Raw genomic sequence first — 68,382 nt, forward strand, 5'->3', positions numbered from 1 at the left:
TTTTCTTTTTTTTTTTTAATTTGGCCTGCTAGGTATTTGATCTTTCAAAATTATTGCTCATAGAATCATTGCCTGCCAAATTGATAATAATTAGTAATTTTATCTTTCAAGGATCTTACCCTTCATCAGAATGAGAATGGTCAATTGATCTTCTTTAAGATTTTAAGTAAGATTTGTTTTTCATTAGATCAGCTTGTAATTGGAAAATTAACAGATTAGATCTTCAAGTCATAATATACAAAATTCAGAGCATGCAAATGATAGAAGGATTGGAATTCCATTGTCAATTATCATATTGGGAAATTCATATCTGCAAGTTTAAGAAAAGGAAGAAACCTTGCTTTTCAACAACACATCCTTAATAATTGCTCTTTTATTTAAGGAAAAAAAAAAGTGTAGATAGAGTTGATTCAATTAGATCAATGTTATTACTATTTGGACTCCTAGAAATCCTATTTTTATGCAATGCATTTGATGACAACTGAACCAATTTAGTTGAACGGTTTAGATGGGATTAGAAGGAAGTTCTGCTTACGTGTATGAGTACAGTTTGGTGGTAAAATTAGACTATCAAAAATCTCATCTGACCAATTAATTGCATTTTGTGTCATCATTGAAGGGAGGCACACAATATGAAAAAACCAATTGAATGAAGATTTTGATTCCTCTACTTTTACAAATAAAATGTATTTTATGACCCTTTTTTTTTTAGCAAAGTATTTTATGACCCTTTTATTTATTTAATTTTTGCCTTCATAACAGGAAATCTACAGAACAAGCAGTGAAACTTGTTGGCACGTGGTGACCGCAAGGAATGAAGGAAAATTGATCGTCCTCCTGACTCAGTATAATTCTTGTTGCCAATTAATAGCTGATAATTACAATTCTTGAGTTCTATCTAAACTCCTTACCCCAAAAAGGCAATCAATCTGAAATTATCAAAAATTAGACTCACTCTCATGATTCAGAAATTATGTGCGCATGACTTTATTTTTAAAAAACAAAAGCTGAATTTATTAAGAAAATTAGCTCAATGGCCTCAAAAATATAACTTTCATAAATTATGGATGAGATTTTTAAATATTTTAAAATATAGCCCATTCATAAAATTAATAGATTTATTTTTTCTTTTCTTATCTTTAGAATAAATTTATTATTAAAATAGAATATATCTGATTTAACTAATCTTTAATTGACTAAATCTTTTATTTTTATCATCAAAAATAGTATTGTGTGTGCTCCCTCTTTGATTTATCATTTTTGAATATTTTTTTCATCACATTTTTTGATCTGATTTTCCTAAATCACATATTCATCTTTTGTACAATGATTTTTTTTCATTAAATTTTTTTATCTAATTTTCCTAAATCATCATCTTCATCACAAAGCTTTTCCTCTCTCCCCTCTCTGTTTTTTCCCAGATATTATGAAGAAGACATTAGACATTGAAAAAGAAACTCTATTATTGATTTGCAACACTAAATCATTGATATACAGCTGTATATCAATGATAAATAAATTGATAAGTAAGTTTTCTCTGATATAGTTTATATATCAATAATATACAATAGTATATCACTGATATACTATCATAGATCAACATAATTAGACAATCAGATATAAATTATTTATAATTGATATACAGTCGTATATCAATGATGTAGTATCGCAGATTAGTAATAAAAAATATATAATCATTTGCCCAAAATGGATCAAATATAATTCATATAAAATTTTGAACTTTTAGCTTATCATAGAGAATCAAATACTAAAATTAATAAAATAAAAAAATTATGAATTTGAAGCTTTGTTTTGCTACAAGCGTGCTCCGTTCCGTCGAGTACCGTTGATGTATCTCACCTCACGTTTGTCTCTCACCGTCGTAACTGTGGCTTACTCATACTGCTCTATGTAACATCCCAATTTAAATTTTAATAGTTAATTTGGGTTAATAGAAATTTAAAAAAATAATATTTAGAGGTAAGAAAATTAGTAAAAAATGATTATTAAATCTAATTTAGGATATAATTCTAAATAAAAAATTTAAAAAAAAATTTTATTAAAAAATTAATTAAAAAATAATAAAAATATTATTAAATTATTATTATAATAAAAAAGGGAAAAGGTATGCCAAAAAAAAAGAAAAGAAGAAGAACAAAATTGCTTTCGGCCGCCCACAACAATCATTGTATATAATAATAATATAAAAAGGGGGAAAGAGAAAAGAAGAAATAATAAAAAAAATATGTGGGACCCACTGAATTTTTATAAAAACTCACCTGTTCCTTCATTTCTTCATTCCTTCTTTCGTGCATGAGTTGAGGCAGAGAGAGCATCTGTGAGCCTAGTTCACCGGTGCTAGGTTTTAAGGTAAGAGTTTTTAATAGATATTTAGGGTGTGATTTTAAGCTTTTCAAGACTAAGTAAGTGTTCTAAAATTTTTTCTTAGTCATCCTTCTTCTTTGGTTTCTGAGTTTGTAGTGGTAGAAAATTTAAGATCTGGAAGAGGGATGAATTTATATTGAATAAATATGATTTTTGAGGTTGTCAGTAGTATAATAAATGTTCTAGAGTATAAATTTATTGATGATCTTTGAATTTGTGGCTTATAGATCAAATTCTAAACTAGATTGAAAATATATGTTAATTTATTGAGGTTTAGATGATTATTTGGGATGAAAAATGAATTATTATGGCTATAGGATTATGATTCTAAGCTAGAGACTCAATTTTTAATTTTTGGGTATTTTAGGTACGAATTTATGAAATAAAAAGAAATTTTGATAATAGAAATTAGTTTAGAAGTTGATTTTTAGATTATTAATGTTTATTGATAATTAAAAGAGGAGTTAAAAATTTTACTTAATAGTATTAACTATAGATTTGTATTAAGATTGAGATTAAAAATTATGTTATATTTTTAATTCTATTAGAATTATTTTATTAGTTTCAAAAATTGAAACTAATATTTATAAATAATATGTTATTTGTAGATTGTATTATTGGTGAAGATTGTGTTGAGAGAAAAATTTTAAGGAATAATTTATTGAAAAAGCCACAAGGTAACCATGCTTTTAATTTGTGATTAGTGTTACTTCATTCATGTTAATTGGGTGATTATTGAGAAAATTATGAATTTTGTAATATTGTATAATTGTGCAATATTATTATGAATTTGTTTAATTATTGTGGGAGGTGTTGGGAGACTTGCTATTATTGTTGTATTTATGTGCCACGTGGTACGCCCCTATTGGAGCTCAATAGGTGGCTTGTAAGGGCTCGGGCTAATCTACCTTTGGCCGGGTAATTTAGTACCGAGTGAGGGCTACGGCTCGAGGTTAATGGAGGGATATAAGGATGGTTGTTTGTGTATATTGTAATATTTCTTATATTTGTTGGAATTATATTATTTTTAATTCTTACTTAGTAAGCACAAACTTAACTGTTTGTATACACTATCATAAATTGGCTTTGGTTGCTGGGACTTTTGAGTCTCATTATGTGGTTAACAATTTTCAGGAGAAGAGCCACGAGTGACACGTGGAGGAGTCCCAGAGGCTTAGTGGTATAGATCCACTGTCTCTTTTGAGTATTTAATTTATGATTTATAATGTGTTATATTGCCAATATTATGACTTTTTGTTTATTGTCAATTATATGAATATATAAATGTAATCATGCCTTTCAAACTGTTTCTATTTTTGGTACAATTTGGATGACTGTAATTTTAATATTTGGTTTACTTTGAATTGGTTAAAATGGCATGATTATAAGGCCAAATAACTGGCTTGTGTTGAAAATTTAATAAATTGCTTATTTTACTTGTTGGAGTATAAGGATGGACAAATGTGATTTAGTTTACTTGTTGGGAGTATAAGAATGGACAAATGTGATTTAACCTAATGGCATGTGGGAGGTAAAAATTTATCTGAAATGTTATAGTGTGTGAGTTGAAACCAATTATAAAATATTTTATATTGAAATTATTGATATAAAAATGTGTTGGGTGGCTGTAACCCAACTATGGTTGAGTTAAATTATTTTAAAAAAAAAATTTTTGGTGTGTTACACTCTGCTATCTCGCATTCGTCTCTCTCGCGTCAAGTTCCATCTTCTCTCTTACATTTGTTTTTCTCGTTTCAGAGATTTCTTGCATTTTTGAATCTCCTAAATATTAAAAAGAGCAATTTTGTAAATTAATTATAATCTAAATATTAAAAAGGTTATTTTTAAATTTTAAGAAAAGATAGGCTATTTCTTTTACTTGGTCTTATAATATTGGTTATCTGTGCAAAAGCTCCTTTATTTTATATAACATCTAACAATATTGGAACTTTTATTGTATGTATTATTTGAAAACAATGCTATTAAATGTGCTCCACCTTACAAGACCGGCAATATAGATAAGTATATTATTTTATAGGGAGAATAGCAGTGAGAGTAAAAAATAACTGAAAATTAGGACTTATTTGGTCTCTGTTCTCATTTTTTGTTTTTAAAAAATGTTTTGTAATATAATTTTCAAAACTATTTTTAAAATAAAATGAAATGAAAGTTCAGTTAGTTATGTCAATTTAAAAACAATTTTAGGATTAAAAATGGATTGATAATGATGATTATAGCCAATTAATGGTAAGGATTAATAATAAAAATTGTTCAAGATAACTTTAATTTTTAATAATCAAATGTAGTGTATTTTAAAGTCAAAAAAAATAAAAATGAAAACAACTTAAATTTGTTTCCATTTTTTTATTTTTAAAAACAAAAAATGAAAACAGTTTTAAAAACAATTAAATGAAAACCACTTACCCAAATAAATTTTTAAATTTTTTGTTTTTAAAAATAGAAAACAAACAGGCCTTTAATCTTTACACAATTGCAGGTTTATCAATTCACTTGTGCAAAAATGAACGTTCATTTGTTTTGAACCCTCACTGTTATTTTTTCCTTCTCCGGACTCCCAGTAACATTCTCCTTATTTAATATGTGGGAAGATTCATTTAAAAAATGTTAGATTAAACCTAATAAGGTGATGGTCATCTGTACAAACTACAAAGTCAAAAAAAACAAGAAAAAGAAAAGAAGACACTTACAGAAAGTATTAAGGCAAGCCTTGTGAATTGATACTTCAAGTTAAAAAAAAAAAAAAAAGGTAGATGCAAATATCAAAACTCAAATAAATACATTCACATCTTGTGTGAATAAATCTAAATTTCATATTCAAATTCAAATTAAGAAAACTAAAGTGAATTAAAGTACATTTTTGCTTTGAGAGAATTTGACAAAATCTATACAATAGTACATAATCGTACAAAATCTATACATTATCAGCTTTTCGTAACCATCAACCTCTAATCAAACGTCAGGTTAAAAGAAATCTCTTTCCCGCATAAACAATTGACATAATGTTGGCTGTTTAAAAAGTGCACCAATTCATTATCTTCAAAAACCCAAAAAATTAAAAAAAAAAAAAAGAGCTATACTATTTTACAATATACAATTTCCTTTAACCTACCTATAGCTCATTCATGAATAATTCTGGAACCAAAATACACTTTTATCCCAATAACAATTTATACATGTACGATATTGTCTTTTAAATCAATGTGAAGTAAAGACAATTCAAACAAAAGATAAAAATGAACTTAAATCTGGATATCGAATATGTAAAATTAAAGGTAAATCGTATAATTTACAAATTATTAATATTACAACTTATTTTTCAAACTGTGCAAAACAAAAAATGTGATCAGTTGGTATAAAGAATTTCGTTTGTAAAGAAAAGTTGTCAAACTAAATGTGATTGGCATCGGCAAAAGCGACTTAATTCCTTCTGAACAAGGATGAAATTCAAATCTTGCAGATGAAATTAAACTGACAACGCTCTAATCGTAAAATTGAACATCAGATAGTTTTACACGGGCGCGGGGCACAAACAAGCTGTCGAATGTGTTTATAATTCCACCAACTTCTGCATATAATTCTAAGAGGCAATAGCCAATAAGTACTAGTTCCAGAGCTAAACTACCTGGCTGACAATACATAAAAGATTACATTAACACTTTGTACCATACAGTCAAATTTCACAAATGTGTCCTCATTTATGTACAATCAATCTCCAAAAAAGGAGTGATGTAGGAATATATACTTATATATATGAATAACAAACAAAAAGCTTGTCAGGGTAATCACTTTTTACAACTCTAATGAGATTTGTCCAAAAATTCTGCAGGCCCTTGCTAAATTCCTTCCAGGTCCTTTCTTTTAATCTTAACCTGATTCAGGCTAACCTAAAAGCCAACATGAAGTAGAATATTCACAGACTTTTGTTTTTTTTTTTTTTCCGAATATGCTGGAAAATAGCATCCATTCATTCTTAATTTCAGGATGTTCCTAGAAAAAATGCATGCAGCAGCGAAACTTTGAATCTACATTATCAAGAGCTAGGCACACCTAATAGTCTTAAAGTTCCTAAAGAAACCCATAAGAAAGCACATAAGGCAACAAGAACTGGAAAGAAAAGGAAGATAGCCCCTTTTTTGCCTCCTCCCTTCAGAGTTGCGGTGTCATTACCTGCAGCAACGTTTGTGTCCTTCACACCAATCTTCAACTTATTGAAGCTAGACAATCGCTCAAAGGCCCGATTCACCAAAGCATTTTCAGATGCTGATGCAGGAGAGGATGGTATTGACTCAACAAAGTTCCAGAGAGAAGAAGATAATTTACTTGCAGCAACGCCTCCCACAGTGCTTTCTTCAGTCCCATTGCTTTCAGTAAGAAATCTGGCAGACTCATATAGTACACCTAAACATGACCAGAAACTAGCGTATATTAGAGAAAGAAAACCTATGACATTTCTCTACAGAAGAGCCATTCGAAAACTGGCTCAGATCACATTTTCCCAGTGGAAACAGGGTCAGAAATCACAATGTTAGTATGAAAATGCTCGCACAAAGTTTATATACTCCAGCAAGGTTTTCCCGCCGTGCATCAGCAGGCAAGTCAACCAAAAGCAATAAACTGTGATGTCCTCGGACACAACAGAGATATGATGCTTGCATCTTCATCCAAATCAAAGACAGTAAAATCATTATTTGGCAGTACAGCTAGACCACCAACCCTGTATCTTGTACTGCTGAATATACCTGATGTTGGCAGATGTGTAGAAACATTGACGTGTTCTGCTGGATGCAGGATGTTTCTTTGAGCATGCATCATGAGTTCACCAGTTTGATTTGCATTTTCTTGATTTGACAGCAGCTCATAATTTTGATCTACAATAGCATTATCCAGAGTGTTCATATACGGATGTGAAATCGGCCCCATGTCATGAAGAAACATCTGCGCATCATGGTACAGATCAAGTTCACTTAATCCATCTTCAAACTGCAGGTTCTCCACAGGCTTATTGATGTTTAGCAATGCATGTTCAGGACCAATGAGATCATCCAATTCCAAGAAGTCATCCTCACACAAGCCAGTTTCTGCCCCTTTAGTGTTAAGGGTAGAAGTGAACTTAGGAGCTTCAGGCGTTTGCAGGTGAGAAATAGCTGACTGAGGGAAGTCAGAACTGGGATCCACGCCACATTGCTGAACACCACTTGAGTGAAACAGTCCCAATGGCTCAGGAAACATGACTTCCATATAGAATTGATCAACCACGCCATTCTGTGTTTCCTCAGCAACCCCCTACATAATTCAATGAAAAAACTATCAGTTTCTCAACAATCAAGTCCAGATTAGACAAGATGAGATAACAACATAATCATCAGCTTTATACAATTAGTAAGAAATGAGGGGGGAGGCGGGAGAAAGACCAGCAGTAAGTAACAAAGCTTTCTCATGTTGAGACTACGCTTGACTCCTAACAGGACATAGTATATAGAAGTAAAAATCACATAAAAAAAAAATTCATGAGAACATTAGGCTAAAGTGCTGACAATAGCATTTACAGTGCCCGAAGATATAACTCCACCCAACCACAAAAGGGAAGAAACAAAGCAGATAAAGTATTTTACAAACAATAAAAGTATGACAGAAGGCCTTATCACATTAAGGTATATGGACTGCATGACATCACAAGGCCTTATCAAGGATTCATTGTTCAGAATTACAGGTGATAAAAGTACTGGAATATAATTTTTGTGAAACATCACATACTGGAGGTAAGGCAGGACGACCATTCACATTCTGCTGTTCGTGGAGAGACTCATCATCCATAAGTTTCTTCATGATCTCCTCAATTTCATCATCAAGCAACGGCTGCAATGGACCATTAACATTGACAGTATCAACAGAAGTAACACCATCACGTTGCTGTGTTGGAACTTCAAAGTCAGCCCAGGTTATATTACAATCTCCAAAATCATCATCTGCCCACTCTTCTTCATTAAATGGTGCACCATACTGTTCACCGTTTTTAGGGCCAGGTCCACTTTTTTTGTAAATCTTGTAGAGTGCAAAATAGTCCTGTTCATGTACATAAAAAAGCCCATCATCAGCAATAAAATGTTGTTCTCGTGTTAAGGCTAATTTATTAATACAGATTTTTTTGATAAAAAATTACTAATGGAATAAACCAATACTAAAGGACCACTTAAAGTGATACCTTAATGCCTTGGCATCTTTGAAGCTCTTGTTCATCCAAGGTGTATTCATGCATAACCCAATCAGTCCGCTCACCATTAGGTGCTCTACCTTTATAAAAAACCAGTGTCTTTTTAACTCCAACAGTTCGGGAAGTGTATGTCACATTACGATCTTTTCCTGTAGCTTTCCAGTACCCATGTCTCGTTGCTCTACTTGACCTTGCAGCGTTAGGGTACTTCCTATCTCTAGGACTGAAAAAAAACCATTGCCTATCTCCAGTTTTTAGTCCAGATTGCGCTGCAAAATATTTTAAATTACAAGAAATTAAACAAGAGGAAGTTAAAAATAGAGAAAACAAGCAGATGCAAGTAATTTTAAAATAAAATGTTACAAGAGGAATCAGATACGAAAGATGAAACATAGTAGCATCGTAGCCTATCTAAATTTTCTAAGCATTCATTGAGCGACCGCAAACTTTAGCCAAAAAAAGATGCAAAAACCACAACTTCTGTGCTCAGGATCGATCCTAATTCCCTCAAAGCCGAGGATGTGATCCTTTTGGACAACTTAGATTTGTCTTTGCAAGGAAGCCTTTGTCCAGATGGCTAAATTCCTAAACGGAATAGTGAATACAAATCCTCACAACAAGGGACCAGGAATCGACCATGAAATTATTTAAACTCACGTGACACGTAAGAAGAACTAACAAAGGATAAGGATTTGTCAAGCAAATCCAGTGGGAATTAGGGAGAGGGGAAAGGGGGGGTTAACCAGGGCAGAAAGAAACGTGCCAACACCAAGTCAGCAAAACACATTCACAGTATAACCTAAATCGCTTCCTATTCTAGTTTCTAATCCATTCTGAGTGCAGGTATCTGACTCAACCCAGTTCACACAAGTATGAAGATCTAAAATTACACCTAATCTAAATTTTACACGATCAAACCAAACAGTGAATCAAAACACCGAATAAAACACAAGATTCATTTCAGGGAATCAAGTCAACGCTTGCACAATCGCTGGGGGGAAAAGAGGGTAACGGGGAAAAAAAGAATCCAGGAGAGCGAAGCAGATACCAGGCAATTCCTCTGGGTCCCACTTGTAGACGTCAGTCTCCCGGATCACGTCGAGCTTCAGTTTCCTCCCAGACATCTTCCTCTTCAGATAATACATGACCAGCTCCTCGTCCGTAGGGTGGAAGCGAAACCCCGGCATCGAAGCCATCATTTTGCTGAAACACTCGGAGTCTGACTCCAAACCCATCTTGAAAAATTCCCTAAGAAACCTAGGAAGCCCCCCCGGGAAAAAAAAATCCGACTTTTTGGCTAGGAAAAAAAGGGAAAAAAATCTCAAAACAAAACTCTAATCCTTCAATCGAAGAATCGAAAGATGAGTATGCAAAATCGGGGATTCCGAATGAAACCCCCTTGAGGGGAAGGGGAGGCGAAGTTTTCCAATTCTAGAGAGAGAGGAACTGAGCTTTGAATTTGGGCATAGTATTGTGGTCAGACGAGTAACAGTGCGAAGGCGGGTGGCTTATGCCAGTGAGAACGAGATTTCGTTGAAAAGCGAGCGAAGAGAGAGAGGGGGGATCATTCCGCGACAGTGAGATCAGCAGATACGTTTGCTTGGGCAATACGTTTTGATCAATAAGGTGATTCAACGGCAGGGTTTAAGGGTCGCACGAGGTTTAATGTAGTTACAGCTGCGTATGATCGCATTCGTCCGATATGGAAAGAGTGAATGAGGAAAAAATTGGAGATGTGACAATCAAGGACGCAGAAACACATCCAATTTCGTCTGTGGACCATGATTTTTAAAATTACAGTCAAATACCCCAAACGCACTATTTTTTTTTTTTTTTACTACAATAAGGGGCAAAAAAAGGTAGAAAAAAATGCAACGATGAGGTATCATAAAAACACCTCTCTATTGATAAACATTTTATAGGAACTATTGATGGGTAGTGGGTTCATTGGCAAAATCATATCTTATACTCTCTCAGTTTAGAAATATAAAATATTTTTAATCAAATCTCACTTTTTAATAAAATAATTATTTATTTTTAAATTAATTTTATTTTTTTATTCATCCCTATTAAACATCTTATAATAAATATAAAATCATTATTTATAAGGACACTTTTATAAAAAAATAATAATTATACTTTAAAAAATTTAAAATATCTAATATTTTTAAACATCTAACTTTTAAAAAAATACTTTATATTTTTTAATCAAAAGAGTAATAAATAAATATTTTGTAAGAGGTATTATAAAAACACTTGTCTATTGATAAGAGTAATGCGCATTACATAAAAGCAAATCAGTATTAAGGTCCGTTTAGATTTCAGTTGGACATAATAGATTATGAAAATAATTGATTAAGTGGTAGATTTTAATCATAATTGATTATGTTATAACGTAATGTGTTTGGATACTATTTTTCTAAAATTAATTTTAATATAATTGAATATGTTTGGATAATTTAATCAGAATTAATTTTTAACTATATAAATTACTATATAATTTAATGTTTAAATATCAGATATCAATTTTTTGAAGATACAAAGTTTAACTTTTATTAAGAAAAAAAAAAAAGAAGAGAGTTTGATTTTATTTTTATTAAATTATATATTTTTTTTTAATTTTTTCTTGGGCTTGTATTTGTAATTTTTTTCAACATTTTTGACAATCTTTTGGGAAAAAGCTGATGGAGGGAGCTTCTGGAAAAATAAGCGTTTTAATCCATAATCGATTTTTGATCATTTTCTACTATTTGGATAAATTGACAGAAAAAATTAATTTTAAATCCAAAACACGCGTTTTCTCTTTATCCAAACAGACATTTAGATTCCTTAAAAACTTGGTCATAGAGGACATACTAATCTCGCATAATCATCTCTTTTTTATCTTTTACAATTTCATAGACAAGATGTGATTTTTGATAAACTTTTTAAATATTGGCCACTGCTTCTATTAAATTCGAGAATAATTTAATTTTTCTAAACCAATTAATTTCAAGTATGCTCCATCTTTTCTCATAACTGCAAAATTCCTTCACGTTGCTTAATTCAATGATTAACTTGATTTCTCCATTAATTTACACGAAGATCTAGCATTCCTTTATTAACATCTAAGCTAAATGGAATTGGAAATTTTTCAAAACCCAGAGCAACGTACCCGGAGCCAATAGTATCAAACATTTGGAAATTCAATGACTTAAATATTACTAAATGAGCCTTACATTTAACTTTTAGCTGAGTAATTTTTAACAAATTTATTGAGTTAATTTTTTTTGATTAAAATTTATTAGTTAACTTTCATTTAACTTTTTTTCCTTGGTCTCAAGGCAGCTAGGTAGGCTGGACTTATATTTTAGATCAGACAAACTATTAGACTTGATCAGAAATAAGTCAAAAGTTGGATAATGAGTTAACTTTCATTTATTTTCTTCTTTGCTCCATATTTGAAAAGAACAAATACACAAACATACAAAACCAGCTGAATAATAACGTCTAACAAAGGCACTAAAAACCTAAGTAAGAACTAAAACCAATCCCACGATGAAAATTACACCATCAATTCTTGAACACAGAGACATAGTGGACCGTACCGGTCATCACATTGTGAACCAACCACACCACACTACACCACACAGACACAAACGACGCATATTCATACGGAGCAACGTACCCGGAGCCAATAGTATCAAACTTCTGACGATTCTTAACCAAACCCTGTATCCAAATAATCATCACCATTATCATCATTTGGTGTACAAGTTATCGTTAATCAGTGCTTCCTCACCGTAAACCCAAAAATAGTAACATTACACATCATTCACAATCTATAAATTATTAATTTACAATTAAAATCAAAATTATGCAATATTGCAGCAAGTTATCTTTGAAGAAAAACGGAAATTCTGGCAAAACAGGAGAAAAACAGAAACAATACTGTAAAAATGACTGGAGTCTGTTTGAAACTTTTTTTTATAATTTTTTTGAGAATTGAAATTTTTTAAAATATGTTGAGAGAACAAAACATGAGTTTTTTTGCATTCTTCTCGATTTTTCATAACAATAATCTTAAAATATTTAAAAGATATTTTTGTTTTTCTATTTTTTAAGAAAATATTTGGTTTTGTTTTTGTTCAAAACATTTTCTAAAAAATGTTATCATACAGATTTTTTTTTTTGTGTTTTGAAAAATAAAAAACTATTTCTAGAACAATTGTCAAAGAAGCCCTTAATCTTTCTTATATTTACCGTTTCAAAGAAACATATATGCCCATAAGATCCAAAGCATACCACTAAAAACAACGTGTGATAACACTTCCTTTGTATAAATCAATGATCATCATTCGATTTTCAAAGATTTAAGCACTATTACAATCAAATGCCAATAGAGTAGAGAGAGGGCTAATCGCTGACATGCACAATTGCACTACACTATGACTGTATGGTAAACAGTTAGTAAAAGTAAAACAATGACATACCAACCAAACCAAGTTTGGCAACCTTAACAAGTTTTTGGTAAGGGCACATCTTAAGTTAACATAAGATCATTTCCTCCCAGATGAGGGCGAAGGCAGACCCGAACTTCATGCTCTTCCGGTCCCACACGAAGTTTTGGCACCATGATCTCAAGAACTGATCCTGACCCATCGAAGTATGCTTCTATATTGGCATCTTCAGGAATTCGAGTCGAAAGAGGAATCTCTCGGACAAACTCACCAGGAGGGCAGTGTTCAGAGGATGGATCAGTAAGCTTGAATGTTCTATCATGTCTTTTGATAAATGGCTTCCCAGATATGCTCACACAAGAAACCTTGATGATACCATGGGTCAGAGTATTCCTCCATGAAACTTTCACACTCGGAAGATCCACAAAGGGAAGACTGATAACGATCAAGTATCCTTGTTCATCCTCGTAAATAGTTTTTGCAGCTGTCACAGGACCATAGACACTCTTCATTACCCCTGTAAAGTCAGAAAGCCAGTGTGGCTCACTTGTATGCATTTCTATATCTGAAATCTGATCGGGTGAGGGGTTAACAGCCAAATAACAATCATCCTCATTCCCATGAGGAAATAAGTCTTTCTTCCTCTTGCCATTGACCGGAGATAGGTCCATCGCATCACCATTACAGTGGTTGGAAGGATGAGTTGACAAATTCAGCCCGGATCCATTGAGTAGTTTCTTTGCAGGTGCATTCGAAGCACTCTTGATTGGGGGAGGTGGTCTCTCAAGCTCAAAGTCTGTGTTGGGGAGATTTCTCCATGAACTGAAATCACTTGCTTCAGGTGGGATCGTGAAATTGAGATCCCTGCCAGTGATTTCCACCCACCTTTTCTTCTCTTCCTCATCAAGGCCTGAAAGATTGGGTGAAGGAACAACCTCAATGCCATGCAAACATTGGGGGTTTGATAGGCCTCTGTAATGCTTTCGTTGCATCCTGTGAGATCGAACGAAGCCTCTGTCAACACTAAATGGAAACGGGCGCTCCCCTTGGCGAGAATGACCATTCATATAACTCCTCAGCTGCATCTTACCCAATGCATTTTCCGGCCTCTCCTGGAAAACCCACATGTACATATTTTCCATATCATGTTGAACCATGAAAACATCAAGCTTAAGATCAGATTTATCAAACCCAGAAACGCCATTGCTGTCCCTGATTATCTTAGCCTTGGATTTTTCATTCAATGCAGGCTTAAAATAGAAGCTGAAGAAAAACCATGCTCCCCATATACTATCAACTCGCTTCGTACACTTCTTTCCACCTTTGGGAAGGGGGGTGAGGAAACTCTCAGTCTCATATCCTTGAGTACCAAGACTAACATCTAACATATCACACGGGTCAGAATTCCATGACTGCGGAGGCGGGCTGCGTTCTGCAGACAGGGGCAAATTTATATCCGGTGGACGGGAAAGTATAATTTGACCATTCATCTCCAAATCCAGTTCCTCGTGGGAAGATGCACTTGAATCCATGGTTAAGAGCGTAGATGGGTGATGATTCTCCATTGACAATGATGAGCGGGGAGAATCTCCCAACTCAACTCATCTCGTTGATGAGAATTGTTGCTGATTGATTCAATGTTGGCAACGCAGAAACAATTCAAGAAAACACCTTCGCCATATTAATCCCCATTGGACATCTCCATCAAAACCCTAGAAGAAAATGGTCACAAGCTCATAAAACAGATCAGCAAGTCCAACAGAGACGAAAAAACCCGAAACTACAAGAGTCAAGACATGAACTCTGTTTCTACCTAAAAAGAAATTAAATTAAATACTGTCAAAAATTACACGGAAGGTGGAAGGACACAGTGAACAAAGATGAACAGACATACACAAGGCATAGAGCCTCTTTAATCCCTACCCACTGTGGGAGAGGAAGAGATCTCGGAATCACTAGAGGAAGACTATGCGCAGCCCAAACCCAAAGATCCCCATAAATCCTCCGAAATCAGGTGGGAAGCACTCAATCCATACCATGAAATCCACCAAAGCACGAAAATTCTATAACTTTCGGCAGAAGAAGTGATTCGAAAATTACAAGAAATTGATGGTTAAAGACAGAAAGACCCGATAAGCAAATCAAAAGGCATCTTCAATACCTTCGGGGAAAAGCAGCGGAGAATCGAGAAGAAGAAGCAGAATGGGAGGAAGAACCAGCACAGCCAACGATGACGTGCCTCTCCGTCAAAAAGCCGTCTGGTCATCATAATGACAGGTTTTGGATCAATGGCCGGCTTCACTGTACGCCACCGTTTGCTAACGTTGACGGTGCACTTCTCAGTCCTTTTACCAGTCGAATCATGAGAGGGACGTCAAAGGTTGTTTAATAATTTCAAGTGTCGGGGGTGGTCTTCTTTCCATTTGTGTCCAAATACAGATGATTCATCTTGAGTTGGAAGAGTGCAAGTTTTGTAAGAGTTAAAAACGCAATGAATGTGTGTGACAAAAGCTTTTTAGAGTTTGCAAATGAATTTCATTGGTGGGGATCGTGTTAACCGTTGCTTCACATGCACACACAGAGAGAGAGAGAGAGAGAGATTGCTTTGGTAGGGTTGGTTGCATATTCATATCAACTGATTTATGGAGTTCATGTCAACTAGAAAATTTGGATTTGTTACCATCAATATCAATATAGTTTATAAAATTGAAAAATTTTTTCGCCAACCCAACGGTATAAAATTAAATTATTTGTTATTCATTATTTATGAATTATTAAAGTGACATTAAATATAAAATTCCAAAATTATATTGTCTATTCTCTTATATGTAGCATATGTTGCAAAATTAATGAAATTTTAAAAGATACAATAAAAATAATACACACACACCATTAAGATGATATAGTGTATATTAACATATAATTTGGGGTAATGGACATTCAAAAATATAATATTTACACCAAATAAAAAATCATTAAATTCATAATCTTCTAAGAGTTATTTTTTTTTATTGTCAAGAGTTATAATTTGGAGTTCTATGCTCTACAACCTTCAAAACAAATAATTTATTAATTTTTTTTTGTAATTAATGCATGTAACTTCTTTTTTTTTGTGACGTTAAATTTTCAAATGTTGTATATTGTACAACAACAATGGCAACAATCGTCGTCGTCGTCATTTAAGCCATTGTAACTATTGCATTAGATTTTAAGGATTTAAGATTTATTAAAAAGCATGCATCAAATCAATAAGAAGAATTTTTCTCCATTTCTTCTTTCTAAACGTGTGTTTAGAGAGAGGAAAAAAAATAAGAGAATCAAATAAAATTTGCATAAATGATAAGAGTTCCATCATTTAGGCAAGTGATTGGGAATTTAAATTTCAATCCTTATATATCTAACTATCATGATCCTTATGCATTACACGGGTGTGAATGAAATAGTTGTATGACTCCAGATTGAATGAAAGAAATAATAAAAAGGAATGGAGAAATAATTAAATTATATGATGTCCCAATGTTTAACTACTTCACCAATCAAACCCAATGTTAACTCTCCTGTTTTGGTAAGATATGAAATAATGAAATGAATAGGAAATAAAAAATGAAGTCAACTAGAATGGAAACCCTGTACCTTTAGCTGGTAAAGATTTATTTTTTGCCTTCTATGTCTTTGAAAAAAATTTCTATTAACAAGAGAGTTTATCTCTTATATTATAAAAAAAATAAGAAAAAAATTAGAGGAGAAAACTTTTTTCCATCTGAACAAAGTACTTTTTTCATTTTAAATTATAAGATATTTATAAACAAAATTTCACATATTAATAAAGTTCATTAAATATACTTTACAATTTTATTTTTTCAAGATAAAAATGTAAACATTTAAAAATACTCTTCATTTAATACATCATTGATAAAAGAATATTAAAAAGAGAGAATATATAAAAAAATTATATTAAAAAAATATTATTAATAAAATTTTATTTTTATTAAAATATTTTATAATTTAAAATAGAAGGAGTGTAAAATGATCTCGCGATCTTGTCAACTTGCTTTTCTTAATTTCATAGTAAAATCAAAGTGTGTGCCCGACTTATGCTAGGGGGAAAAAATACATACACTTTCTTTGTTTTTGTTTTTTTTTTTTTTTTCAAACAGCCAAATATTTACGCAATAAGCAGTTCCGTTGGCTGCGGCCACCGAAAAGGCAAGCTGGGGGCGGAAAAAGTCATGGATGATTATAAGACAACGAGCAAATACATGCTCATATCATACCATTGCTGCCCCCTATCATTTTCTATTCTTCCAAACGCTTTTGGGTCTCTTCCTTTCGATTAAGCTGGCCGGACGGAGACATCAAACTTTTCAATACGACCAACGGAACAAACACCAAAGTCTGAAGATTTTGGAGTCTCGGAACAGACACTCGCTATTTCACTCTACAAGCAAGGCCTAGATCTGAATCCCAATGCGCTTTCTGGCCGCTACTCGTTATCCTGGTAAGTGGTAGCTATTATCCAGTCAATGGGGCCCGATGGAATTTGTATTGTCATACTTATTTTTATTCTCCCGAACATGTAGTTATTGGGGATGAGCATTTAATGTGTATTTATTTTACTGCAAACACAACAAAAACTTGCTAGGAGTCGCTTAAATCTTAAGATTTGAACTGTCTATTTCTAAAGTACGACCAACGAACAAACACTAAAGTTTGAAGATTTTGGAGTCTCGGAACAGACACTCGCTATTTCACTCTACAAGCAAGGCCTAGATCTGAATCCCAATGCGCTTTTCTGGCCGCAACTAGTTATCCTGGTAAGTAGTAGCTGTTATTCAGTCAATGGGGCCCGATGGAATTTGTATTGTCATACTTATTTTTTTCTCCCGAACATGTAGTTATTGGGGATCTGAGCATTTAATGTGTATTTATTTTACTGCAAACACAACAAAAACAAAGGAAACTTGCTAGGAGTCGCTTAAATCTTTAAGATTTGAACTGTCTATTTCTAAAGTACGACCAACGGAACAAACACTAAAGTTTGAAGATTTTGGAGTCTCGGAACAGACACTCGCTATTTCACTCTACAAGCAAGGCCTAGATCTGAATCCCAATGCGCTTTTCTGGCCGCAACTAGTTATCCTGGTAAGTAGTAGCTGTTATTCAGTCAATGGGGCCCGATGGAATTTTTATCGCGATACTTATTTTTAATTCTCCGGAACATGTAGTTATTGGGGATCTGAGCATTTAATGTGTATTTATTTTACTGCAAACACAACAAAAACAAAGCAAACTTGCTAGGATTCGCTTAAATCTTTAGGATTTGAACTGTCTATTTCTAAAATTTAAGAACAGCCGTGTACGTAGGAAGAAGAAGTATATTTTTTCCTTACTAATGTTATTTTTAATTAATCATTCAAACATTATGGCAGAAAACTTAGTTCTTTTTTAATTATTTTCTCGTTTTCTCACTGCAAGAAACATATTGTTACTCATCTAAAATGTCATTTTCTATTGCAGGTTGTGAGTGAAGTGAGCTCCTCTAGTTTTAGATCTTCAGCTGCAATGAAGCTTTGACTTTAGAACTTGTTTCTTGGCTGAGTCTTTCTACTTCAGATTAATTAGTTTCACTTGCAAGTTGGACTGATAATGGTTTTCTGGGAAGGATATGTGAGCGATGAAGTGATGGGCACCTTTGCACCTATTGTGCTTTATTGGATATATGGTGGATTTTATCAGTTGCTACCACCTCTTGACAAATATCGGTTGCATACTAGAAGAGAAGAGAAAGAGAAGAATTTGGTGCCACTCTCAGACGTGGTGAAGGGTGTTTTGCTTCAGCAGCTTGTCCAGGCGACGGTTGCACTTTTCTTGGTTAGTCATTCTACAAAGACTTGTTCAAATTTGTAGGTAATAGCATGTTTTATGAAAATTTAATTTAATTTCATTAAGAATTTTAGCTTGGCACTGGTTCTTGTTTAGACTCTTGTCTACATTAAGGCAATGTTTGGTATATGAAAAAATGTTTGCTAGAAAGGAAATGGGATATGTACCTACAAATAAAATGGAATAGTTACATTTCTCATTTGCTTTCTAGAAAGTATTTTTCTACCTATCAAACATTGCCCAAGTTTTTTATTTCTTTCCACATTTCTTATTCTCCCAGTAAAATGAATGACTTCAATAATGGAAAGCTAAAGTTATATATTAGATAAAACAAATGTACTGCTTAAAGTATTTTGAGCACTGTTGACAGAACTCATTGTCAAAATGCCTTGAATTCCTGATACAAGAAAATCAACAGAGAGCCTGTGGATTATAAAAAGACAAGAAGTTGAGCTTAAATGACTCATGTATACCTGGTTCAAACTGATTATAATTGGATATCAGGGTCTTCAGGCATACAACTTGCCATGGAAGAACTACTCAAAATGAAATATGTATATGGATTATAAATTAACTGAATTCAGTGGGAAAACTTTGCTGAAAATGATAATGTGGTAGAGACAAGCGTTATTCATGTCTACATATATAACATGCATGCATGCGTTAGAGAAAATGATGATTCATTAAGCATTAAGTATTCCTTTCCCCATTCTTTATGGATCCACATGCTGAAGTGGTTCTTGTTAACGGGTTTGAATCATTTTGTTTTCCCAGTTTTTTGGGGGGGGGGGGTGGAGGCATGTTGAGGTTTTTTCCTTCTTTTTGGGTTGGGGGGATAATAGATGAAAGTAGGGAGGAAAGAAAAGAAAGCCTCTCAAAGGCTTGAGCATGTTTCAAAATTTCCTACTTCTCCTTGAGGTGGTTTATTTTATAGTTATGCAGTTCTGTTGGTAGACTTGTTTGGCTCTACTCTGTCATTGATGCAAGTATTCTCTAAAGGTCCCATCAGATTCCAATTTTATCAAATAATCTACGGAATAAGTGAATAAAAACCTGAAAATACATATCTTATTTGTGAAATTGCATGGATAACAGATGAAATTAGGGAGAAAAGAAAAGAAAGCCTCTCAAAGGCTTGAGCATTTTTCAAAATTTCCTACTGTTCCTTGAGGTGGTTTATTTATGGTCATGTAGTTCTGTTGGTAGACTTGTTTGGCTCTATTCTGTCGTTGATATAAGTATTCTCTGAAGGTCCCATCACATTCCAATATTATCAAATAATCTACAGAATAAGTAAATAAAAACCTGAAAATACATGTCTTATTTGTGAAATTGCATGGAAACCAATATACAACTATGTTGAACTCTTCAATTTGTCCTGCTTCACATACATACAAACGTTTGCTAGTTCGCAAATAAAATTGCGTTTTTCTCAGCTTGTGTACTCAATTTTGTATCTCTGTCTTTCCTCCCTGTATGGCATACACGTAGGGATCCCTAATATTGTTGGGTGCCTAATCTGCAGCATGTGCCCCAATAATAATTTTCTTTCAAAGTTCATGATGCTAAGAACATTCTGTTCTCTGCTCTGGCTGTTGTTGGATGGCTAATATGCTTCCTAACATTCTGCAGTTGACCTCAAAGGCAAACGAATCTGGGGTTATAGTGCAGCCCTCCATTCCCTTTCAAGTTGCGCAGATCATTATAGCGATGTTTGTCATGGATACATGGCAGTACTTTGTGCACCGATACATGCATCAAAACAAATTTTTATACCGCCATGTTCACTCCCAACATCACAGACTGGTTGTCCCTTATGCAATAGGAGCCCTTTATAATCATCCTCTTGAGGGTCTTCTTCTTGACACTTTTGGCGGGGCAATCTCATATCTTGTCTCGGGGATGACTGCGAGAACAGCCGTTGCATTCTTCTGCTTCTCGGTCATCAAGACTGTTGACGATCACTGTGGACTCTGGTTGCCTGGCAATATCTTCCACTTGTTCTTTGAGAACAACACAGCTTATCACGACATACATCATCAACTACAAGGGTTGAAATATAATTATTCTCAACCATTTTTTCCCATATGGGATAAACTTCTTGGGACATTCATGCCATACAGCCTTGTAAAGCGGCCTGGAGGGGGGTTTGAGGCAAGGGCAGCAAAGGACTAGTTAGACTGTAAAAAAGTTAGTCTTGTGTGTAATCGCTCATACTCTCACTTCTGATGGGTTCTATTTTATCAGAGCCTGGTTCATTCATGAGTTACGTTTGTTGATCACAAACGCTAGGCCTCGCTGTGGAAATATAATCCCAAGTCGTTTGGTCGCTTCATCACTCTTGTTAAGTTCATTTGGTCATGTAAGCTTTGCAATTCCATTCTAATGCGGTAGCGTAAATGATATGGATAGAGCCTCTCATCATCAGGGTGGCTTTGGTGTATTTAATTTATGAACGTGAGAGTTGCTAACAGAGTATCAATTTGTCACCCTCTGTAATATCGCAAGGCTGAGTCTTGATGCGTTTTAAGTCTATTCATTTATACCGTGTTGTATCCGTTTTAAGTTATTCTGGAGCTGTACCACACTTTTGAGTCATCATTCTGGTATCAATAGCTAAGAAAAAACCTCAGTTCACATGTAAGGGTAGACAGCACTGCCTCTTGCAAACAATTTTAAAATTAAATTCTTAATTCGGAACTTAAAATTTAAATGGTTCACATCACATATCTCTCAATCGAAAAATTTACTAATGATCAAATTATTTTTTTTTAAAAAAAAGGGTGGGGGATGGTTTGACAACAGATTGTTCATCTGAGTTAAAGCAGTGAAATTCTTCGAGTGTTTGATATTCAGTTTTCAAATAAGAACAGCTGAATACAAATCTTTTGAACAAGCTTATGTTATTTTTGGCTTCAAATATTGATCTCCAATGTTGTCTCCAGAGAACCTAACATAGCAAACACTTAAAAATTGCACCCCAAAGGCACCTAAGATTATCCAGGTGATAAAGATCTGGGCTGTAATGAATAATAGTGAGAATTTAAACCCTCTTTTTTTCAGCAAAGAATTAAAACCCTCTTAATTAAAAAAAATTGCACCAACAACGCCTCACTACATTCAAAAGCAAAATCTAGAAAGTAAGAAATAAATGAACTTCTTTTCGTGCAATTCATGGAAAACAAGATATAGAAGGCCTCTTAAATTGAAATTATCATAGGTAGAATCTTCATGCTGAGCTGAATTTGGCGCGCCGCTCCTCATATGATGCTGAATCAGTGAAATCCAATTCAATCAGAGAAAGAGATCAGTCATTGAAATTATCATTGGTAGAATCTTCATGCTGAGCTGAATTTGGCGCGCCGCTCCTCATATGATGCTGAATCAGTGAATCCAATTCAATCACAGAAAGAAATCAGTCAAATTGAGATAACTCTGACAGTCATTTCGAGCAAAGCTTAAAAAGAATATTGACCTGTATCCCAACCAACCATTATCAGATCTCTATACAATATAAATGTATAATAAAATTATCAAAATGAGACTCAAACCTAGGTGTAAAGAACTTTGTTTTCAAATTATTATTGACAGGATGGGGTTGGCATGGAGTAATAAAATGCTAGCGAGTACAAAAATAAACCTGCAAGGTTATAGAGTATGCACGAGACAAATAAAAAAAAGAGGGGGGAGGGGCTAAGATGGTTTTGAAACAATTAGTCCTGTCTCGCTCTATAGTCATCTCTAAAATTGTGGGTGACAGAACTCACGCTCAGTTGGTCGTGACATAAGAGGGACATGGGAAGCTTTCTTCTTGGTTCCTTCATAACGCTGCAAGCTTTGATCTGGAAAAAGAACTGGCATCATCAATCATAATAAACAACTTTAACCAAAATAGGCATAAAATTGAAGTGGAATCCATAATCAAGATTTGCAGCAGTACCATTTGATGGAGGCATGAAATTAAGAATAGCTTCGTGGAAGATTGCAGCCTGGAGCTGGAAAGTTTGGCATTCATTCACAAAGTGTAAACGCAAGGCTTCTCCAGCATCTGGATATATATACAGTTAATTTGAGTATTATTCAGCAGTTCTGAGTTAACGACGCTTGAATAAGAACCATCTTTAACGTTATACATTAGAGATATACCTGAAGAACACATAAACCTAATATCTGCAAATTCACAAGACTGAAGAACCAATGGAATCTCTGCTGCCATGATATACTGGGGTTTCCTTGGAGTCCTGTTAGTGTCCAGTAAAATATCAATCACCTACAAATTTAAGCATCAAAGAATTTAGAGTCATTAGCGCAAACTGCAGAGGCTTATAACAGACATGGAGATGGAGAAGAACAATATGGAAATACTTTCAATTTTGAAGGTTTCCTTTCATCCTCACATAGATAACCTGAATATATATATATATATGTGTGTGTGTATATATGTATATGTATATATATAACAATTGCCATTGGCCCTGCCATATGGTATTTTGTCCTATTTTTTCAAGTCAAATCATATTTGGCCAGCTACAGCTCGAATCATTTATAAAGATGTTTCTTCCAAGAAATAAAGAACCTTTTCTGCTTCCACATCACCTCATTGCTCTTTCTCTTTCCAAATTTTCACAAATCTAGAATAGCATTGATGTCCTTTTTTATCATCAGTACGTCCTTATTCTGGTCGCTCATTCAAAATCAGGTAGCATCATCTCTCTTCTCCCCTTCTACGCATGTTTCACCTACATGAAATCTGTATCCTCTCTACAAATATATTTCTATTCTTGATATGGAGATAATCCAAGTCTCCCAGGTTTCACCTACACAACTCTTGCTCAATTTCACTGTTACACGAATTCTCTCTCTCAATTGTGGAATTCCTCGATTTATGGCTTTTCAGGTGGCTACAAGAATTCTTCTGAGTAGCATACCTGTTTTTCGTCCATAAATTGAATTTATTTGATTTGACATTTTGAAATCAGAACAGTGCATCATTGCAGAGGTTGACAAGTGGTCACAGCCATTTAAGACAAGTACCAAAAACTTAAATGCAGACATCTATTAATATAAAGCAATAAAGTATTACCACAGTAACAACTAAGACACATTTTTATATGGCAGAAGAGACAGAACACTTCCATTTAGTAAGTGTTGCCTTTATTTAGCCCACAGAACTCTTATTATTCCACTTATATAATGTTTAACCAGATTTGTTACTTCTTTGCCTTCACAGTTAAACTTGGAGAACATGTCAAGGTGCAGCCTGAACAAGATTTGTTCTATTGTAATTTCACAAAGTATAAATAATCAACAAGGAGACGTCTATATAGAATATAAATTTATACATGAGCATGTTAGGTACGCACATCTGGAGATTCAAGACCTTTGCCAACCATGAATAGAATGGCAACCATGCAGCGAACCTGATGCCATAGAAAAGCTGTGCCTTTGATTTTAATCACCCAGAGTTGATTATCATCATACCTGAAGGTAGATTTGGGGGAAAAAAAATTGCTCAGACTGTAATGTCCACGACAACTCCAACTGACAAATTGCTAGTTCTAGTAAGGATAATACATTTATTAAGTTTTTAACTATATAAAGCCACCATAACTCTGAATTCTGATATGACACAGGTATTGAGTGTTCCCCATTTGAGCTATATATCATGTAAAATGTAATTAGCCCCCTCGTTAAAATTTCTGAGAGTTTGGTACAAATATGAAGGCTAAAACTTAGTGCAAACTAGTAATGTGCATTTTCGATGGTAATTTAGCACAACATGAGCATGCACACACGTGCAGAAACACACAAAAGATCAGAAAAATTGTCTACCAATTTTAACCTCACATTAGTAGGAGACATCTCAAACAAGTTGATATGCCGCCTATAGTTGTGTACATTTGCTGCATCCATTTTACAGAAGTTCCTATAATCATGTTCTCCTAAGAACTTCTTGGCAGCACTCTCCATAGCCTGAAGTGACATTATACAAAGAAAAGTATGTACCGCTCATTAGTAATAAGCCTTTTGAGTCTAGGGTATAATCACAGACAGGCAAAGGAGTTCAAAAAATTTTAAAAAAATCACAAAAGGAAAATGGTTTTCCTGCCTGAATATTCAAGTTTTCTCTCCAGAAAAAATATTCATACTCCCTGCTTAAACAGCTGAACCTGATTAAAGTGAACAAAGAAAGTGATAAGTGATTGCAAATTAAGAGGTCAACATTTCCAAGTAACAGGTAAAAATAATTTCAGTTTAATCCTGGCAATCTGAAGGTCGGAAAATACAATACAATTCAAGAAACATCCAAACCATTCTACCTCAAAATTCAGTTTAAATTGCAATTATATGATTAAATTGTAATAGCTTCCTATATGAAACCAACTTCTTGTCAACTTAAGTAAGCTCTTGGGGCAATTGAAATTGTCGCCCAAGTCAGCCTCTCTAGCAGGAATTTAACATAACGCCTTTGCCTTTTCTTTGAGCGATTCTATTACAAGCACTAATTCTAGTCTATAATATCTTTCTCTGTATTTCTATTCTGTTTTATATACTACTTGCATGTAAAGGAAGATTATTTGTTGGACTTCATATACCATTACACATTTGTCTGGCCCATTCAAATTCAAGAATTTCAAATAGGCCATTTCATTCATTAATTATAATGTCGAGGGAATTACAAAGTTTGAAACCCTTGACCAATGTGGAATAACTTTTGTCCACAACCACTAAACAAAAGGAGTGCAACTTAATGGAGTTTCAAATAAAATTAATTATGAAGTAGGGTTGGGAATCTTCCAATATGCCATAACAAAAATAGTAATTCCCAGCTCTTGTACTGCTCTTGCTGTCACCAATTCCCCATATGACTTGATCATCAGGTGAAAAAGCAAAGTTACAAATGAAGCAGACAAACCTTGCATGGAAATCAACAGGAACAGGACACCAGCCCAGAATTCGAATATCATTAGGAAGGACTCGATTTAGCACCTTCACATAATCAATGTCCCCTTCTGCAAAAGGCAAGTTAAATTTATTCAAAAAGAGGGAAGAAACAGAACACGACTCAGTATGAACAATGCTGGAGAAGCAAATGAGACAAAAAAATATGGCAAACAGTCACCTCTATTGCTCTGGCAAATATAAAGTGCCAAATACCATTACTAAAGTCAAATTTACAATCGCCTAAAATCAAGATGCCTCCATCATTTTTTTAATCATCAATATCCAACTCAATGGACATAAAAACATCTCATAACAACAAATAATAAGCAATCACAGGGAGAAAAAAAAAAGTAATCTCATCTTTCAAAAGAACTTTGTTCTAACCATGTTGCTCTTCTGAAAAAATTTCTCCAGCATTTCTATTATTTGTTCCTGATTCCTTGAGGTTTGACCTTAAAAAAAGAGCTATTACCTGCTTCAAAATTTTGCTCATAAGAGCCACTTAAGTAAATTAATTAACAGAAAGCATGATGCTCCATATATCAATAACTAAATTTAGCTGAAATGGCTGAAATAAATACAACACCACCACCATATGAACTTTCAATCCTGATGCTTAACATAGCTACCTTTTAAGGGATGCATAGTCAAATGGAAATTTATTAACTTGCTTCAAATTTTCTGCATAAAAATCCCTTGTCTTCCATTTAGAAATTTATTTAGCATTGCTCTAAACAACCTCAACTTATCTTACAAGCATTTGTCATAGAAGCAGGTTCTAGGAGACAATGATTGCTATCGTGTATCTTAAGTTCTTAACAGTTGGAAAAGTATAAATTGGAACTTATATAAACTACGTAGCATTGATATTTATCAGTCATTGCTGGTAGGAAGTGTATTTTTCTTTTATTTTCCTTTTCATTTCAAGTTGACTTACTTGTCCAACAGAAGAAACACCTTTGTCTGTTCTACCACATCTTGAATATTGTGACTCCTTCTTGTCACCAACCAATAGCCTTGTTTTCTCAAGAGCTTTAAAAATCTCAGACTGCAATAAAATTATAGATGATAGATCACACAGAGGCATTCACTCGCTGACTTTACAGCATATTAATACTGAGGAAAAATTCAGAACTCTTCATCCATCGCATGGATAATTTATAATGTACATTCATTTTTGTGATGAACTCCGCCTATGTTTATAGCCGGTCCCAAGCCCGGGTAAAGGAGGAGGGTTGTGTTAGGCCATCAACAGCCAATGTAAAAATTTGTTGAATCTATCATGAACATGGACAATAGACGTTATAATGTTAATGCTAGGTCGTTGCCCGTAAGTAACGCGCTGCATGGCTCGAGTACAGTGATAAGTGAGTTAGAGCCGCTGCATCGGCGCCCGGATGTAGTGTTAAATGAGCAAGGGCTACCGCGTCATTCTGGACGCACGCGGCTAAAGAAGTTAGTCCATAAGAGCAAAATTAGATTTGGTACTTGGAATGTTGGGACATTAAATTGTAAATCTGTAGAGGTTGTAGGGGTTATGATTCAAAGGAAAATCAATATCCTTTGCTTGCAAGAAACAAAATGGCGTGGAGAAAGAGCTAAGGATATTCAAGGTTTCAAACTTTGGTATACAGGAAAAGTAAGTGCACGCAATGGAGTAGGCATCATTATAGATAAGGAGTGGAAGAAGAACGTTGTAGAAGTTAGCAGAATTGGAGACAGAATTATTTCTTTAAAAATGATAATTGGACGTGAGACTGTTAATATTGTTAGCGCTTATGCGCCGCAAGTCGGACAGAAGCCAGTCTTAAGGAATTATTTTGGGAGGATCTGGAGGGGTTGATTCGACACATACCACAGAGTGAAAAGATTTTTATTGGAGGAGACTTTAATGCGCATGTCGGGAGGGAAGCTGGTCAGTATGCGAGGGTGCATGGTGGTTTTGGTTTTGGAGAGCTAAACAATGAAGGGCAAACTCTTCTTGATTTCTCATTGGCGTATGATTTTAAAATTGCCAACACTTGTTTCAAGAAGAGAGATGAGCATCTCATCACTTACAAAAGTGGAGCCTCAAGGTCGCAGATTGATTTTCTTTTGGTTAGGAACACAGATAGAAAACTTTGTAAAAATTGTAAGGTGATCCCTGGAGATGCTGTAACGACACAACATAGGGTCCTAGTCCTTGATGTGTGTATTATGAGTAAAATCCAAAAACGTCGACAAGTAGTAACACCAAGGATTAGGTGGTGGCAATTAAAAGGTGAGAAGCAAGATATTTTCAAGCAAATCTTTTGGATAAAGGAATTTGGGATTCTCAGGGAAGTGCTAACATCATATGGGAGGATATGGCTAAAAAGATACGGGAGGTTGCAAAAGTAGTTTTGGGAGAATCGAAAGGTTCTGGTCCGAGAGATAAGGAGTCTTGGTGGTGGAATAATAGTGTACAGGACAAAATCAAGTATAAGAAGAACTGTTTTAAAGCCATACATTTGTGTAACAATGAGGAAAATTGGGAGAGGTACCGTATGGCTAAGAAGGAAACTAAGAGAGCTGTGGGTGAAGCTCGTTCCAAAGCTTTTGAAGAATTTTATAAGAACCTTGAGACGAAGGAAGGAGAGCAAAATATTTATAAGATTGCCAAGAGTAGGGAAAGAAAATCAAGAGATCTAGAACAGGTAAGGTGTATTAAGGATGAGAGGGAAGAATTTTAGTTACAGATGATGAAATTAAAAATAGATGGGAGACTTATTTTTCTAAACTTTTCAATGATGGAGAGGATTCATCTAGTAACTTGGAGGATTTAGTAACTGGTGAAGGAGAACAAAATTTGTCATTCTATCGAAAAATACGTGATAAGGAGGTAAAGGAAGCTCTTAAGAAAATGGCAAATGGTAGAGCCAACGGACCTGATTGTATATCTATCGAAGCGTGGAAATGTTTAGGTGAAGAAGGGGTGAGATGGTTAACTAAGTTATTTAATGTGATTTTACGGTCCAAGAAAATGCCTGATGAGTGGAGGAGAAGTACATTAATTCCTATTTATAAAAATAAAGGAGATATTCAGAATTGTACTAACTATAGAGGGATTAAACTCATGAGCCACACAATGAAATTGTGGGAGAAAGTAATTGAGCACAGGTTGAGATTGGAGACAAGTATTTCTGAGAATCAATTTGGTTTTATGCCAGGTAGATCAACTACAGAGGCGATTTATCTACTAAGGGGATTAATGGAAAAGTATCGTTGTAAAGATAAAGATCTACACATGGTTTTTATTGATTTGGAAAAAGCTTATGACCGTATACCAAGAGAAGTGCTTTGGAAAGCGTTGGAAAAAAAGGGAGTACGGATTGCTTATATTAAAGCCATACAAGATATGTATGAGGGGGTAAAAACTAGTATAAGAACGCCTAGTGGTCAAACAAAGGATTTTCCTATAAAGATTGGACTACATCAGGGATCATCTCTGAGTCCTTATTTGTTCAACTTGATTTTAAATGTTTTGACGGAACATATTCAAGAGGAAATCCCGAAATGTATGCTCTTTGCGGATGATATAGTTCTTATAGCAGAGACAAGAGAAGAGGTTAATTGCAAACTTGAGTTATGGAGGAGGACATTGGAGTCGAAAGGTTTTCGTCTGAGTAGAAGTAAGACGGAATATTTATATTGTAAATTTGGTAAAGGACTATTCGAAAATAATTTGAAGTGAAATTGGGAGATCAAATTATACCTCAAGTGGAAAAGTTTAGATATTTGGGAGCCATTATTCAAAATGATGGCGAAATCAGTGGAGATATTTCACATAGAATTCAAGCTGGGTGGTTTAATTGGAGAAAAGCTAAAGGAGTTATTTGTGACCGTAGGGTGCCTAATAAACTTAAAGGAAAGTTTTATCGTACTGCTATCAGACCGGCAATGTTATATAGTAGTGAATGCTGGGCTCTAACGGGACAGCAAGAGCATAAAGTTGGAGTAGCAGAGATGAGAATGTTACGATGGATGTGCGGACATACACGTAAAGATAAAATTCGAAATGAGCACATACGTGAAAAAGTGAGGGTGGCACCTATTGAGGAAAAAATGGTAGAAAATCGGTTGAGATGGTTTGGGCATGTACAAAGAAGACCAAGGGAGGCACCAGTGAGAAGAGTGGAACATATAACTTTGAGTCCGATTAAGAGAGGTAGAGGAAGGCCTAAGAGAACACTCTTGGAAGTTGTTGAACGTGATCTCTTAATTAATAATATTTCTAAAAGCTTAATAAATGATAGAGCACAATGGCGTCTTGCAATCCATGTAGCCGACCCCACCTAGTGGGATAAAGGCTTGTTGTTGTTGTTGTTGTTGTTTTATTCATTTTTGTGATGAGTAAAGATAATTCTGCTTGCTAGTATGCATGAAGAATTTGTGCAGCTTATGGAAATAAATGGCTAAAAAATCAGCGTCAAAACAAACCTCGACAGTTGGATCCATTTGTGCCTCTGACGAAAAACCATAGAACCTGCATTTAACAGATAGCATTAAAAAAAAAACCTAATATTCATTATCACATATTATTTATAAAATTCTAGTTCAATAAATATAAACAAGGCAGTGAAATAATGGAAGGTGAAGCACTCCAGATTCTTCCAATTCAACTGAAGGAAATACTAAACCTGCATGCAAAATTCAGATTCTAAAAGGCCCTAAGCACAGTCACGTCATCTCTGAAGAAACCTCTAAAGATACTCAAGTATATTCATCAAAACTTAAACTATTTACTCATATGTCATGACCTTAAAATTCTAAAAGTTGTACCATATGATTGTGCTGCGTTGAAAAATAAATTATATGAAATGCACCACATATCTGTCTTTCCTTTATAGGTCACAGCTTCCATGCTTGTTTTTCAGTAAAAGGTGAAGGAATAGTTTGCTCTGTGCTCATTGCACAGCTTTGTGCTTCTATGCCTGTTTTAGGGAAAAAAAGAAGAAGAAGAAGAAGAAGAAGAAGAACATCATATACCTTTTTCCAAAGTACATGACTTTCAGAGCAACATATCTCTTGCTATGTTTGCTAAGCATCAACTGATAGCCTGTGTCAAGATTTAAGGGTAATTCACATATGCAGCATGTTTTAGCAGTCTGAATTCTCTCGTGACAAGAAAGTAAGATATATATATAAACTATAATTGCACAATAAATATGACAATAAACTCAGTTAATTTATCATTTTCTTTAAAAATGTGAAAAATACAAAATCCATGCAAATAAAACAAACAGATTAAGCATCCGGGTTTATAACTCAATGAAATCAAGGAGCACATCAAAAAAATGTTTACTAGGCATATAAGAATATAAGTGAAGCTTAAAATTTTCAGGAATTGACACTTAATATTTTCTACTGACCTTTCCGTCTAAAAATAGTCTAGTACATTTATTCAAAGAGATTAACCATATCAAACAAACAGTCATTGGTAAAAGAATAGATGGACAATGAACAGTGGAGGCAGACACTTACTCTAGGAGTGGGAGACAGAATATATGGTTAGAGGAACACTTTATCTCTTACCTGATTTCTTTAACATGGTTTACAGTTTTCAATTAAATTATTTTCTTATGTATTTATATTGTGCATATATCATCCATAGGTATTCATATAGAAATTCTTAATCGTATACTCCAAGATGACACAATGTTTGCATACATGCAAGAAATCATAAAACTAATTACATATGCTATTACCAAGTAAGATGATGAACAATTTTAGAAATCAACTTTAATTTTTTGTCAGGTTCCTTGTACTTTAAAAATTTTCCGCGAAAGCCATCTCAAGAAGAGGGGGAAATATACAAAAAATCATTTCTTTGGCACCACAAGGACCGATAAATTATCTGAAGTTCCAGCTTTTAACACAAGCCACAGAATTCATTCCACAATCCTCTCCTCAAACATCAAATTCCATGACAGTGCTTCTACTTTAATATATTGCATCATATGCTCAAGTGCTCTATCAGCATGCTAGGTTCCATTATGATTACAATGGCAACCGTATTATCAAAACTAAACATCCAAAAATGATATGGAGAGGGCAACCTGGCACTTTTTGTATCTTCTCTTCTGTCTTCACGTTTCCTTTTTTTGATTTCATGTGTTTGTCATCAGAACTGTGTAATTTCTCCTCAATCTGCACCACAATTTAATATCCCTAAATAATGCAGTAGAAACCTTCCATATTTTCCCCTTTCTTTTCCTTGAGTAAATTTTTCCTAGCTGAAAATTTGCAATGGTTTATAAAGCTCACAATGATAAGAACTTAAAAAGAAAATATTAGCTAACCCCGTGCTTGCCACAATTTGTGAGTTGAGACAATAACTTTGCATTTTCAGCCTCTAATTCCTGGTTTATGAATCAAAGTTCAATAAGAAAAACAACAGATAAAATTGTGAGCTAGATTTATAAACAGATTCTCATTGCAGTTTCTGTACTTATCAAAACAGAAAAAAAAAAAACACAACAACAGCAAAAAATTACATTCAATTTATTAATTGCAGACCAGACACCAAGGTTAGAATTAACAACAGAGGATAATTAGACACACACATCAATCCCCTTTATTATTATTATAATTATTATTATTTTCTATCTATGATTATATGAAGGTGTTGAGTTTATTAATATTTTCAGAGCCAAATGTAAAAAGACCAAGTATCTTATATGCCTGCATTTGCTATGGTAATATGATTATCATACTAAAACATGGAAATATAGGATGCCAAAAAATCGTAAAACCTTACATGCTTGGGCGTCGTCATCTACTTGTTTTTATTGTCAAACCAAATATGGAATCTCTAACTTCCCAATATCTGATGTGACAGCAATCTTACAAGGAACTTAATAATAGTACTTGGTTCTCTCCATGTACTTATGCCTAATAAACATGCAACTGAGTTCAACTCAACCTACACTCTGAGTCAATTTCGCAATTAACCATGAAGCTTAGATGGTCTTAATAAAATTATCGAAAATCCTTTCTTCTATAATTCATGCATCTCTTTCAAACTTACAGAGGATCCAGAAACGCACATTGAACTGATAGCAGTGTCTCAAACTGTTAAATACTCAGAACAGTAATGAAAGCAAAAAAATCTATTAAATAAATTAGAGCAAGAATCTTACCCTAAAAAATTTAATAGCCAGAGTAGGAGAATCTCCAAGGGAAATGATATTTTATTTCTCAATGTGTCTAGCTATGACGAGAGCCAGCCCATTTATAATGCAGGAATTACATCAGAATAACAAATAAATAATAAGAAATAATCCCAACATATCTTACAACTGACTCAAACTGACTTAACGTCGGTGAACCACTTAGCAAAAGTTGATCCATTTATTTAGCTAACTGAAAATGCAATAATTAAATAAAAATTAATTTATTTCTGCATAACTGATTCAAACTTCCTCCCATTTCTTCTCTGATAAGTCAATAGTGGAGGACCCTGTTGACTTAGCATGCTATCACAAACGATATTTCAGAAAGTGCAGAAGTGTAAGAAGCAACAATTCCTAAGCTTTATACAAGCAACAAGAACTAAAACGAGACAAACTGAAAATACTCGCTAAAACGAGACAAACTGAAAAAACTCGCGGGCATGCTAATCAAGCAGGAGAAGCCATTGTACTCAGAAAAGATTGACGGTCTAACCAATAAAGCCCAGTTAACCCCAGAAAGCAAGAAAATCATTTCCTTTGAGTTCCTCGTTTTGGTTTTCCCACTTTCCCGGCAAACAAACAGAGACTGATCATACCATAACCCTGGTTTGAAGAGCATCAATCTGGGATTGCAGGCTGACTACGAAGTCAGCGTCTTTCGTCGACATGGCCGACTTCAGCCTTGAGCTTCAGTGCGAATTCGCGACAGTCAGGCTGTAGGCTTTAGTACTGGTTAAGTCCGAACTCCTAATATTGGTTAACGTGCAAGGGCGAATTTGGGATTTTGGATCGCTTTTATTTGGAGAGAGAAAGTCTTCTTTTCCCCTATTACTATTACTTTAGCGTGAAACTATACTTTATGATTTTTGAAAATAACTACAATAATGCGATTTATGCTCCAAAGGAATTTCCATTCCCGGCTTTTTCAGGCAACACCGAAGTTTTTGCCTGACCCCAAAAATTAAAATAAAAAAAAAAACAAAGAAAGAAAGAAAGAAAGAAAGAAAATAACTTTGTTAGACAGTATTAGGCTATTATCGCTGCGCTTGAAATTTATAGTTTCCCTTGATGGTCAAAAAATAATGATGATGTTTTCCTTTAAACAAAATAAAAAAAAGTTAAAAATTTATAAACCACCAATACTTTAAATTATCTCATGTATTTGTATTGATATTGTATTCATTGGCACTTTTTTAATATGTATCCATAAAGTATTAAAATATTATTTTTTATTTTAAAAATTTTTAATTTTTGATACGTATTCATTATTTTTAAATTGTAAGTTAATACCTTAAAGTTGATACTTTGAGATTGCTTTTAAAAAAATTAAATTTTATTAAAGATTGCAATATTATTTTCTTTGCTTCTAATATGTTTCTGTGATTTGTTTTCAAAGTCAAAAATTAAATTTTTCTTAAAAAATAAGTTTTAGATATAATAAAAGAATAAAAATTATATTTTTTAATTATAAAAATGTGGGAATATTATCTTTTGGCATATAAACCCGAAATATAAAACTATTGGCAAAGATTAGAAGGTAGGCAATTAGATAGAGTTAAAATAAAAGTATAATTAATAATTATATATTGCTTGGTGTTACTATAAAGAACTATATATATATATATATATATATATGCTAGGTTGGATATTTTATAAATTGAAATTATATTTTTAATGTTTTTATGACTTTTTTGACAAATATATTTGCATGTATTGAAAGTATATTGTATCTTATATTTTTAAAAATAAAAGTATCAATCTGATATGTATCATATCTGATATACATATCAATATTTATGCAACATAATCAAAGACTAATCTTCAATGTAATCTAATTGATTAAACACCGAGTATAGCATATTAGGTTGGGTCAATTAAGTTTTTCTTGACCTAGAATGAATCATACAAATTTAATGACATAAGACTCTTGCTCTTCTCACTCTTAATATCTCTAATCTTTACATATTTATTAAGTGAAAATAATTTATAAAATATAAAATTTATGAGAACATTTTTCATCGATCAATCACATTCATTATTCATTGACATATTCAAGAAATTTTTGTTACTGCTACTCGACAAATGACATCCTTACCTACATTTTAGGAGTCATGAGTTTACTTGGTCGAAAGCAAGGCCTTTTCCTCTCCTATTTCCAAAGGCAAAGGAATTAGAAAGCTTGGAACATCATAGACGAGACAAACTCGTTCAAGATCCGCATTTTGATTTCCGACACACACATGGAAACACCTCATATTTTGCAGCTACCTTTGAACACTGTCTTTCTCTTTCAATTACTTCCCCTGATCTGGTGCCAACTGCTACTTGTTCGGCTAGGGTTGAATCCAACAAACTACACTGTAAGAATCTCATAGCCATTGCTGGCCACTGCCTGAGCTCCCGCAAGCTCAAATCTCACAGAAGCAAAATTGGTTTGTAGTGTATGGCTTTTTTCCAAGAGAAGAGGAGATTGATTCGAGAAGCATTTTTAAGATTGAAGCCTTCTCTGATGTGCCATTGACTAGAGCTTATTTCTGATTCATATGGTGCTAATATTGTGATCTCTTATACATGCAACTAGCAAAATTAGAGTGATTTGTGAAGGCTTAGAGAATTAAATAGATGCGATGGATACCAGTAATGGTTCTACGTTAAGTGAACATCGCAAACCTCATGAATCAGTTTCAAAAAGTGCAGATTCATTATCTGTTCCTCCATTGCAAACTTCTCCAAAGTCACCGAAATCCTGTGGCTCTCCAAGGTCCCCTAGGTTCCAAGTCAAGGGCGGCAAGCGAAGTCCAAATCATGATAAGCACCCATATTCTTCAAGAGACGGATGTCCCAAGAAAGGTAAAGCCTCTAGGACAGATTCTTATGGAGGCCTGTTCCATAAAAGCTAGGTAGATCAATCTCTTCATGAATACACGTGTAAACATGTCATGCATGAGTCCCATTAATAAGTGACCCTGATTACTAGGCTTCATGTCTTTAATAATATATAATTACACTTACGTATTTGTAAGCTTGATCAATCTGTTTCAGAATGTGCAGATCCATTCTCTGTTACTTCATTGAAAATTTCTCCAAAGACACCGGCATCCCCCACTTCTCCAAAGTCTCCGAGGTCCCCAAGGTTACCTGGCCATAGTCCAAAGAATGAAAGGCAATCACGTTCGCCACGAGATGGACGACCAAAGAAAGGTACATGCAATATTCAAAATGATTAAATTTCCCATACTGGGTTCCATTTGTTGATATTTGATCACTCCTATTAAGATGCTAAAGTTAAACCTATGTGCTAGGTTATCGTGGCCATCTAATTGCAATGCGTTTTTTCCATTATAGGATACACTATGACTCATAGTTACCGGAAAATGAAGGGAGTGGTTTGGCATTATCAGGGAAATTTTCCTTCCATTGTATTCCATGGCTATCAAATATTTATTATGATATTTAGCGAAAACCCATATTATTCCGTTAATTAAACGACTTATCTGTTAAAAACGCCCCCGTTTCTTTGAGGGGACTCCTGTTAAGTTACATTTTCAAACTGAGGTGCTTTGTGACATTTTGAAGTCCATGTACTAAAGGTGTAGGTAAACCTTAATTTGAGTGGATAAAATGCGTTGTCTGAAAAATATTTCTGATATTTTTATGTTTGAGAGTAACGTTTTAATCTTTTTTCTTTTTTCTTTTTTCTTTAATAATGCAGGAGGTTGTGGAGGGAAAGGCACGTGGGGAGGATTGCTTGATACTGAAGACATGAACTTTCTTGACCCTCATGATCCAAACTATGACAGCACTGAGGTGAAAAGATTAAACCTTTGGTTGCTTGTTTTGCGTTTATGTCATGTGATCAACACCAAGAAGTTGAAAGCAAGTATGATTTGCAGGAAAATGAACCTTCGAATGAAAAGAAAAAGAAAGGGGAGTTAGATGAGTACAAGAAGAAAGCTACAATAATAGTGGAGGAATATTTCACCACCGATGATATTGTTGCTGTAAAAAACGAACTGAGAGAACTTGGAACGCCATACTTCAGCTACTATTTTGTCAAGAAGCTTGTTTCAATGTCAATGGACAGACATGACAAAGAAAAAGAAATGGCTGCTGTTCTGCTATCTGCACTTTATGCTGACACAATTGATCCTTCTCAAGTTTACAAGGGCTTCAGTAAGCTAGTTGCATCTGCAGATGACCTGATTGTAGACATACCAGACGCAGTGGATGTTCTAGCGCTTTTCTTGGCTCGAGCTGTGGTTGATGACATACTTCCTCCTGCATTTTTAAAGAAACAGATGGCTTACTTACAGAAGGATTCAAAAGGGATTGAAGTCTTGAAAAAGGCTGAGAAGAACTATCTTGCAGCCCCTCTGCATGCAGAAATCATAGAGCGCCGGTGGGGAGGCAGTAAGAATATGACAGTTGATGATGTGAAGGCTAGAATAAACAATTTGTTGATAGAATATGTAACAAGTGGTGACAAGAAAGAAGCTTTTAGATGCATTAAGGATTTGAAAGTTCCATTTTATCATCATGAGATAGTGAAACGCGCTCTTATAATGGCAATGGAGAGGCGCCAAGCAGAAGGTCCCTTACTAGATCTCTTGAAAGAAGCAGCTGAAGAAGGTTTTATCAACTCAAGTCAAACCTCAAAGGGCTTTGATCGGTTGATTGACACTGTCGATGACTTATCACTTGACATACCAAATGCACGTGAAATACTCCAAAAACTAATGTCCAAGGCAGCATCCGAGGGTTGGCTATGTGTTTCATCTTTGAAATCGCTCTCACCGGAGACAGAGAAAAAGTCACTAGAAGAAAATGCAGCCAGAAGTTTCAAGCTAAAGGCTCAGTCCATAATTCAAGAGTACTTCTTGTCGGGTGATATATTTGAAGTAATTAGTTGTCTTGAGCAAGAGAGCAACACTAGCTCTGCACATCTCAAAGCAATCTTTGTCAAGAGACTTATAACATTAGCTATGGATCGAAAGAAGCGGGAGAAGGAAATGGCCTCGGTTCTGCTTTCATCTCTGTGTTTTCCAGCTGATGATGTTGTTAATGGTTTTGTCATGTTGATAGAATCAGCAGACGACACTGCTCTGGATAATCCAGTAGTGGTGGAGGATCTTGCCATGTTCCTGGCCAGATCAGTAGTGGATGAAGTCCTGGCCCCACAGCATCTAGAAGAGGTTGGAACACAGTGTCTGGGGCAAGATTCAATAGGAAGTAAAGTGCTTCAAATGGCCAAGTCATTGCTAAAGGCCAGGCTTTCTGGGGAGAGAATATTAAGGTGTTGGGGTGGAGGGGGAAGCAGCAGATCTGGGTGGGAAATTGAGGATGTCAAGGACAAGATTATAAACCTTTTGGAGGAGTATGAGTCTGGAGGTGACATAAGGGAGGCATGTCGATGCATGAAAGAACTAGGAATGCCATTTTTTCACCACGAGGTCGTCAAGAAAGCCCTGGTGAAAATCATTGAGAAGAAGAATGACAGGTTGTGGGGTCTGCTCAAGGAATGCTTTGAATCAGGACTGATAACTACCAACCAGATGATGAAGGGGTTTGGAAGGATTGCAGAATCTCTTGATGACTTGGCTTTGGATGTCCCTGATGCTAAGAAACAGTTTATACACTACGTGGAACGAGCAAAGAGCTCAGAATGGTTGGATGCTTCATTTAGTCTCAGCAAATTTGAACATTCAACGGAGAATGGAACCTGCTAACTCTGATGGGGTAATCAACAATATAATTTGTACTTCGTTTCTTTTTCCTGAATTTACTCCTTTTGATCACATATTACCATGCTCCTTGACCAAATCCTGAAATTCCTTTAAAAAAAAATTTTTTGGCGCTTTATTGCTTGATTTGTTGCCCCCATTGTCATTTGACCCTTAGTTCTTCTTAACATGCCATTATTGGCATCAAGGTACGTAAAACCGGACCGGTCATTGAACCGGTTATGGCATTGGGTCACGGGTTAGTGGTTCAATTAGGGTTGAACCGGGGGTTGAACCGGTGGCAAATCGGTCATGATTAAAATAATACAATTTAAATAAAAAGACATTAATTATAAAAATATTCAACTAAATTCAACCACTCAAAAGTCTAACAGTAATAAAATACAATATTTTAAATATCTATCATTACACTTACAACTCTTCAATCTCAAAAGTTTAGAGAAGAGATGGAAATAGAGTTGGAGAAGAGACGAAGATTGAGCTAGAAAAAAGACGAAGAGTCAGAGACTAAGCTGGAGAAGAAATGAAGATAGTAAAGACAGAGATAGAGTTGGAGAAGAGATGGAGATAGAGCTGGAGCCTGAAGAAGAAACGGAGATTAAGCTAGAGAAGAGACACTGATTAGGTTAGGGTGAGAGAGGAGAGACACAGATGAAAGGCCGAAATAAATGTTGTTTGAAAATCTGAATTGGACTTAGCGTGCTCTATCTCTAATTTTTTATTTTTTGACTTTAGTTTTACTTTTTTTTTGTTATCTTATTTCTAAATTCAACACTCTTAAAAATAAAAAGTGAAAAAAAAATTTAAAAAAAATAACCTGGTTAACCCAGTCAACCCACCGGGTTGACCGGGTTACACCGGTTTATTTCGTTACCGGTTTAGGAGTAAACCCAGACCGGACAAGGGACCGGGTCACCGGTTTTTGGGTTGACCCGACCGGTCCGGTCCGGATTTCAATACCATGATTGGCATCACTAAAAGTTGACATTTGTTGGCCCTACTGTTGCATGGCAGTACACGAGACATGGTCTGGATGTTGTTTGTTCCTGACTTTCTTTGTTGGGGATTTGGTTTTGGTACTCAAGTGATGAGCACCATGGTGATGGGCATCACGGTCCAGATTTTGTAGAATTTATTTTTTATTTTTATTTTATATTTATTATAAAAAATTATAAAATTTTAATAAATCTATTTTATTATATTTGGATAATTTAGATTTAATTTGGATGATTTAATTTAATATGAATTTTTTTAAAATTTTTATGACTTAAGTATTCAGATGTAGTAATTTAGACATAGTCTGTCCAAAGTATATACGAATATTCAATTTATGAAAATAAAAAAATTAATATTGAATTGGACCGTCCAGATTAAACCTATATTGTTCAAATTAATGATAAAGTAGATTTATTAATATTTAATATTTTATATTTTAATAAATATATAATAAAATATTAAAAAAATTGGTAAATCTGGACTGTCCAGTAGAGCCGGTAATTCGGGCGGGCCGGACTTATTCGGGTCGGGCTTAAAGAATTCTACTCTTTCTAAAAAGCCCATATAGCCAAGTCCGGCCCTAACGCCTTCGGGCTTCGGGCTTATTCGGGCCGGCCCGAATACCCGAAACTTTTTTAAAAATATTTTTTTTATTTTTAATCAATTTTAATTTTTAAATAATTTTATTAACCATAACAAATTATTTTAACTTGAAATGAATAAAAAATAATAACTTATTAACTTTGTAGTTAAGTATTTAAGTAGTGTTACTGTTTTGTTGTATTATGTGCAATTTATTCATAAATGTTTCCTTTACTTGTAAATTAATGTCATATTTATTTAAATATTGCTCTTATCATAGTTATATAAAAATATTTATATATTTTAATTGAATCATATTATTTTAATTATGATCAAGTTAATCTCAATTCAACTACGGTTAAACTATTAATTTAAAATTATTGTCCTGATTAGTTTAAAGTTTTTAATAACTATTGGATAAACTGTACTTTTTATTTTTAAAAATATGAAAAAAATAGTCGTCATTATATTATATAAAATAAAATTATTTAATTATGGGTAAAATACTATTTTTTTGAATTTTTTTAAATCTTTTATATTGTTTAAGTCCTATATACAAAAAGTATTTACTTTAGTTCATTCTTAATTTTTAACTAAGTCTGGCATGGATAATAATCAAATAATTATCTAAAAATATTATTTTATTTATTATGTTTGTTTAGTAGTAGAGCCGAAAATTTATACATGTCCAAATTTTATTTTTAAAATTATTTTTAATTTAAAATTAATTATCTTATTTTATAAAAAATATAAAATATAATTTTTTGGACAAGAAAATGATTTATATGACTCAATTTTTTTCAAAAAAAAATTGAGTCTTAAAATATAAAAATTAATATTAAAATATATTTTAATTATTATTTTGAGATATTTTATTTGATTAAAAATAATAAAAATGAAAAAATATAAATATTTTTATTTTTTTCAAAATAACTATAGTAATACACTCAAATATATGGTATTTTAAAATAAAATAATATAAAACTTAAAAAATAATTAATATTTATTATATTATATATTTTAAAAAAATTATTTTTTTTCCTATTCGGGTATTCGGGCCAAGCCCGAACCCGATCGGGCTTAGCCCGAATAATAAAAAATATTATTTTTTTGGGTTCGGGCCTAAATTTTTCGGACGGGTTCGGGCTGGCCCGTCAGGCTTGATCCAAATTACTGACTCTACTGTCCAGAGTGCTCATCAGTTAATGAGCACCGAAACTGGTCCTTTTGTTGGGCTCGTTGCTCTGCATCACTTAATTTGCGGTCAACTATTTCATGAACGACTCGAGGCAATGTTCACATTTGAAGATGCAGCAACGTGGACATGATCTGGAGCAAAGGATGCATTATGAGCCAGATTGATTTTGAGAAACTAAAATATCTATACTGAAATAAGTTCAGTTAAATCAAACCTTTTTCTTTCAATTACTTTTTTGGCTTTTATGTTAATGCGGAGATGGGGCGAAGATGGAGCGAAGATGGTGAAGCCATACGTGAATTTGTTTGGAAAATGTATAAAAAGTAGTGTCTGGATTTTTTAAGAAGAATAACATCATTTCGGGAAAAACAGACTAATGAAACATTAACTATAGTCAATATATCATCTTTGACCTCACTAATTAATGATTCTTTTTGTTATGCATACATAAAAATTATCAAGTTTAGTTTTAAGCGATTCTTAATAGGATGTTCATCAAATCATAGACTTAAAATTTTGCTATATGAAACAATTTTGTTTACATGAGTCGTTGAGTTGTAACAAGTTAAAAATTATGCAAAGTGTCATGCTCAACGTTTTCACTATAGCTTAGCAAACATTCATTTGATAAGAATGAAGGAAAGCGATTCTCTCTGTTTTATTATTTTTGTCATGTTTACTATATCTTTATAATTATTATTTAATATAGTTATTATTTTTGGATAAAAAGGTAAAAATACCCATAAAATAGTCAACCATTGGCACTCAGTATCCTAAAGTAATGAAAAAAGTAAAAATAACTATAACGTTACATGGATTTGTGCAAAAATAATCAGACTGTTAATTTTAACCTAACATTGTTAACTTTAACCGTTAAATGCTGATTGTACATGTCACGTGTCAGTCTTTACTGATGTGGACTAAAAAATGGGCAAAAATACCCACGACATCATCGAGCATGAGCAAAAATACTCATAACGTGACCAAAATTGGTGTAAAAATAACCAATACATCCAATCCCTTAAATATTGACCGTTTAGCTGACACCTAAGTAAAAGTTGACTATTTTTTTCACTGATATAAAAAAATATTTCTAGATGAAATTCTCTGAAAATTAATCAATTATTGTATAAATATCATGTGAGAAAATATTATTTTGACTAACTATCAAATTAAATTGCTTGTTTTTGGCAACAGTAGCTAAAATTATTTGAAAATTTTGAATCTATCGTGAATGCAATTGTTTAAGGTTGTAAAAATATTTTTAAGTTAGATGTGCTCAATCTCAATTTTTGATTTTGAACAACCTATCTCACTATGTAAAATCTCAAGTTTTGTGGACAAGAAAAATGAGTGGAGAGAGAGAAAGGAAAGGGGTGAGATACGTAATGATGGAAAGAAACTATATGGCATTAATTTTGATAGATTGGTCACTATTACACTTACTAAAGTAACATTATAGGTACTCATACAATGATCGATCAACATCCATAAAAATTTATTTTGGAATATTTTTTATCTACATCAGCAAAAAAAATTAACTTCTGCTTAAGTGTTAACTAAACGGTCAACATTTAAGAGATTGAATATATTGGTCACTTTTGCACCAATTCTGGTAACGTTATCGGTATTTTTACTCCTGATCGATGACTTTGTGGGTATTTTTGCCTCTTTTTTAGTCCACATTAGCAAAAACTAACACATAGCATGCACAGTCAGCATTTAATAGTTAAAGTTAACAATCTGATTACTTTTGCACTCATCCATATAACGTTATAGATATTTTATTCTTTTTATCACTTTAGGATGCTGGGTGCCTGTGCCTAACTACTTTATAGGTATTTTTATCCTTTTATCCTTATTTTTAAAGTAGAGGCAAAAAAATTAAAATAACTTTTTTATTTTACATCATATTATGCATACCTACATTCTTTTTGGCCATCTATGCATGCCTACATTCACTGAAATTAATTTTGCCCATGTTTTTGTTACTCGATTATAATTGCCTGAACACAGTTTTTTTTTTCCTTCTCTCCTTTTAATAATTGGTAGTTGATAGCCAATATTTTTTCCTTTGTACAAAATGACAAGATCTTACGCATCAAAAATAGCAAAAAAAAAAAAAAAACAAAGAAAGAAATGTGCGTGTGTGCCAGATTGGTGAACTCCTATTCAGCTCGCTGTTTGCTTCTCTTTTCTAAATCATTTTGCTTTCAATAAACTTTCTAATCCTTGCGTCAATATTGGTTTATATTTTAAGAGTTTCTGAATTTTAATTTCTCAAAGACTTTAAAATTTATTTATATATAAATGTAATATATAAATATACATGTTGTAAATCTTGTTTTTAAATAGTTATTCCTTGTTAAGATTTTTTTTAATGAAAAAAATGGGAAACATTTACCAACTCAAATTAGCATAAGTGCTAAAAGCTCTTGTGATTTAAGCAAGCAAGGAAATAAAAATTTGAATCATAATCATTATATATGTAGCATTTTAATTGAAAAAGTTACCAATAATTAAAGGTTTATATATACTTCATTCATTTAAAAATATAAAATATTTTTTAGATGCTAAATGTTTAAAAATGTAAAGCATTTTTAGTCTTCAAAGTATAATCATTGCTCTTTTTTTAAAAATATCTCTATTAATAATGATTTTATATTTATTATAGGTGATTTAATAGGAATAAATATGAAAAGATAAAATTAATTTGAAAGTAAATAACTATTTTATTAAAAGATAAAATTCAATTAAAAATGCTTTATATTTTAAAACGAGAGAGTATAACTTAGTTGAAAAAAATTAACTATTTGCCATCGGAACTGGGGCCAAAAAAATTATCAACAAGAATCTAATTTAGGACAATTGATAATGGAACCAACTCTTGGAGGACGAGGAGTAGCCATACATTAACTTCGGCAGGTGCACAAATCTATCAGTTCTTTTGCAACTGTTTCACTGAGAGCTAAGATAAGATTCCTTCGTACAACCGTAGTCGAAGGGACCCCCGCCCCCCTTTTTTCCTCCAAAAAACAAAGAAAAAACTTCAGCGTTCAATTATTCTGGTTATTTGTTCTTCAAGCCCCAAAACATAGCCTTGCACTCCAACCAGATATGCTTACGAACAGCATGAAAAACAAATACAAAAATAGTAGAAAAGCATACACAAAACAAATAACCAGAACGCGCTATTAAGTATTATTAATAATAATTATTCATATCAATTCTAAAAAAAAATGTATTTAAATGGAAAAAAAAATATGCCATCTTACAAAAAAACCTGAAAGCATACAGAAATCCATTAAACTCGACCACAGGAGCATGAGCTGCATCCATTCACCAACCAAACTTTTTCAGGACGTGTTTGGTTCTCTTCCTCATGCGGGTGAAAACAATAACTGCACAAGCCAAGATCCATGGAGGAAAGCCTCCACCGAAAAGGTTTAATTTCTTGATCCATTCTGGAGTATCCTTCGAAACCAGTACTATCATCATGGTTATTAATACTACCCCAATCAAGATCTTGGTCACTGGTTTAATAATCGAATCCTGCAGAAAGAATTTTAACACATAATATATATCATATTATGCATGTTACAAACTGGATACAAGACTTGGAACCCAATGATCAAAAAAAGATCAGTGATGTCTTTAAAAATTTTATTTTCCAGCTAATTTTAAAAACTTATTCCAGACTCTAAAGGATTGGAGGAGCTAAACACAAGTCGTATTACACGGAACAGAGAAAAACTTTCACATGTTTCACTTAATAAGATATATAGAAAATGTAGTAAGCTGATCCCTCAGAGGATTCCCCTAGTGAGATGCACAAGCTTATATGTAGACCAACAAGAGATTACCTATTTAAATCACAATGTACTTAATTGAATCGTTCAGGCAAGGGTTGGAGAAATGTAGTTCACATCTAAAAGGGCTCATTTATTTACCTTAGAACTGTCAGTGAACCCATTTATATGCATAACACCAAAAGAGTATGTCTTGGTAATGATAAAATAACATTAACGGGCATAATTGCTCCAGAACCAACTAGTTCATTTTTTAGCATTCCTAGGCATACTATTCCTTGTCGTCACATGACTCCTCATAATCAATAGATGATTGCTGCCAAAGCCTTATCAAATGTCATTTCATTCTTACTAAAAACTAGACCACATCAGACTGGTTTTGCTCGATCTTTCTGGGAGGAAATGTTATACTAGAAGAAAAGCTATTACTTTTTTTTCCCCCTTGTCAACGAAGAAAAGCCATTACTTGGTTTTAACTCATATATTACTTCCATCAAACACCTATTACGAAGAGAATTTTAATCCTTTAGAACATCCGATCTTTAATAATAAACAAGCTATTATTCAGCAAGGTTTCTATTCTCGTGTATATATTACCTCCTCAAACCTTTCAGGACGTAAACATTTATTTAATATCTAAGGTACCCATGCTTATGCCAAAATGTTAGTTTCTAGAAACTAAAATCAATCACTCATGTAAATAGATCCCCACCCTAGGCCAACCACCAGACAAAAGGCATGAGTTAAATTCTAGCGTTCATGGAGATAGTAAGTTAGTTTCTCTTTCACTGCGAGAACCAAAAGTGAAACTCGTTGAAAACAACTAAGAGAATCATCATCTAGGAAGCCCCTGGTCTGGTATTCTAGTTCTAATGTTTCTACAAGAACAACTCACCAGCCTTAACATGGTTTGGCGAATGAACCTCCCCCCTTCCACGTTAAGCAAGTAAAACAACCCTCAAGGAATAAACTTTGATCCTTGAAAGTCATATTTACCACCTAAGTATATTCAACCACCAATTCACCCCCTTGTTTTTTCCCCCAACAGACAAAATCATGAAGCAGAAAGATCCAAGCTTTAACCAACTGTCAACAGGCAGATAATACAGTAAACCTTGACGAAATGAATGATAGCTTTTTACGTTTCATAAGGCTTTTTATGGCTCATAAATGAATTAGATTTTGGCTCTCCGACTAGAGTAGGCACAAATTCCCTCCCAATTATATACAGTGCCATTCAACGATGCCGCTGTACAATTCTTCCATACTTCTATAGTTCTACATCCTCAGAAGAATAACATTCAACAGTTCAATACTCAAAACCAAACTACTTGAATATTTTCATCCATTACACAAGCCATAAATATCAAGAAATAACTCCCTAATGAATACACTATAAACATATAGAACAGACATAGGAAAAACAAATATACTTTAAATTAAGGAATTACTCGAGGCCCAAACTAATTAAACATCCTTATCTAAAAAAGAAAGGTAAAATGTCGCGTAAATTATACCCCCACCTCCAATTTAGATTATATCCACGTAGAATAGAACATAGTTTTGACCCTTCTAATAAGGGAAAGAAATAGAACCTCAATCCGTCTGAATTACTTCCTCTTTTCCAATTATAACCATGATATGAACTAACAATTCTCTACCTATCACGAAAAGTTAAACATATTGGTTATATACACACACCTTTGGTTCTCCATCAATGTAAACAACTCCTCCATCCCTGTAAGTCAGCATCGATCTGCCGTTTCTAGGGTTGAACCGAATGGGAACGCCGCGTCCCGATTGAGGATTGAAAGCGTAAATGGATTTAAATCCATACTTGTCGAGGATATTTCGGACTTCTAATTGGTCCTGGTCCCAGCCTCCCAGGGTCGACTTGAAAACTTCAATGGGCCCCTTGCCCAGACTGTACAGGTGGATCTCCACCTCCGGAACCTTGGTCCGCACGTGTCTTTGAGCTGTATCGGAATCGGTGCCTACTTCCTCGATTTCTCCAATTAAGGGGGCTTTCTCCTCCTCCATTTTGCGTGCTCCCGCGGGCTCGCTGATACGGTGAAAGCGAACGCTTTGATTGCTTTGCACGGAATTCGCACTGTTTGCTATGGTGATAGCGGTGATGATGTTTTCTGGGGTTCCGTCGTTCCGGTGTGGCTGAAGAAGGTAGGATGTGTTTGGATTAAAAAAAAGTCACCAAGGTTTGTGAGTCTAAAGTGAGTTATGTTAAGATATTTAATTGAAAAAATTAAAATTTATTAACAAAATTTGATTCAAAAATTAATTAAAATATATAATAATAAAATAAAATATAAATTAGATTTATCTCCCATATAATGCACGAAAATATCAAATATTTTAGTTTTTAAGAATAAAAATAAATATAAATATGAAAAAATTATTTTGATATCTTTAAACTAAAATATATTATTTGCTCTTTATTTTATCTTAATTTAATATTTTTAATTTTTAAAATTTATACAAATTTCTCTTAAAATTAATAGTTTAGAGTTATAAAATATAAATATATTTTTTACTTTTGAGTTTTTATTTTCACCCATCTAATCATTAAATGATAGTTACTATTTTTGATATATTCTTTTAAATTTTTATTTATATTTTAAATTTATTTAGTATTTTTTAAAAAATTAATTACATACTTTATTTTTTAAAAATATAAAGCATTTTTAACTTAATATCACCCTAATAAAATAGTTACTTGCCTTTAAAATAATATCATCTTTTCATATTTACTATTTAATTGGGTGGTTCGCACTAATATAACTATAAAATAATTTATTTATTATGAATATTTTTTAAGAAATGATTACATCTTTAAATTACATCTTTAAATATCAAAAATATTTTATATTGCTTAACATCCAACTCTTAAGAGATAACCCCTAAAAACAAAGGGAGTAAGTTTACTAAAGCAATATTTCAAACACTTATCTATAAGTAATGCAATAATTATTAAAAAAGATTAAATGTGCGGTGAAAGATGAATTCATTAATATTATATAATTAATTTGTACTCTATAATTTTTGTTACTCAGACTTGAGGCATATAATTACATTAATAGTTTTTATTAGTGTTCAAATCATAATCAACTTTTACATATAAATAATAAAATAATAAATTTTTATTCCTTATGCATTTGAAGAGCATAAACAAAAACTTGTTTTATATATGCTCATATAAACTATTTTGATTTGTTACCCTGTGTTAATAATAAATACTCACTTTGTTAAAAAATATAAGATATTTTTAACTAAATCTCACATTCAATAAAATGATTACTTGTCTTCAAACTAATCCCTTTTGTTCATGTTTACCCCTATTAGTAGGGTTTTTTATCCTAAAATAAAAATAAAGTGATTTATTTAATAAGGTACTTTAAAAAAAAAGGGCAATGACTACATCTTAAAAGATTAAAAATGTCTTATATTTTTTAACATTCAACATCAAAAAATGCCTCACATTTCTTAATAAAGGGAGGATATAAAAAATTCTTTGTATATCTAATACCTATTATTTTACTAAAAATCTTATATCCACAATCAATTTTTAGTATAAAATTCTACATGATCTCTCAAAATATAAAAATTTTATTATTTTTTATACATTGTTTAAATTTTTAAAATTTATAAATATATACCCCACTTATATTTTTTAATGGTAGGTCATACGCACAACTTTTTTATACCCCATTACTTCAATTTTTTAAAACTTAAGTTTATTAAAATATTACATTCCCTCCATTAGCCTTAGAGCCTCAATCATACTGAGTTTAAAATATCTATATATATTTATAATCAAACTTGACTCTTAACACCTTTAACTTTCATATTTATTTAGACTGATTTAACTATTCTAAATTATTAAAAATATTTTTTTATTGAGTCCATAAATTGTGTCTTTGAATATCTTTTTTTAGGAAATTTATATATTTAATTTTTTAAAAAAGTTACAAAATAAATACATTTAAATAATAAAAAAATAATTTTTGGTAATTTAAATAATTTTTGAACAACATTTATATTTAAATGAGACTATTTTAGTCCAACAAATGTAATTTAATGGTTAACTAATGGTTAGATGGATGGAAATAAAATCTTAAAAATAAAAAAAGGGCTTGTATTTTATAACTATCCATACTAAAAAATGTTCATATAGATTTTAAAAAACAGAAGAGAGTTATCATTAATTAAGATAAAAATAGATAAACTATTTTTCTCATTTTTAAGTATAGGTTTCGTATGTACCATACCCATCTGAAAAAATTTAAAAAAAATGAAAGAAAGAGAACGTTATATTCGTAACAAATTTTTTTTTTAAAAAAAAGAAAAAGTCGGATGGTACTGTAGATATATAATATCATCCGTAGATATACAGTATCATCTGACAGTGTTACAATACACAAGATAAAAAGAGGAAAAAAATTGGCGAGCATTTTTGGTAAATTACTGTTTATCCGAACATCTCAAATTTATATAAATATAAATGTTAAGGCTAAAGTATCTTTTTGTCGTCAAACTATGTGTGAAGGAGCATTTTATTTTTAAACTATTCATTTTAACAATGCCAGCCCTAGACTAAATAAAATGGAGCAACATCACCTAATGTTAAAAACTTATGACTGTCCGTTAATTGAAACTAGCGAGACTCACTTTCTAGCACACGTAAACTCGATAGCCATGAAGCCTAATGAACGGTCTAAGAATCGTCGGTCAAACAATACCTCGCAAAATAGTCCCATTTGGATGAGGAAGTGCCCCGAGGGTCCGTGATTTAGAGGTGGATGGAGATAAAGCCTGGCAAGAATTGAGAGTCACCCTTGGGGTGTATTAAGAGACGGCAATCATAACCTTCAACGTCGAAGTACTTGCTCCATGGTGCTTTAGCTTTTATTTGTGAAAAATTATGAACCATCCAACAGAGAACCACCAAGTTATCGCCTAGCTTCGATGGTCAGGGACCAATTTTGACTTTAAAATTTAAGTGATGCTAGAAATTGATTTATTAGATAAATGAAAGTAGCAAATGTAAAAGATATTTTTGATTTGGACTGGAATTGAGATAATGGAATTTACCAGTAGTTATAATTTTAAAATTAGTACCAGTCATGATTTTAAAAAAATAATTGTAATAATAGTAGTAATAGTAATAATAAGGTTTAGTGGGATTAAAAATATAATTTTTTTCTACTGAAAAAGATTTTTAATCATCTAAATATTGAGAGTTATGTTTACAAGTTAAGTTTACTCCTTTGAGTTTTAGGATAGCATTAAGAAATGATAGAAAATTTAAAAAAAGATGATTTGATTATTTATGAAGTCATTAAATATTATTTTTAAAATTATGTAAGAATTATATATTAAAAAACGATAAATTAAAAAAATGAAAATGAAAAAAGAAGAAGTGCAAAAAATGGCAGGATCCACTTATTATATTGCTCCGTCACCTCCCCGTTTCCGTTTCATTATTCCTGCTGCCTCATCTTCTTCCAGCATTTTCAAGATCTTCTATGCTTCATTTTGTACTTGTAACCTCTCCAAATCATAAAACTCTCGCCATGAGAATTGTCATACATGATGAGAGCTTTCTAATAATATAAATATTGAGGGCAGTCGATCAAATTTAAAGATTAGGATTCAAAACAAGTATTGAGTTTTGCCGATCAAGAATTGAAAGACTGTTAAGATAAGTGAATATTTAAATTTTATTAGTTTAGCTTGTTGAATAAGGTTAAATTTTTACATATGAGTATGTTAAGATTGAGTCCTGGGTATAAAAAGAATTATTTTGACTTTTAGAGTTGTTTATTATTTGAAACTTGGATAATTGGTCGTAGGTAACTTAAAAATGCTAGTTAGAGATTGATTATGAAGTTAAATCACAAGTTTGAGTGATTTTGCTAATTTTGGACGAATTCATGCGAATGTTTAGGTGCTTTTGGTATCAGTAATGAGTAACTTGAAAAATGTTTAGCTAAGAAATTATTTTGGTTAAAAACTTTGAGTGTAACATCTTGGCGAATTTAATTTCTAATTAGTTGAATAAAAGAAGTTAATTAAGTAAATTACTATGATATGTGGTTACAGAGGTCAAACAGGTGTTATGAGTTATGATTATAGCCTTAGGATTGAGTCCAGAGTGAGGTCAAGTCACCTGAGCATAAAAAAGTGAGAAAAATAAGGAGAAATGGCTCTGTGCCGCATGTTGCGGCGTAAGGGCCACTAGAGCATGAAGACCCTTCTATGTGTCACTTGCCGCAATGCACAGTATAAATTTTGTAGAATTAAGTCACACAAATAGACAAAAAAATAGAGAGAAAACAAGAGTTACATGAAGGAGACACAAGGAGCTTTGCTAGGGCTTGAGTTATGAGCTGTTCAAAAAATGTTTACCTTATTTTGAAGCTTTTAAACACTAGAGATAATTTCTCTAAGCTTAAATCTCTTTTCCATCTCGCATTTTCTTGATGTTAGAAGTTAGAGTTTGGTTGAGAAAGATAATTTTTGATTCATAAAGGTGTTCGAACCCATTAATGGGAGTTGTTTAGGTACTTTAAATCCTAGGAATGAATGTGTTTTTGATAGTTCATAACCATTAATGCCCGAAAAACCACCATTAATGTTGTAGATAAGAGTTAAAAAATGTTATTAATGGTTGTTTAGGAGCTCAATGAAGTTATTGTGACATAATAGGAGTTAATGAACCCAATAGCTAAGCCTAAAAGGGAGAGATTATCCTATTTGTAAGTTTTGAAAGTGTAGTGATGGACATTAAAACTTATCCAAAAAGGATGTTGATAATCTATATTGTGATTAAATGTAGAGTAATCTCATTTGATACCATTCAAGCTTTGTGAAAGCTTTAAGAGTGAGTAATTGAAGGATAAACATTTGACCTCTTAAAGGTTTGAAGTAACCGAGAGAATTCTTTCTTGCACTTTTATACATCGATTAATTTATTGATTTCAACATTATAATTGAGATATGTGAAATTATTGAAATGCAAATGTGGTATTAAATATTCGAAAATCAATGATTATACGTATAAGGAGTTCAATGATCCTTGTATGAATGGGGTTCAATGATTGTGTATTATGAGAAGTTTAATGATTATGTGATATGCAGAGTTCAATGATTATGTGTTATGTGAAACTCAATGATCATGTGTAAATGGAGTTCAATGATTGTGTGTTATATGAAGTTTAATGGTTATGTATGTGGTGTGTGGAGTTTTATGAATAATTGTGAATTGAGAAAATATAGAGTACAATGAAGTAAATTGATATGTTAATGTATGAAATATTTGCATTCTTTGAGAAATTGCATTTTAATGCATTGCATGATTATAAGAGGCAGGAGTTTACCTAAGAAGAGGAGTAAAGAATTAAAATTCATGTGGGAGGGTTTCCATTAAAGCTCGATGGTTTGCCTAGACTTATTTATATTTATTGTCTCATTTGTTCAATGAAGGATTGCCCCACTAGTTTAGTAAGAGAATTAGATCTAACTAGTTTTTCTACTTGTTTGATAAAGAAGCTAGTTTAAGGAGAATGACACCTCACAATATGAGATTTGAAGGAAACCGTGACTTACAAATGAGTTAAGAAACCTTGGCTAGGTAGCCTCTTACATATTAATGGCTAGAGTAGTCTCATCTCTTAAATGAGTCCAGTGTGTTTTAACCCATGGTTTTATGTCAGAGGCATAATGAGAATATAAGAGAGGTGTGCTCAGGCATATAGTGATAAAAGGGCACAAGGTTGTCCGTATTATGACTCTAGTGAAGAAAATCATGTTATTAGTCTTATATCCATGTGCAAATGTGTTATCAAGTCATTATCCTATTATTATATTCCACTATAAATGAGAAATATGAATAGTGTTCTTAAACATGCTAAATCATTTGAGAATTATATCTTTGCCACTTCTATTTAAATTGATTGACATGCATTAGTATGAGTTAGATAGACCTTACTTACTAAATGATTGTACTCATCCCTTCTACTTCAATATTACAAGAGTTAGTTGAATGGGATAAGACAGAGAGAAACAGTCTAAGGCATAGGATCACTATCCTATCAGTAGGCCTCATTTTTTTATATTATTAATGTGTATAATCCTGCATGATATTGCCAACTAAGGTTGTTCATGTTTTTAGGCTTACTTACACTAGAAGGTTGTTAAATTATATTGTATATTTTGGGCCCTAGAGTGTATATGTAATGACTTGTAAGATCTATAACAGACCTAAAATACTAGTGCATATAAGGGATAAGTATGACATATGATTAGTGATGATTAATTGATGATTATGTGATTAAAACTCACCTTTATGTTTTTGAAAATTAAGGGGTTGAGTATTAAAAATGTGTTGCATTTGTTATTTTGTGAGATGTGGTGTATTTCACAAGTTTGTATTAGTTTATTGAGTATGGTTTCTATTGTATTTGAAACTTTTAGCACTTGGAATGAAATTAGGATATCCAAGTTATGTTTAAATTGTATGAAAGAGTGAGTTGTGAAATAAGTATTCAATTTTTGACTGAGAAATAATTTGATTGTGAAACTAATGCCATTAGCTAGAACTAGGAGAAAGCTCTCTAGAGACACTTAAATCACCTTAATCAGACGTCAGATAAAGAAATGAGCCACGTCAAAAGTTCACCCTTGCTGCTATCAAGAATGTGCAATGAGCCACGGTGCATAGCGCCTGAGCTACAGAGTATGGCGTAGAGGCACACATGTCGCAATGCATATCTGTTTTCTATGCTATTTCATTATTTTCTAATTTTAAGGCTTGTTTGGTTGGGAGGAGAAGAGGGAAAATTTTAAAAAATTTCCCTTCTACTCCACTTTACCAAACAAAGGGAGGGGAGCCCTCCCCTCGTTTGGATGGGACGAGGGGAAGAAAGTGTGTAACATCTAGAAAATTTAATCATAGTTAATTAAATTAATGAGTATAATTATTGAGTTAAAGTGGCGTATGGCTAAAGGGACTTAATTGTTGTAGTTAATTGTGATTTCAGCATTAAAAGTAGATCTAGATCAATGATGGGCCACTCGGGCAAGGAAAGGGAAAGAAAAGTGAAAGAATGCCCTATATGCAGCGTGTGATCAATTTGCCATGGCACATAGGGATAGATTTAAATGTAATGTGCCTCTATGTGCCATGCGCCATGACGCACGGTCAAAAATTTGATTAAATCAATTCCTCTTTGCATGCAAAGAACAGAAAGGAGGAGAAAAGAAAACGAAGAGCATGTTTGAAGCTCTGCTAAAGCATGCACATTGGGACCCTCGAAGGCAATTTTAAACTTCCTAACACTTGAGGTAAGTGTAATAAGCTTTCTTTCTTCCCTTCTCTCTCACATTTATAGAGATTTAAGTTAGGGTTTGAGTTAGAAAGTGTATTTTTGATCTATAGGAGTTATGGGTTTAAACCCATTAGTTAAAATGGATATATTAGTAGTTGTTTGTAATAGATAAACCTTATATTGATAATTGTATCAAGAGTTTGTCGAGTAGAGCCATTGATATGCGAAAATTACCACTAATGAGGTAGTTGGGAGAGTTTGATATTCATTAATAGTAGTTTGAGGATCTAGTAATAATAATATGCATTAATGAAACCTAGTGAACCTATTAGGTATGAATGGGTAGTAATTTATTGATTGATGGAATAAAGTGTGTAGAGATAAATGTTGGAAAACTCATAAAATGGGGTAATGATAATATCCTTGTATTGTGTTTGTAATGAATTGCTGTGGCACTAGTAAAACTTGTGAGAAGCTTTGGAAGTGTTTTATGTGAGAGGTAAACCTTTAATCTCTCAAAGGTTTGAGATAATCGAGGAAAACCTAACTTTTTATAGTTGAATATTAATTGGTTATTAATTGAAAATGGGTTAATTTGGATTATGATTTATATTTTGAATTATAGATGCAATTTTGGCAAATGATGAACTTGTGAATAGTTTGATAAATGAAAACATTTTGCATGCCACCTATTTGTGATTCATGAATTTACTTATGTCATGTTATTATAAGTGGATAATTATGACGTGTAATGTATTTAGTATGTGAAATATTTAAGTATGAGTATGTAAATTTATATGCCATGAATTAGTTGTTTTAAATGCATATTATGTGTAAAATATGTATAGCATGATCATTGATAAGAGTTCGCCTAGGGAAAGGAGTAGATTGATTTAAATCTATGTGGTACTGGCAATGACCATTGGAATTAGGTATTTGCCTTGGCACTGACCGTTAGAATCAGAAGGTAGCCTATGTCCCATGATTAATTTAAGATTGTCCCACTAGTTCTATGAGAGACTCGAACCTGACTAGTCTTCACCGGTTCATGAGGAGGTTAGATTAGGGGTATGACATCCCATGGTTGTTAGTATTGGGAGAAACCGGATTATACAAGTGAGTGAGTTAACCCTGATTCGGTAGCTTCTTACAAGTAAAGGGCTGGGTTAGTTCGTAAAGGACATAGCCACATGATAGCTACTAGTTTTATGTCAAAGGTAACAAGAGGATATAAGGTTGGTATTTGATCATGTATTTAAATTCGGCTACATGGCCGTTAGTATTATGGTCTGATAAGTGTTAGGCGTACATGGTTGGTATTATTGTGACCCTAGGATGTGCATTGACATTTTTTGGATATGAATATATGCCTTGGGCCCAATCACATGGTTGTTAATATTGTGAATTGTGGCAAAGCCCATCATATGTGTTGTATTTGTATATTTTTGCTTATTTACATCTATTTACAATTGATATACAACTATATAAATTAAGTAAAACTTAGTTATTAAGTATTTATACTCACCCCTTAATTCTCAATATTTTCAGGGCTTAGCTCATTGGATCCAGTTCGAAGAAAACATTTTGACTCGTAGAATTATGGTGAAATTCTACTTTCATGCCTCTTTACTCTATTTTTGTATTAATGTTGTATAATTGCCGACTAGGATCGCATGTCATTGTTTTGTACTACTAGTATTACTATAGTGTACAACTTGTGTATTTTATGTCTGAGTTAGTAAGTTTTAGTTGTAAGCCCGTGGATAGGGTCAAAATACTTGTGCAAGTAGAAATATTATATTTTGAATTATTTAAAATGAAAATGATGGTTTTGTGCATGATTTTCCTCCCTTTGTGTTTTGTGAAATTTGGGGTTGAGTGGTGATTTTGAGAAATATGTGTTTTTGATTGTGTATGATGCATTGCACGGGTCTACTAGAGTCAATTGAGTATGGTTGAAGAGTCAGTATAGGCTTTTGGCAGATATGGTTGAGTTGAGACACTAAAGTTGTATGTATTATATAAAAAATGGCAAAAATAGGTTTTAGTATCCAACTTTTTGTAAAAAAAATGAATTTGAGTGTGAGATCTATGCCATTAGTTAGAGCGAAGAAAAAGCTCTATGTAGACACTAAAATCACCTCAATCGAACATCAGACGAAGATTTAGGATGCGTCAGAAGCTCGCTCTCAATATTGAAACCACGGGGCATGGCACAGACGCATGTGAGTCACGACGCATGTTACATTTTCTGCACAAAGTATAGTTTTGAGTTTTAAAACTTATTGTTCTAGGTCCTCATTTGTTTTTCAAGCTTTCTAATTATTTTCAAACTTTGATTTGAACATTTTAAGTGTGTGATAGAGATTGAAAATTAAATTTTTAGGGAATCCCATTGTAAACAATTTGAAAATTCTTCTCTTTTATAAAATTTTATAACTTTAGTAATCCTTTAAGAGTTAATCCCTTAATTAACATCTTTATGGATTTAAATGTGGTTAAGTAAGGGAGATCTTATAAAAGGGCTCCCCTCTCCTTGTTTAATAAGGTAGAGGGATAAAAATTTCCCCTCTATTCCTCTTCCTTCTCCCCTCCCCTTCCCTCCAATCAAACAAAGCTTTATGCAAATATTTTGATTTTTTTTTAGATTCTCATACTTCCACACAGATCTTTAACTCTACTTTTTTATTTATATAGATACATTGAATTGTTTCTATTTAAACATTTAGGATCCTATTTTGGTAAATGTTACAATTTGGTAATCTTATTTGGGGGCTAATCCTTTAATGATCTTGAATTTGGAGTTAATTGAAAAATATTAAGGGAGACCTTACATTGAGTGACAAGGATCTTATGTTAAAATTTTTATCATAATTGGACTTGATTTGAGTTTTTGTTAAAATCTCGAGATTTTACTTTGAAAAGGCACTTTTTACATAATTGTGGAAATTAGAATTTTTAGGCCTTTCTATAGTTTTTGGAAGTGATTTAGGAATGAATAAAAGATTAGTAGGTGTATGAAATTTGTAAAATTCATTTGGTATGCTCAAATTGAATTTTTAAAAGAATGATTGAGGAATTGGATGATTATGGAGGTTTTTATTGGTCAAATTATGAACTTATGATTTAAAAATGATTATTCAAAGTGAAAAATGAATTTGAATATTTTGGCATGTTGTTATGAAAAGAAGCTTATGATTTGGGAGAATTGATATTGAGTTGGAAATTAGGAAATTGGAGTTGTTTGGAAGATTTGAACATGGGAGGATTTGGGAGGATTTGAACATCTTTTAATCCTTATTGGACTTTGAAATTTCTATTTCATTGAACTATTCACAATCAAATCATTGAACTCACATTTTATAATTCATTGAACTTTATTATCAAGTTGTACCATTAAACTCCAACTTAATCATTGAACTTTACAATTCATAATTTCATTGAATCTTATAAAGGAAAATCAACATAATAGGTATTTAAATAATTCATGCCACACTTACAATTTACTCAAATTCACATATTCAAATTTTTGAACATCAATCAATAAACTAATTAACACACAAAAGTATAAAATAGAATTCCCTTAGTTACCTCAAACCTTTGAGAGGTCAAAGGTCTCATCCCTTAAATGCTCACTCTCGAAGCTTCCAAGAAGCTTGAATTGTGCCAAGATAGTCACTCTATAATTGTTCACAATGAAAATCATCAATGTTCATTTTCGTGTAATTTTACACTACTAACTTCACATTTCTTCACTCCTAAGATTCATTCTTTACTTATATAGAAATACCTCTAAGGTTTCTTAATTTTTTTTAACTCTCATTAACATTAATGAGCTCTTTAATGGTTATTAATGAAGTCATATTGTCCCAACCACCTCATTAAGGGTGGAAACTTATCCATAAATGCTCCTCAACAACTAAAAACTCGTAAAGCCATAAATGGTTAGTTTAAATAACTCAAACAACTTACATTAACTCTATTTAAGTGAATGGGTTTGGACTCATTGCCTATATAGACTGAAAATCATAATTATCAACTAAACCCTAGCTCCCAACATCAAGAAAATGGAAGAATGTAGGAAGATTTAGGCTTAGGAAGCTTATCTTTAATGTTTATAAGCTTTAAAATTCTTCTAGTGGTTGATTATCTTGAGCCCTAGCACTACTCTTCCCATTCCTTTTTGCCTCTTCTTCATTTCTTCTCTTATTTTGCTTCATTTTGCGATCTTATTACAAGAAAAAAAGTGATCATACACTATGATAGTCACACAATGCACCACAGTGCATGGCACAGAAAGCATCTCTCCCAAGCGTGTCAGGGTGCATGTATCGTGATGGCCTGATCCACAAGCCACAACACATGGTACATAATCTTACCCTTCAATTTTCTTCCTCTTTTCACATTCGAGTGACCCGATTCTCCTTCAGACCAGCTTTTAGGGTTGAAGATACAGCCAAACACACCTATTAAGCCTCTCTGGACATACACCTTTCTAATAACCTTAATTAATCTAATCAGGCTTAGATAACCAAGTTAAAATTTGAGATGTTATATTGGACATACTTGAGAGTTCATTGAGAAGTGACTTCAGTGGCTTTAATAAAGGGTCTAGTAGTCACTTTTATTTTATCATCAAATCTATGTTCTAAAGGAGGAAAATCTTCCTTATATGGTATCATCATAACAATACAATGTAAATCTTGTCCCTTAGCAAGTAATAATATTAGAATCACATGATAAGGTTTTTCTAGTAGAAGAAGATCTTTATGGCCTAATTCTTTTAGAAACTCAAAGAGAGAACTTCTTTTAGTGGGAGGATTTGGAAGTCTTACTCATCTTCTTGTAATTTGTTTAGGTCCATGATCATTATCATCATCGAAAGAAGGACATTTATGTCAGCAAGATGATCTATGTTGCTTGGCCTTTTTATCAATCCTTTATTTACCAAACCATTCATCATCATTGTTAGAATTATCCTAGAATTTACATTTACATCTAGGTTCACACATACTTAAAGGACAATCCTAGATAAAGTGACCATTAACATAAGATATATAGACTAGCTTGGCTTCTTTTATAAATAATTCAATAAGAGGATCACGCTTGTACTGAGTATAGGCTAGTGTTATAGTTAAGATTATGCCAGAGGATTGGCTTGTTTCTTAATACCTAGGCCTTTTGAAAACCAATTTGACAATTATATCTAGCAACCTGTACATAACAAGAGGATCTGTCGTATGTACGTCTTATTTATCAGAGTAAAAGGCCTTTTCATAGTTGTTGATTTATTCTAATAGCATTAATTATGCTAGCTCCTCTCATAGTGATGTCTTAGGATGTGAATGATTGAGGATTCACCGTGTCTTTCCGATACCATGTATAAAGCATCCTTAGTTGAATTAGGGAAGTGAAGGTCAAGTGAATGATTTTGCAATCTATAGACAATTTGGTAGTGAAAAGTAGCCATAAAGGTTGTTTGATTTTGTTCTGCTCCAACCATTTGGATCTAGACCTTTAGTCTGGTTGAAAGTGTTAGGTATATTAGTTTGATGTTGAAATCAAGAGCCATGGTGAGAATCGCACTCCCATTACTAAGAATAGTAAGCAGAGTTGTAATTAAGGATTTGCTGCCTAGCAAGACAATTCTAGCTATAGCAAGAATTCCTTGTCTCCTATAGAGAGTCAAGATTAAGTGAACATATCTGACATGAAAGTGTGTATATATCCTTAGGATTTGTAAGTGTTGATTAAAGTCAAGGTATCTCAAAGGTTACATATTGTTCAATAGAGGTGGCTCAAAGGCCACACCAGTCAAGCTTAGAAGTTTGGAGTTTGGACAAGTTCTTTAGCTTGAGGACATCGAGTGAAAATTAAGGATCTAGTTCCCATAGTAACGGAATTGGATTTATGATATAAAGTGTAAGGGCTAAGAAGAGGAAGGTTTGTATATTGAATTTTTGCATCTTTTGGTAAGGTGGTGAACTAAACAAGATTTTCTATCTTGTTGGAGAGGTTTTGTTTTACATAGGAAGGAAGGCGATCAAAGGAAAGAGCTAAAGAAAGATGTCACCGGCTCAAAGGACATAGACAAGGTTTTTAGTGTCTCACTCATACTTTTATGGTTCTCCCAACATACTATCTATTAGATATCGTGGCACAGCAAAAGATTAAAATTTTAAATTTCCTATTTTGATGTGGATCGAATGGTTAAGGTAGAAAGAAGAATTACCTTTTTTTATGCTTCACGTGCATTCTTTTCAAGAGTTTGGATCTCAAGAACTGACAACGTAGATCTACTCCCTCTATCAATATCCACACGAACAGCTCTCTAACTCGAACAGTATGCTAGCGCTCTCAGCGTTTGTTCTTCTTTGGACGTTGGTTTTTCTTTCTCTAGAGTATTTCATGGCTCCAAAGTGCTTAGCCATTAAAACTTTTCTAACTCTCTTATTTTACTCGTCCCTTTTTATCTATTATATACAGATTAGGGTTTTTGCCTTTTTCTTGAATAGCCAACCAAAATTTAAATTAAATTTATCTCAAAAATAAAATTTATAATATCATATCTAATTTAAATTTATCTTATAAATTCAAACTATAAATTGATATGATATTCTTTCATATCATATTAGTTATTAAATTTAATCTATCATATAAAATTAAATTTAAAATTTACACAATATAATATAATATATATCACATAAATATATTATATTAAATACACACACACACATGAATATATATACACATATTTTTTGAAAGTATAAATATAATTATATTTTATATTTTATATTTCATATAAATATATATATATATATATCAAAAAAATATTCAAATATATATATATAATTCATTCACCTTGTATTACATTCATTGAATCTAGGTATATTTCAGACTCAATAAACTTAGACATTATAGCTCAAGTTGAACTGTTCTTATGTGCCACTATGTAAGCCCATACGAAGTTGGCAGTGGGCTAATTACGCTATTAGCCCATAAGTCATAAGTAGCCTCTAGCAAGATATTACAACTACCCAATTTATATAGGGATCAATAATTCAATGTAATCTATCATGTAATCATATCACATCCTTTTTGTCATGTGATATTTCGATCAAGTATGAGATATGAAATTATCATTCTCCTTTACCTGATCATCACTTTCTCAATCTCTAAGTGGATTGACTGTAGCAATGAAAAAGCCTTTTCTATTATAGTATGTCTATACATTTTTTTAGTTTTACTTATCGAGTGCCCCATTAATATCTCTCACTTAATGTGAGGGATAAATTTCATCTTGAGCACTCATATTCCTCTACATGAATATCACTAAACTCAATCATAACTTTTATAATCACCCGATCAAAGGTGACTTTTGACTAGGTCAAAGTTTAGTAGTTATCATGTAAGAATTCATGATGATCTCATGTTAAAGGGCTTAGTGATATGGTTACAATGAGATAAGCTTGTGACTTATACCATACAACTTTCTCATAAAGGATTGGTCTAGCACCTTATACTCTTTCAAGTGCCTATGACTTTAATTTATATTTTTATAATCAATTAAAATCATACTAGCCTTGGTTCATCTATGATCCCTCATAGATGACCGATTAGGGACATTTAGGACAATCACTATAGTTTGTCCAAGAATACAGTTATCATAATGAATATGCAATTGATATAATAATAAAAAAAATTCATTAAATAATAATGTGCATAATACAATAATTGGCCCTAGGGCACAATTTCCAATACTATCATTAATAATATCTTCTAAAGTTGAAAAAATGAGCCAGCCCTTGATGGACTCAGGCCTAAAAGGTTGGGCTTAAAAAGCTTGTTTTCCTTTTGAGGTATCGAATTGCAAGGCCCGGCCCTTGAAATAGCAAGCTCAAGGTTAGCCCTACAAGCTTCAAGCCCTATTACCTTTTTTTTCTATTAATTTTTTTATCAAATTAAATAGTAATACTTCATTTCATTCCACAACTTAAAAAATCTCACATCAACATATAAATCAAGAGTACAACCATATCAACAAATGAAATGACAGTAATTAAAATAAAACAACTAAATAAACCACAAACACAAGCAAAATGAAATGACAACATCAGAATGACCAAATGAGATAAACCATAGACACAAGTTTGATTGAGAGTAGAAATGAGAATAAGCGAAGAACAAGGAAAAGAAAATCAAACTACAGTTCTATTTGAGCAAGAGGAAGACTTGAGAGACATTGTCATTTGAGTCTTTGAGCTTGGCAAAGCACTGTCACAAATGAAGGAGCACAATGAAGCACACTTGCAAATAGAGGAGCACTATTGGGATTTGGAAGATGTTATCGATAAAGAGGAATGATAAGAGACGAGCACAACTCACATGAATAAAAGATAAGTTGTAGAGGGGCAGAATCGATGGAATATGTTTGGAGAGTTAAGTTAAGGGATTTAGGGTTAGTTATTTTTTTTAATGTTTTTTCTTCCCTGTAAATATGGGCTAACATGTACAGATAGGTCATGCTTAAATTTTTTTTCAAGTCTAAAAGTCTATTAAAAGTTAATCATTTGAATATAAAAAAAAAATTATTACGTGAGTTTAAACAAGTTGGCCCTCGACCCTTTAAGGCTAGCCCGTTTATTTTTGAGTCTATTAAGGCTAGCTTGTTTAAATTCAAATTATATTTGAAGGGTCTTAATTGCAAGCCCAGCCCTCCTATTACACGTGCTTATGGGCTAGCCTGACGGGTTGGGCCCATATTCTTGGCTCTAATATCTTCCCTCTATCAATAATTTTAAAATTATATTGCAAGACCAAATGATTAAATTAAAATCATGTTTTATAGATATATAACTAAAAAGCCATCTGATTAATTCTATTGTAACAACTAAAATCTCAAACAGGTAACATTACTAGAATTACAAGTCAAATTATGATTTTAATAAGTCTGCTTTATGTTACAAAATAATATTAAAAATACAATATGTGTACCATAACTAGAGCCGGGAATAAGGGCCGGGCCTGGAGGGCCGGGCCTGAAAGCTCTGTTTAAATAAGGGTTCGGGCTTTAAAAATTTTTTTTTTAAAGTAACCGGGCTTGAGGGCTTGGCCCTGATAAGCCCTGTAAAAAAGGGCTCGGGCCCGGACAAGCCCTCCAAGCCCGGTTATTTTTTTTTAAGTAATATAAAATAATAATGTAAAAAAAAAATTTAGTCCAGTCCACCAGGTGCCAGGCCAGTAAATCTCTCATACTCTCACTCGGTCCAAAGTCCAAACCACTCCAAAGTCCAAAATCCAAATTGAATAATCTCAGGCTCTCCCAGTCTCCCTCAGCCGTGTCAGTCTCGCCGTCTCGGTCCTCACTCCTCAGCCCTCAGCCCCTCACGCACTGCACTGACACAGACACAACTCAAGCACACAGCTCTCTCCCTGCTCTCACAATCTCAGTCGCCACTCGCCACTCGGTCTCAGCGTCACAGTGAACCGGAGCTTCTCAGTCACACTGAACCCTAAGACTCCTCACGCCGACGCCGTCACCTCACACAGCTCTCAACTCGGAGCTTCTCCCTCAGCCTCACGCCGACGCCTCACACAGCTCTCAACTCGGAGCTTCTCCCTCAGCCTCACGCCGACGCCAGATCCGTCGTCCTCGCCCTCGCTCCTTTGCCTCACAGAGTCACAATCACACAGTCACACCTTTTATTCTCGTTCGCCTGAATCTGCTCGGATTTCCTTCTCTCCTTTTTCTCCGTCGCAGCTCGTCGGCCGTCGCAGCTCCCTTGATCGTCTGAATCTCTATCTCCTTCTTTTTCATCTTGCTCGTCTCCTTCCTCTCGTCCATACTCTGCTCTCCTTCAGATCTTCACGCCTCACGTCTCTCGGTCTCTGGCTCTCTGCTTCTTGAATCTTGTCTCTCCCTCTCGCTCATCTCGGCTTTCACAAGTTAGTTAATTTCTAACATATAATTAATTAATCACCCACCTGATTAACTTTGTTTAATTTTTTGACTTGGATTATATCATAGAAAATAATTTATTCACTTGATTAAATAACAATGTTGTCTATTTTTGATTTGATATTGTGTCTTGATTTTTTGTAAAATGATGATATGATGCTGTTGGTCTGAGACTTTGAGTTTTGATGCATGATTTTTAATTTTGATAATATGGTTTATGTTTCTTTGCACAGTATGTCATCCTCTAGTGCCAAGAGTAATGAAACTAGTAAGAAGTCAGTTGAAGGGGATGGTAAAAGAGAATCAACTTCCACCCAATTTACTACATGTAGTCTAAAACCACCTAAGAAAGTAAAAGGTTTGACTTCAGACGTTTGGAAATCTTTTTCTAGGGTGGTTAATGAAAAGGGGGTAGCAAAGGCTAAGTGTAATGGTTGTGGCACTTTATTAGCATGTGGTGGAAATTATGGCACTTCACATTTGAGTCGTCATATTAAACAATGTGTAGCTCTTCTAAAGTTTCACAATGTAGGCTTGATGATGTTAGATAATCAAGGCAACATAAGATCTAGACAAAGCAATAATTCACGTATAAGGGAGTTGTTGGGGATGTTGATTGTTGCACATGATTTGCCATATTCTTTTATTGAATTTCCTCTTCTTAAGGAGTTGCTTAAGGAATGTAATCCTGATGTTAAGCTTATGAGTAGAAAGACTGCTGTGTCAGATGTTAGAAGATTGTATGAGGTACAAAAAGACAAGTTAAAAGTGATGTTATCAAAGTGTCCTAGTAGAATATGTTTGACCTCTGATTGTTGGACTTCTGTAACATCTGAGGGTTATATTTGCTTAACAGCACATTTTGTGGATGAAAATTGGAAGCTTAATAGTAGGATACTTTCTTTTTGTAAAATGGAGCCTCCACATTCTGGACATGAATTAGCCAGTAAAGTTTTTGAGAGCTTAAGTGATTGGGGGATTGAAAAGAAAATTTTTACAATTACTTTGGATAATGCATCTGCAAATGATTGTATGGCTGAGATCTTGAAAGAGAGGTTGATTTTGCAAAATAATTTGATTTGTGATGGGGAATTTTTTCATGTGAGGTGTTGTGCACATATCTTGAACTTGATAGTTCAAGAAGGTTTGAAGGTGACAAATGTTGCAATAAATAAAATTCGAGACAGCATTAAATATGTTAAGATGTCTGAGTCCAGGATGAAAATTTTCAAGCAATGTGTTGAGCAAGTTGGTGGTATTGACACCTCAATGGGATTGCGATTAGATGTGCCTACTAGATGGAATTCCACTTATGACATGCTTGAAAGTGGAATTAGATATAAAAGAGCTTTTGTTTGCATGTCTTGTCGTGACACTAATTTTAAGCATTCCTTATCAAATGAAGAGTGGAGGAGAGCAGAGGAAATGTGCATTTTTTTACAACCATTTGCAATGATTACTACTTTGATTTCTGGCACATCCTATCCAACTTCCAATATGTATTTTGGACAAATAGCAAAAGTTGAGATTTTGTTGAATGATGCCATTAGCAATCGTGATCCTGTGATTTCTAGTATGGCAATTAGAATGAAGGATAAATTTGACAAGTATTGGAGTGATTATAGTGTGATCCTTTCAATTGGAAGTGTTTTTGATCCACGAGCAAAGCTTGAAGCAATCAAGTATTCTTTCTCTTTGATTGATCCTGTGGATTACTACATGAAAGTTGATAATATCAAACAAAAGTTGTCTTATATCTTTGATCAATACAAAGAGATGGGTGGATCTTCCATTAATGTTACATCAAGTTCAACTCCAATACAAAGTCAACCAAGCTCAAGCACAAGTGGAGGGATGGTAGAGAAGAAGGAACCAACCATGTTTTGGATTCAACTTTATGGTGTAAGTTCTTATTTATCTAATACACATTATCTCATTACTATTGGTTTATAATCCCTTAATTGATACTTTTTGTTTTTTTTACATAGGATTTTCTTAATTTCAAGAGTAAGGATGTTTCTTCTGTTGGGAAATCTGAACTGGATTATTATTTGGAAGAAGCTTCTCTTGATGGTCACCAATTTCCAGAGTTGGACGTGTTGCATTGGTGGATGACTAATCAACAACGATTTCCCAATCTTTCAAAGATGGCATGCGATATTTTAAGTATTCCGATAACTACGGTAGCTAGTGAATCGGCTTTTAGTATTGATTCCCGTGTTCTAACAAAGTATCGTTCTAGCCTCCTTTCAGATAATGTGCAAGCATTAATTTGCACTCGAAATTGGTTACATGGTTTTGTTCCACCATTATGTGGTAATTTTTGTTTTGTGAAATGTTGTCTTGTGATATATGTGATTGTGTATGTTTAATAATAACACAATTTTGTTCATTTTTATTGTAGGTGAGGAAGAAGTGGTTGCAGAGTATATTGATATTGAAGCCCCTCCACCTTTAACAAGTGGACCTACTTCTCAGAGTTCTAATGTTTTATTTGTAGATGATAAATATGAGGAGGATTTATGTTTTGATTGATGAATATGTATTGTTTGGATTTTTAAATATGTTGTTTAATTTTTAAAAGATTGAGAGGACTTTAATTGTTTTCAATTTCTGAATATTTTAATTAATTTTTAATTTTTAATTTTATTTTAATTTTTTAGATCAGGGCTTTCGGGCCCGGCCCTGAGCCCTGAACATAAGGGCCGGGCTTCAGAAAAGGGGTTGAAAATGAAGAACCGGGCTTAAGGGCCTAGGCCGTTAAGGGCCCCCATAAGGGCCGGGCCCGCCCGTTTTCCCAGCTCTAACCATAACAAGGTCCTTTGCTAAAATAATAAGTCAAACTATGATTTTAACAAGACACTTCATGTTGTAACAACTTAATAAGATTGAATATGCAACATGTATTGTTAAAAGGTTCTTTTATTGAATTTACAAGAAACATTGCTAAAATAACAAGTCAAATTAAGATTTTAACAAGTTCGTTTCATGTTATTACAAAATAATATTAAATATGTGAAATGTGTATTTTAACAAGTTCTTTTGTTAAGTTGATAAGCAATATTACTAAATAACAAGTTCAAAAAAAAATCACTGAAGGGCATTTTATTCACTTTTCTACACATTTCAATTTAATCTTTTGGTCATGTAATGTATTTCACAATCATTTAGGATTGAATCGAAATAAAGTCACATCTCAAATTCTATAATGAAGTTCTCTCTCTTTAAAATGCTAGATTCAGAAAATATCAGTTGTTTTTCTGTTTGTTTACATTTCTATGATCAAAGGTAAAGGTATGATCATCTAAACATAAAATTAAATTTTTAAAAAACAAGATGAATCTATTGGTTTGAAAAATTTGAGACCAACTTAATTGGTTTTGACCGATTTTTAGACTTTGCATTTTTTGTTGTAACCAAATTGGATTTATAATTAGTTCTTGATTTAATCAATTAAACCAGTCAATTCGGTCTGATTCTCATAACATTAATGTAAATTAAAAGCAACAAAAATTGAGTTAGGAAAAGATGCAAACACTGGCTTTTCTTTTTCTTCTTTCTTTTTACCAATAAGCACACATTGAGTTAGGGCTCATTGTAGGATGTTGCTGTTGTTTTAATTTTTAATCATACTATTGAAAATTGGATCAACTCAATTTGCTAAACCAACAAACTAT

The 68,382-nt window shown here is 33.2% G+C and overlaps 6 protein-coding genes across 17 annotated transcripts; 2 read left to right on the top strand and 4 right to left on the bottom strand.

Moving 5' to 3' along the window:
• Nucleotides 1-5,941: 5,941 nt before the first annotated feature.
• LOC129295569 (NAC domain-containing protein 17-like) lies at nt 5,942-10,101 on the bottom strand. Its single transcript, XM_054934095.1, has 5 exons — nt 9,666-10,101; nt 8,609-8,886; nt 8,161-8,469; nt 7,146-7,689; nt 5,942-6,804 (listed from the first exon to the last, which is right to left on the bottom strand). The coding sequence occupies exons 1-5, from the start codon at nt 9,850-9,852 to the stop codon at nt 6,437-6,439; spliced, it is 1,686 nt and encodes a 561-aa protein (XP_054790070.1). The 5' UTR covers nt 9,853-10,101; the 3' UTR covers nt 5,942-6,436.
• A 1,957-nt stretch (nt 10,102-12,058) lies between these two features.
• LOC129295575 (uncharacterized) lies at nt 12,059-15,466 on the bottom strand. Of its 4 annotated transcripts, none has more exons than XR_008589588.1 (2): nt 13,090-15,466; nt 12,059-12,328 (listed from the first exon to the last, which is right to left on the bottom strand). XR_008589588.1 is itself a non-coding variant. In XM_054934109.1 (2 exons), the coding sequence occupies exon 2, from the start codon at nt 14,619-14,621 to the stop codon at nt 13,140-13,142; it is 1,482 nt and encodes a 493-aa protein (XP_054790084.1). In that variant the 5' UTR covers nt 14,622-14,768; nt 15,218-15,465; the 3' UTR covers nt 12,931-13,139. The 4 variants fall into 4 exon arrangements, 3 of the variants coding, with proteins under 3 accessions (XP_054790084.1, XP_054790085.1, XP_054790086.1); XM_054934109.1 differs by lacking the exon at nt 12,059-12,328 and having other exon boundaries at nt 12,931-14,768; nt 15,218-15,465; XM_054934110.1 differs by lacking the exon at nt 12,059-12,328 and having other exon boundaries at nt 12,931-14,869; nt 15,218-15,465.
• A 1,757-nt stretch (nt 15,467-17,223) lies between these two features.
• On the top strand, nt 17,224-21,428 carry LOC129295574 (very-long-chain aldehyde decarbonylase GL1-9-like). Of its 4 annotated transcripts, none has more exons than XM_054934108.1 (4): nt 17,224-17,554; nt 17,793-17,870; nt 18,068-18,198; nt 18,282-18,567. In XM_054934108.1, the coding sequence occupies exons 1-4, from the start codon at nt 17,524-17,526 to the stop codon at nt 18,294-18,296; spliced, it is 255 nt and encodes an 84-aa protein (XP_054790083.1). In that variant the 5' UTR covers nt 17,224-17,523; the 3' UTR covers nt 18,297-18,567. The 4 variants fall into 4 exon arrangements, with proteins under 4 accessions (XP_054790083.1, XP_054790081.1, XP_054790080.1 ...); XM_054934106.1 differs by lacking the exons at nt 17,224-17,554; nt 18,282-18,567 and adding exons at nt 18,574-18,927; nt 20,572-21,428 and having other exon boundaries at nt 17,762-17,870; nt 18,013-18,198; XM_054934105.1 differs by lacking the exons at nt 17,224-17,554; nt 18,282-18,567 and adding exons at nt 18,574-18,927; nt 20,572-21,428 and having other exon boundaries at nt 17,782-17,870; nt 17,952-18,198.
• A 397-nt stretch (nt 21,429-21,825) lies between these two features.
• On the bottom strand, nt 21,826-33,831 carry LOC129295571 (uncharacterized). 4 transcript variants are annotated; one of them, XM_054934099.1, is made up of 15 exons: nt 33,674-33,831; nt 32,205-32,264; nt 31,962-32,052; nt 30,892-30,961; nt 30,343-30,388; nt 26,822-26,932; nt 26,269-26,356; nt 25,856-25,952; nt 25,049-25,109; nt 24,782-24,912; nt 24,303-24,420; nt 23,086-23,209; nt 22,880-22,987; nt 22,707-22,781; nt 21,826-22,318 (listed from the first exon to the last, which is right to left on the bottom strand). In XM_054934099.1, the coding sequence occupies exons 1-15, from the start codon at nt 33,743-33,745 to the stop codon at nt 22,278-22,280; spliced, it is 1,293 nt and encodes a 430-aa protein (XP_054790074.1). In that variant the 5' UTR covers nt 33,746-33,831; the 3' UTR covers nt 21,826-22,277. The 4 variants fall into 4 exon arrangements, with proteins under 4 accessions (XP_054790074.1, XP_054790072.1, XP_054790073.1 ...); XM_054934097.1 differs by having other exon boundaries at nt 33,571-33,824; XM_054934098.1 differs by having other exon boundaries at nt 22,282-22,414; nt 33,571-33,824.
• Nucleotides 33,832-35,221: 1,390 nt separating this feature from the next.
• LOC129295573 (MA3 DOMAIN-CONTAINING TRANSLATION REGULATORY FACTOR 2-like) lies at nt 35,222-38,936 on the top strand. 3 transcript variants are annotated; one of them, XM_054934101.1, is made up of 4 exons: nt 35,222-35,927; nt 36,120-36,278; nt 36,790-36,884; nt 36,971-38,936. In XM_054934101.1, the coding sequence occupies exons 1-4, from the start codon at nt 35,705-35,707 to the stop codon at nt 38,801-38,803; spliced, it is 2,310 nt and encodes a 769-aa protein (XP_054790076.1). In that variant the 5' UTR covers nt 35,222-35,704; the 3' UTR covers nt 38,804-38,936. The 3 variants fall into 3 exon arrangements, with proteins under 3 accessions (XP_054790076.1, XP_054790077.1, XP_054790078.1); XM_054934102.1 differs by having other exon boundaries at nt 36,129-36,278; XM_054934103.1 differs by having other exon boundaries at nt 35,852-35,977.
• Nucleotides 38,937-44,772: 5,836 nt separating this feature from the next.
• Nucleotides 44,773-47,602, bottom strand: LOC129295570 (uncharacterized). The gene is made up of 2 exons (XM_054934096.1): nt 47,105-47,602; nt 44,773-45,146 (listed from the first exon to the last, which is right to left on the bottom strand). The coding sequence occupies exons 1-2, from the start codon at nt 47,441-47,443 to the stop codon at nt 44,934-44,936; spliced, it is 552 nt and encodes a 183-aa protein (XP_054790071.1). The 5' UTR covers nt 47,444-47,602; the 3' UTR covers nt 44,773-44,933.
• Between the last annotated feature and the right edge of the window lie 20,780 nt (nt 47,603-68,382).

Source organism: Prosopis cineraria, unplaced genomic scaffold, assembly GCF_029017545.1.
Source record: "Prosopis cineraria cultivar Desert tree isolate PC_DT_omini unplaced genomic scaffold, ASM2901754v1 PC144, whole genome shotgun sequence".
NCBI lineage: Eukaryota > Viridiplantae > Streptophyta > Magnoliopsida > Fabales > Fabaceae > Prosopis > Prosopis cineraria.

Coding starts and splice junctions, on each gene's coding strand:
- LOC129295570 (XM_054934096.1), bottom strand. CDS start 47,443: ATGGAGGAGGAGAAAGCCCCCTTAATTGGAGAAATCGAGGAAGTAGGC. Junction 45,147..47,104: donor ACATTGATGGAGAACCAAAG/GTGTGTGTATAT, acceptor TTCTTTCTGCAG/GATTCGATTATTAAACCAGT.
- LOC129295574 (XM_054934106.1), top strand. CDS start 18,703: ATGGTTTTCTGGGAAGGATATGTGAGCGATGAAGTGATGGGCACCTTT. Junction 18,928..20,571: donor CGACGGTTGCACTTTTCTTG/GTTAGTCATTCT, acceptor AACATTCTGCAG/TTGACCTCAAAGGCAAACGA.
- LOC129295571 (XM_054934097.1), bottom strand. CDS start 33,696: ATGCTCTTCAAACCAGGGTTATGGTATGATCAGTCTCTGTTTGTTTGC. Junction 30,389..30,891: donor GTCATGTACTTTGGAAAAAG/GTATATGATGTT, acceptor TGTTAAATGCAG/GTTCTATGGTTTTTCGTCAG. Junction 22,319..22,706: donor TATGTCACGACCAACTGAGC/GTGAGTTCTGTC, acceptor TCACTGATTCAG/CATCATATGAGGAGCGGCGC.
- LOC129295575 (XM_054934109.1), bottom strand. CDS start 14,621: ATGGAGAATCATCACCCATCTACGCTCTTAACCATGGATTCAAGTGCA.
- LOC129295573 (XM_054934101.1), top strand. CDS start 35,705: ATGGATACCAGTAATGGTTCTACGTTAAGTGAACATCGCAAACCTCAT. Junction 36,279..36,789: donor AGATGGACGACCAAAGAAAG/GTACATGCAATA, acceptor TTAATAATGCAG/GAGGTTGTGGAGGGAAAGGC. Junction 36,885..36,970: donor CAAACTATGACAGCACTGAG/GTGAAAAGATTA, acceptor TATGATTTGCAG/GAAAATGAACCTTCGAATGA.
- LOC129295569 (XM_054934095.1), bottom strand. CDS start 9,852: ATGGGTTTGGAGTCAGACTCCGAGTGTTTCAGCAAAATGATGGCTTCG. Junction 8,887..9,665: donor GGACCCAGAGGAATTGCCTG/GTATCTGCTTCG, acceptor AATATTTTGCAG/CGCAATCTGGACTAAAAACT. Junction 7,690..8,160: donor GTCGTCCTGCCTTACCTCCA/GTATGTGATGTT, acceptor TGAATTATGTAG/GGGGTTGCTGAGGAAACACA.